A 72,089-nucleotide genomic window follows, 5' to 3' on the forward strand; every position below is an offset into this window, starting at 1 on the left:
TCCAAATAAGATAGAAATCATTAAAATTGTGCCAAGCGCCGATTTTAAGTCTCCCCGATGGAGACGATGGTTTTGTCGCGTATTGTGACGCATCGCATAGAGGGTTAGGATGCGTGTTAATGCTGAATAATAAGGTTATAGACTATGCTTCCCGACAGTTAAAAATACACGAGAAAATTACACTACTCATGACTTAGAACTGGGAGCGGTTATCTACGCACTTAAAATGTGGAGACATTGTCTCTACGATACGAAGTGCACCATCTTCACCGATCATAAAAGTTTGCAGCACATATTTGATCAGAAGGAACTGAATATGAGGCAACGAAGATGGGTCGAGTTGTTAAGCGATTATGACTGTGACATCCGTTATCACCCTGGCAAGGCTAACGTCGTAGCCGATGCCTTGAGTAAGAAAGATCGGGTTAAGCCATTGCGAGTGCGAGTGCTGGGGATGATAGTCCAGTCGAACCTCCGAACCTGATTCGAGTCGCTCAACGTGAGGCGTTGAAAGAGGAACAATTGGAAAAGAAGGAATCTTACGGCAATGAGGAGAATTTCGAACAGCGCGTGGACTAAATTCTCTACTTCAAAAATCGGGTTGGATCCCGACCCTCCATGACCTTCGTGAATTAATCATTGACGAAGCGCATAGATCGAAATAATCCATACATCCGGGATCGGATTTGACTATTGATGATACGGATACCTGAAAGGATTTTTATTAATGGTCGAGTTTGGAGAAAGATATGGTTACGTGTGTTGGTGAATATTGAGTTATGCAAGAGATAAGGCTGCATACCGAAAACCCTAGGGAACGCCACAACGACAGAAAATTCGCCAATGATAGTGGGAATAAATTACAATGAATTCTTGCCTAAATTCCTGATGATGAAATGGTAACTCGTCGTGAAGTACCATTTTCAATGATCACAGATCGAAATAGTCATCCTACTTCCATTATTGGAAGGAGGGGAAGGAAGCATCGAGAGCTGGAAGCTTTCTATGGGTGAAGTAGTTATCACCAATTTGCTAAATTGAAAATGGGCGTCGGTCAAGCCATAAGATTTGAATTGATTCGAGAAACAACCAATCGGATTTATAATGTTTAAGAGAAGTTGAAAGTAGCGCGAGGTTGGCAAAGGATTTATGCCAACGTTCAAAGGAAACCATTGTCACTGAATAGAAGTGACAAGGCATTTTAAGGCATCACCTTAGAGAGAGGTGGTATGAGGTTTGGCAAAACCGAAAATAGCTTCTTAATATATTGGATCCCATGAGAACTATCTCCATGGTTGGTCATTTAGTTTATCGATTAAAGTACTCCAGGGGCTAAGTACTATACATGATATTTTGCCATGTATACGGATTGAAAAGTGCCTAAGCGATGAGGCAACGAAAGTACTAGTAATAGAGGTACTCATAGAAGACATGCTTGATATCATAACTAATTCCGTAGAGATAGTAGACGGGAAAACTAAACAGTTTGAACATACCAAGCTTTATTAATTAAGATTAAGTGGAATTCACAGCGAGGACCAGATTATACTTGGTAACGCGAGGGTGAATGCTGAAGGAAAAACCCCCCACCTTTCTCTCGAAAGGAGATAGTGGGCGTGTAAAATTTTGAGGACGAAATTTCTTAACGGGGGGAGAATGTAACGATTCCGACGAAACCAGTTATACCCTAACCGGTAGACGTTAGTTACGTCATATGTAATGTCGGGTACATGAGTTACCATAGTAACTATACGAGAATACAGGGTTCACTGTATTGATTGTGCGTGAATAAATAATTCATCGTATTGAATATGCGATTAATCGATTGATAGTTATTGAAACCCGAACGAATCGAGGGTTCAATTATAGACGAAATATATGATATTTAGTGATTTTACGAAGCATTAATGCTTCGGGATAAGTAAAGTACGGCACAGAAAAAGAATTTCGATTTAATGGTACGACGGTACATTAAACGAAACCTTTAATACCAAACCGAGCAAGAGACAATCGATCAAGCCGAAAAAGATGCGCGATAATTAATAATATGATGTTTTGAGTTAATAAATGTCATGGTTTAAGTTTTTAAAGTTTTTAAATCGGTTTTATATAAATTTCATTTTTTAGCCGAAAAACAACCGTTTTGGCCTCGTTTTAAGCCGAATTAAACGTTTAACCGAGAAACGAACTGAACCAGATTATCCAAAACATTATCCGGATTACGGATATCCAAATGAGTGGCCAAAAATGAACTTGTGGGTCCCACCCCACCTTCCTTTAGTACCGATCGGAACCAAGGGTTCCTTTACTCTTATCATTTTCTTTTTTCTCAACAAACATTCATCAATCTTCATCTCCTCTCCACAATATCAACTAAAAACAGAGATTTTAGCAAGAAAACCGAGGTAAAAAGTCGAGTTATTTACGTTTCCATCTTCGTTTCTTGAGTTTATTTGCAAGAAAATGAGGTTTCAAAGATGAAAACCGATTCTTGCATGATCAAGTGATGTATACGGGTTATACAAGGGATCTTGGTCCAAGAAAGGAGTTAAACGAACCAAAAACGAATTTTTACGGTTTAAATCTTTGTTTTTGAATCATAACCGAAACCATGAAAGAAATGGCTTTATCGTGAGTGTAACTTGCTTGGTATTGTGGTATGTTGTTTGTAGGCTCTGTGTTTAGTGGTAGATAAGGCGAAAAGACGAGTTTGTAGCTTGTAGTGGCGGAAAACGAAAGGTACATTCGGTTTATGTCGGTGTATGTGTTTTTGGACAGATAATTGGTCGTTTAGAGTTAGGTCATGAAATTTTACAGGGATGTTCTACACATGAAAATAAGAGTTCTGTGAACTTTTGGTAATTTTTGGATAAAGGATGAATATTTGGTGAATTTAATGCTCGGTTTTGGCCAAAAATGGTGAAAAATAGTTAAATATCATGAAAAATTCTGGAAAATTGCAGATAAGCTTTTTATATCATGTATAAGTCACACACAAAATTTGAGGTCAGTTGGAGAAGTCTAAGTAGGCTTTTCGGTTAAACGAGTTCCAGGGATTCTAGCTCGGTTTTAGTTAAAATGGCATGTAAAAGAAGATTTTGGTTCTGGAAATATTACAGGGGACTATGTGGATGGCAGGGGACATCCAGGAAAAATTTGGGATTTTTCTAAGGTCGTTTGGTATTTACGACATATTTAGTGTTTAAATGGTGTTTAAAAATAGATAAATAAATTTTAAATATAGAAATTAATTCTGGAAATATTTTTATAAAATTCCCCACTGTCAAGAAGTGATTTGTGCAAAATTTCAAGATCCGAGATTAAACGAATAATTATTTGTGCTAATTATCAAACTTTTAAAGTTAAAACGCGTAAACCGGTGAAGTTCGCTTAAGCGAGCTGACTGGTGTATAAAAACCCTAAAAATGAACTATTTTCATATAATTGAGTTAAACAAGTAAAAATGAATCATCCGAAAATAATTCGGATGATTTGAATAATTTTAACCTATTTTAACAGTTTCCGGTACGCCAAAGACGGAAACGGGTCCCGCGGCCAATCGGGACGTCTAAACCGAGCTATAATTTCACATTTTAAATTAAATTATCAAACAACCACTATTTTCGGGTCGTGTGTGACCAAACTCATTTTTGAAACATAAAAACGGATAATCGTGCTAGGCACGCAAAACGAGAAAAACGACTAATAGCAATTGTGACCATGGAACTCTAAACGATATCACAATCTGAGTCCGGAAAAGTGTTTCTGGGGTAATATTGCCCCCGGAATGAGTACAGGACTGGGTTAACAGTGTCCCCAGATGTACCGGTTGATACGATTAAAGTTATATTAATAATGAGTGTATAATAACGATCGTAGGGATCATATTACAGATTGGACGTGTTAATTGATAATGACTGTTGTTACCTGCTTGCATGTGCTAAGGTGAGTTTCACGAGCCCCTTTTTCTGAATTGTTTCAAATGTTTTCCCGGGGCAGAAGCATGTTACTACTGAAATATTTAAGTACATACTAAACGCATGGATTTGCGTGGATTTTACTGAACGCATGGATTTGCGTGGATTTATATATATTGTTTATTGTACGGGAATCGTACGGAAACGTACTAAGATGGTAATTGTCTGAGTTGTTAATATTGTAAGGTCCCGCAACAGTGTTCTGGGTTAACAGTGTCCCCATAGGTTATTGGAAGTGTTCTGGGTTAACAGTGTCCCCAGAGGTCTCTAGAAGTGTTCTGGGTTAACAGTGTCCCCAGAGGTTATTGGAAGTGTTCTGGGTTAACAGAGGTTTCACTTGTGGGCTCAGCATAATTACATCGATAATATTATATTTTGATATTGATATATCATGGTTTACTAAAATTGTGAAACTCACCAACTATTCGTAGTTGACCCGTTTTCTCACATGCTTTTCAGGTACGATTTAGATGAAGTGATTGCTTACGTGCTAAGTGCTTGATGTGTGTAAGATTTGTGTGCGGGATGTCAGGATACATTATAACAGATAGAATTATAAATCGTATTGTATGATGTGTGTATCACCTAGACGGTAATGAAAGAGGAGATAATGTAATTTTGAAGTATATTAATGTATTCAGTTTTCTTTATAAACAATGTGGTTGATATCAGACGAGTCTGTCGCACCCCGTTTACGTTTCCGCTGCGGTTGCGGGGTGTTACATTTTAGAACTAACAACGTACGTTAAGCGAGTGTTTGATTTTTTCGGTCCAATTTTGTTATAAGATCAAGTTGGATTCAACATTCCAAGTACTTTAATAAAATATTTAAAATCAGTTTGTAAAGTATTTTTAAATAAATATACAAGTCTTGATAGCTAAAAACACACTTGTGTGTCTTAAGCGAGTGAAAATCGGTTTAGTTCCGTTTGGTTCGGTTTCCATCTCACAATAAGTTCATAGATGGTTTCCACATGCCCAAATATCAAAGGACTTGTATAATAACTTATAAATGATGAAACTTAAGTTTTACAACCAAAAAGTTAACAATAAAGTCTTTAAACGAAAGTTTGGTTTTCGGTTTGGATCTAGTTTCGGGTTAAGACCGAGGTTAGAATCTACAAACCCATAACCATATAACTTAAAATAATTATTTTAGAAACTTAAATCCAACATAAAGCATGTTTAAACAATTATTTAACAAAGCTAGTAAACAAAGTTCGGTATACGGTTTGGAGCTATTTACGGTTAAACCGAGGCTAGTCTCTTCAAACCCATAACCATGGAACTTGATAGATAAGGAAGATAAGTATACGTTAGCATGGTTAGTAAGAAATAATAAAGTTAGATGGTTAGATAGTTATATGCGGAATGTATATAACAAAGACCACGAAAGTCCTCCATGTAGCCTTGCCTTACGAGGCCTAAAACTTAACCAACCGGGGCCGGATAAGTAACTACCAAAGGTAACAAGGGGTGTATTATATATATGTTGTGCCATATGATTCAAGTATAGATTTAGACTAAGTTAAGCAAACAAAAATAAAAAACTTCAACGATTTGACTTTGAAAGTCAAACCCGACATAAACATGAAAATAACCTTGTAAAGTCTTTGAATTTGAGTAAGGGAAGAGTTTATGAGCAGAGATTTATGTGGAGAGTGCCTTGTATTTATAGGATGAGCTTAGAGGGGTTAAACAAGTGATTTGGTGGTCAAAATTCGAATTTAATGGACAATAAACCAAACAAGGAGATAAAGGAGACATTCTGGTATGTAGCCCGTCGCACTACGCGAACATGGTGTCCTCCCCCCATAGCGTGGCGCGATGGGGTGGCTGGTGATATTATACAACTTTCAAAAAAATGACAGTTTTGGCCCCCGAAGTTCGTTTTAAGTGATTTTAACGCGCTTTAAGGCCCGAAAAGGATGTTTTCAAGACCCAACAAGTGTAAACAATATTGTAACATAAAAACCATCATTTTGATTATATCATAAGTTTTGGTTTACAAAACAAGTCGGTTTACAAGATAAATGGTTACAAAAACGAACACAAACGCGACCCGAAATTGACGAATGTCACAGACATCAATGTCTAATAATAACAGGAAGCGTGCACATAATATAACCGAATTCGTGGCATCGCAGTAAATGTGTACCAAATTTTTTTATTCTATTTCATTTCTGTTAATAGTAATTAGGTTTCATAGCATTCATTTGTGACTTATTTTTTTTGTTTATTTCATGGTTGGTTTAGTGAATCGTTGAATCGGAAGTGTGATGTTTACGCCAGGTAATTACTTGAAGTTTTTAGGATTTTAATTGCATGTCATGTGGTTATTTTTAGTCGAGTGGATTTATTGTGCTCGTTATTTGTTGTTGTTTGGGTTAGGTAACCAAGTTATGTTTTTAGGGTTTTAGTTTTATTTTAGTTGCTTAGTGTTTATCTTAAAAGAGGCCTTTTATTATTTGTGATATTTTGTTTAATTTTAATTCTTGTGATGTTTTATGTTTAGGTTTCAATTTCAGCTTCTTTTGTTTGGTTTGTTATATAGCATGTGTTGGTTTGCTTTTGCTTTGAGTGTAGGTTAGTTTGGTGTATTATGATTAAGGTGTTTGTCGTTTGAGTATTGTAGGTTGCCTATGATTTATGTTTTCGCACATTGGTGTGTAAGATATATTTGGCATTTGGTTGTATGCTTGTATTCGTGTAGGTTGTTTTTTAGGTTTTTCTTCCTTATTATAATTCTTTCATGTTATGTTTTATGCTTAGAAATTTTTTGTGGCTTGGTTTTTGTATATTTATGTGATAATTTATGTTGCTCCACCGTTGTAAGTGTCAATTTATACACACAACTAACATCCTAATATTATTATAACAAAAACACTTTCTTTTTGTTTCCTAACTACAGGTTTTGGAATCATTTGTCAGTGTGCTATTGCTAAACTGAAGTTGTTGATGTTTTCTTCGAATGTGAGGTAACCAACACTCTAAATGGTTGTGATCCGAATCAGGGTAAAAAGGAACTAAAGGTTATACGAGTCAATGGGGCCTAAAGTCGGCCAAAGTCTTAATTGAAAGTGCTAATTATACGGGAGTTTGCTGTCAACTAATACTCATGTCATCACTACAACACCAAAGCCCTACATCTGCCTACACCAACACCAAACCCAAAATCCATGGCATCTAAGATATCACACCCAAAATACAAGGCACTTTTTGTTATTTATGTTTGTTTACTATAATGTATGGTAGGTAAGGCTATATTTCGTGTTAACTACTCAATTTAGGTCGCTTAAAACGAGTCAATTCTTTATTAATTTAATTTAATTTTTTTTTTGTAAAAGTGTCAATTTGGGTTTTGACTACGGTTAAATGGTCATTTTTTAAGAAAATTCTTTTTTGAATTTGGGTCGGATTATAACTTTCTAAAAAGTATCAGTTTTGGTCAGCTCAAAAGGGGTCATTATTTATTAAACGAATATTTTTTCAAAAACTACCAATTTGGGTTTTCGTTAACATGAGTTGTTTTCATTGTAAAAAAATTAAAATCATTAGCTAGTTTTTTTGTAACATCCCAAAATTTCGAATAATAACATTTAAAATATTATTTATTTTGATGGGAAAGTTTACTTGAGTTGATAAGTGAATAATAAAATAGTAAATAAGGAAATATAGTAGGCTAAGTAGGTGGGATTAATGATGGACTAAAAAGGAAAGATGGACCTTAGGTCCATGGGCTTAAGGGACTATATATACCCTCTTAAACCCTAAATTTTTCCATTTCCATCCATCTTATTTGCCTACACACCTTAAACACACACACGCCCTCTTGCTTGCGGCCGCGAGAGAGAAAACAAGATCCGAGATTTATCATGTAAAGATTCTTGATAAATCTTCAAGGCTCGAGTAAGATACAAGATTCATATTGCAACGCAAGCTAAACCATAACCTAAGAGCATGTAAAGGTATGTGCTTGATCTTAAAGCTTAAGTTTTAATGAATGAATGATCATGAAATTTAATCATAGAATGGATCGGGTCTAGTTAATTGATAAGGTAGCAAACTTGATGCTTAAAATGGACGTAATTGACTCATGGTAAGATACGGTTCATTAGGGAAACCCTAGATCTAGCTTAAGGAACGATTACGGGTAAAGGTTCAAGCTTTATGCTAGAAACGGACTAGGTCTTGATAATGAAACGTTAACGGATGTATAACGGTTAAAGAAACGGGGAATTAGGAAGTTAAAAGTGTGATTTTTGGACTGATTGACTGGTGTTTGAGCCGAGACCGGATCAAAGGCTAGAAAATCTGAGCTGAAAACATCAGACAAAGGTTCTCGGTGACCCGAGCCTCCATATGGGTTCTCGGTCAACGCGAGAACTCGGTTAACCCAAGATTTCGGCCAAAACAGGTTCTCGGTCAACGAGAGTTCTCGGTCAACGAGATTTCTCGGTGACCTGGGTTCTCGGTGACTGGGGTCCTTGGTCTCCAGGAGGTTTTCGGTCAATCACCAAGGTTCTCGGTCAAAACAGGGTTTCACATAGTTACCTGTTAACCTCGGGCCTGACCAGTTGGGCCCAGAAGATACGATGGACAGTAGACCTAATCTAACTAATTGGCCCATAAGTACAATTAGACAATCAAGCCCAACTTAGGGAAGATGTTGGTTAATTAGAATACCAACTTAAATAGTTATACAGTTAATTAACAGATACATATTTAACAGTTAGCCGGGCTCAGTTAAAGAAAGGGATTACGATTAACGGCGAACGCCACGGGATCCAGGTGAGTTTCTAGCCCCGTTTCCTTGTTATGTTTTCGGGGCTGTGTACATACTCGATGTAAATTGTTAATACAGTTATCCTAAGTGATAAGTGTATGCCATATGTGATATATGTGAAAGGTAAGAATGGTTGCTTGTCGGTACGCGAATGATCTTTGGATATTGCGCGTACTATCAGGTTGTAAATAAAGATATGAATGATATATATGGATGATGTATAATCGTTATGAATGAATACTTGTCGGGGTGTGAATGATCTTCGGATATTGCACGTACTGACAAGGAGTATGATTGTTAAATGAATGATGTGATGAACGCCTAGAGTGTTCTTATGTTAAGATGTATTTATTGTATATGCGAAGTAAGTGTATGCAGGTACAGGAATGGTATGTGAGTTCTACGTTCGACGTAGTAAGTTAGGATGGCAAATCCCTCTATCTTTCGTTGGACATAGACTTGGCATGTGATGGCGTAGTTAAGGACTGTGGGCCTTATACGTGTTATAGATGATAGATGAGAACCTAGTTAAGGACTGTGAACCTTATACGTACTTCAGATAGGAGCCAGCATAGGAAAGGACTGCGGACCTTATACGTGTTGTAATTGCATTGTGGTAGCATATGGGAGGACTGTGGACCTCGTACGTGCTATGAATTAGGTTGCAACATAGGGAAGGACTGTGGACCTTGTACGTGTTGTTAATGTAGGATGGTATATGGAAGGACTGCGGACCTTGCACGTACTATAAATGGTGAACATAGGTAAGGACTGCGGACCTTTTACGTGTTCACGACCTTGAGTATAGGTATAGACGGCGGACTATGAACATACTCTCGGTGGATTGAGGTATGTAGTAGTAAGTATGTAAGTAGGGCAGAAGGGTAACTGGTTAAGGATGATTATGCATTTTCGGATACGTAAGTATGTATGATATGTTTATGTATTGTACGTTGCCTGATTAACTAGAACTCACTCAGTGTAGCTGACTTTTAGTATGCATGCAGGTAAATACAAATATAAAGAGCTAGCATGAGGATGGCACATGGCATGGATTGAACGGCTGGCATCTGTAGATGGAAGAAATGATATGGTGATTTATGTTATTGTTTTAAAAGAAAAGATTGGATGTTTGTAACGAATAGTTAAAGTTAACGTTTCCGCGAAAATTTTTATGTAAACTCTGATTTGTAAGAACTGTGTTTATGAGTAAATCCAACGTTAAAGTGAGGCACTGGGAACGGGGCTTTACATTTTTATGACATTTGTCATTTTCGGTTTAACTTGTATTTGTTTTTGTATTGGAAACCCGACCCATTTCGGTCTTTCGGATCCTTCGTTTAATAAAATGTTGGGTTTTATGTTCGTTTATGTTACACGAATGTCGAATAAAGAAAACATACTTTTCGGTACGTTAAAATACCTCTTTATGGCTAAAACGACTTAAAACAAACTTAAAGGACTAATTGTGTCAAATACCTCTTATTGCTTTGTGCATTGTTTTACCATTTTTAACCAATGAAATGCAAGTATACCCCATATGAGTAAAGTATACTTTTTCCACTATAAAACCAAGTCCCATGCACCCATTTTGGTTTGCTCTTTCTTCTCCAAACTCTCTCAATCTAAGATCCACATATTCCATTCTTCAAGTTCTTGATAGTTTGACTCTTCAAGGTCAAACTAATACTAATCTTTATTTCTAACTAATTCTTGTTAATTAAAGCTTGTTATTATAACTTGTCTAAAACATATTCCCTTTGTTTCCTTGACTTTCCTTTCTCCGGCCATGTCGGTTTAGGTGTATTGCTAGGCAAGGCTTCATGGAGGACTATTATAGTCCTTGTTAAACACTTTAATTTATGCTTTAATTTATTCATTAATTTATGCAAGCTTACTAATGTTGTTTAGTTTCTAATTACTTTAGTTTCCAAATCATTTTAATGAGTTCTATAGTATTGGGTATGTGACCACCATTCTCGGTTTCATCCCGAGTCAAGAGTCGAACCAAAACCGAACTTTTGTTTAAATACTTTATTGTTAACATATTGTATGTAAGACTTGAGTATTATCATTTCTAAGTTTGTTCTAATGAGTTCTATGGTATTGGGTATGTGGTAACCATCGTCGGTCTTTGACTGAGTCAAGGACCGAACCAAGACAGAACTCTCGTTTAGATGCTTTATATTTAACATGGTTTAATAATATGTTGCATGTAAGATTTGTATATTATAAATTTTAAGTTCATTTTAATAAGTTCTATGGTATTGGGTATGTGGTAACCATCCTCGGTCTTATTCCGAGTCAAGGACCGAACCAAGACCGAACTAAACCAAATTCACTCGCTTAAGACACATGATGGTCGGGTATTTTGTATATATATTAATGCATTAATTATCTAGTTTTATTGAGTGTACTGTTAGAACTTTGGTACTTCATACGTGCTTTTGTATTTCAGGTCATTGATCGATTTAGATGTTAAATGGGAGACATGTACGAGCATGGAATGATATCTCGGGAAGACCGGAGCATGATTTGAAGTCTTAGGAAGTGTTAGAAGGGTTCGGGAAGAGTATGGATGAGAAATCATAGGCCGATGCTAAAACTGAACAAGATGGGTTGACAAAGCGCGACCAAGAAGTAAAACGAGCATATCCTAGGCTAGTATATGAGTTACGGGACCCATATATGAATTTTAGGTTTCTCAATGAGAGGAATCCAAATATGAGGTTTTCTTAGGTCGCGATATGCGATGAGATGGGCATATAGCCATCGCGTATAGCGATGGACATAAAAAAACGGGAAAAATCTGGTTTAGACCTATATCTTCTATTTTACGAACCCTAATCAGTGATTATGACTTCCAGCAGCTTTTAGGCGATTTTGGGTGAATTTCAGTGCTACCAATCATCTATTGATCAATCCTAAAGGCCTTCCTCATCATAATTTAAGATCTATCGATGACGATGCTCAGCTAGTCTTCTCGAATTATATCCGGGATGTAAAGTTTGTATTACTTTTAGTTTTCTCATGTATTAAGAACACATACTTTGTAACTGTTGATGATTAATCTATGAGTATTGATGTTTAGTATTGCTGTGCATTTAGTCGATTTAGGTTTACGTTGATCAGAACGATTAGTTTGTCAGTTGCTATAATAATTGCCCATAGGATTGTTTTGATTAGTTGACTACAAAGAAGTATGCAATTGCCCTTAGTTGAGTCACAATGGCAGGGACTGTTTGATAACCAGTGTCATGTGTTAGCGACTGTTGATGCCTAAGGTTTAGCTCGTTAATCAGTTTGTGTTAATCAGTAATAGTTAATCTGTTAGGTTGCATGAGATTACTGTTTGTTTGCATTCTTGAACCTCGGGTGTGATTTGCTTTTGTTAATTTCTTGAATTTGTTAAATTGCTTAATCATCTAAAAACCAAACTATTTGCTTGTGTGATCAGCACTACACTTTATTACTTCATAATATTATAAATTGGTTGCACGTTACACTGACCACATACTCCTCTTGGTTTAACAACCTACTAACCCTAGCTTGCTTAGGTGATTAGGAACTTATTTTAATTGTTTTTTTACTATATAGCGACAATCTAGCATCAACACACCAGTTGTGTTTTGGGCTAGCGAATCTCGTATTTTTCTCTAAAACTATATTATAAACTATTTTTAATTATTTTCTCAAAATACTTGGCATGTCGGATCCAACTTGATCTCATAACAAGTTTGGACCGACAAAACCAATCACTCTCTTAACGGACGTCGAGGTTCTCCTTAATAGAACTACACACTTGGTTAAATTTCTTTTGATTCATTGAGTTATCTCATAACATTTGTTACTTTGGAATCTTGGCTTCGAGCTTGACCAATTATCAAGACTCAAACCGAAAAATCCGAACACTCGTAAAATCTCGTTTTGGTATCTATTTAACAAAGGATCTTACAATATTGAAACCTTACCCAAATATTTACTTAACAAAATTTAAGTAAAACTAATGAATAGAATACCAAACCCTATTTCGAGTAAACTTACTTTTCTAAAACCATTACTTTAATTCTTATGTATTTACACTTTAACTCTCAAACTTTAATTATTTATTTTACTTGTCAAGTTATTTTACTTTAAAGCTTTAAAACCATTTACTAACTCGAGACCCTTTTTATTCTAGGTCTTGCCTGTTGAACTTACCCTTCCCCGTTTTATCGCAAACTATTCTTCAACACTCTATCCTCAAACCACAAGCTCTATGGTGTATGATACTTAGAATACTTTCTCTATTGTGTGTTATATGTTTCATATGCTTTACGTGCACGAGTGTTTATTTTTATATTGTTGTGGAGCCTCAATAATTATGATCATACGCACCCTTAACTACTTTAGCCTTGTGCTAGTAAAATAAGGCATCATTATCCGAGTATGTCGGTTGTTACCGATTAGAAAGAGTCCTCATTTACTTATGATTTATATACCGCAATTGTTGCTTTTATTTATAGTCTCATACGTTTGTGGATTTCGCCTCATATTATATATACTCAAAACTATGAAATTACTCACCAACATTCATGTTGACAAATAATATTTTATGCATTGTTACAGGTTTAATTATTGGTTGATTGGAGTTTCAAGATGTTATCTTATTTGAGACCGTTTAGGTTATTAGAATAATGAACAATTAAATTCATATATTTGGTGTTATTTGTATGAACAAGATGTGTACTTTAGGTGATTGAATGAAATTAATGAGTTGTTTAAATATTGTCACTTTACTAGTGTCTTGTGTTCATGGGCAATCTGTTGCACCCTGGCATGTTCCGCCGCCTTTGGTCAGGGTGTGACAGATTGGTATCAGAGCCAAGACTATAGGATAGGCGGTTAGATGTAACGGCCTAGTATGGTTTTGCTTTAGGGTCCTTATACGTGTTGCTTATACATCTTACCCTATTTGATTGTTCATTACACTTATATATTTATTTACTTATTTAATTCATTTAATCCCAAAAATATACACATAGTAGATTTTTATGATGTTTTTTTATGGATCACAAACTTAATTTGGATCCCATTATTTATAATCTCCTTAAAGCTTGACTCTATAACGGGTTTGTAGCCACATTAGGGGGCGAAACACTATGAAACGATCATTTGACAAAAAGATTCCAAGAATCGAAGGTGATTTACTTACCTAGGATGGTTGAATTGTAGTGTTCGTCTTCTAGGCCAACAAACCGTGTTATATGTCACACCCCGACTAAAGGCGACGGAACATGCCAAGGTGTGACGATTGCCCATAAGCACATGACACTATTTAAAGCGACAATATTTAATAAACTCGTTTCATTTCACAACATCAAAAATGTCACATAACAACATTCATAACAAGTCATAACAAAATATAGCAAATCAAATATTGTTCATTTTTGCTAATATCCTAGAGGTATTTGTGACGTTTTCTCTACAAGCTCCATAATCAACCAAGATGTAAACCTGTAACATTTCATAAAATAAAGTTTATCAACACAAAGGTTGGTGAGCAATTCATAGTTTTGAACAATATGTATGTAATAAGAAAAGCCACAATCTTGTATACAAAACAACAAATAAATAGCAATAATTTGGATAATATGAGGTCGCTAATAAGAATACATTAGCGACACCGTCTATAAGAGAATACCAAATAGATTCGGATTTCATGAGGTCGTTAATAAGAATACATTAACCGCACCGTGCTATAAGAGAATACCATATAGTTCACGGATTTATGATTCAACCCTCCAAAAGCGGTAAACACATAAGCATATAATCATGTAAGCATAGAACACCAAATCGAGCATTTATTTAAGTAAAGTATACAATATCGTTTGTGGTTTAAGACTCGAATATAAAGTATTTAATTTGAATAAGTACGAAATGTCACCCCCAAAATAAAAGATAGAAAACGAGGGATGAATGTACTCACATTCAAGTAATAAACTTGAAAAGTTGATAATTTGGAGATTTGCCGGAACGATGGGTTTAACGTATGAAGCCTAAATAAAAGAAAGTCTTGGATTTAGAAAGGTTGTCTTGAAGATCTTTAAATAAAATAATTGTTGCAAATCGTAAACATTTAAAGTTCAAGGTTTAAAAGTAACTATTTAAGAACTTATAATAATAACCCTTAAAAATGTAAGTTTGCTCGAAACCGGGTTAAAGTATCTAACCTTTTTATTTACTTAACCTATGTTAAGTAAGAAGGTGGGTAAAATGCAAGAATGCAAATTACTTTGGGACAAAGATACTAAAACGGGTCTTTAACGAGTGTTCGGGTTGTTGGTTCGGGTCTTGACAATTGGTCAAACCCAAAGTCAACTTTTCAAAATATTAATTGTTATGATATAACTCATTAAAATGTAATAATACTTAACCAAGTATGTAGATCTATTGTTTTAGAACTAACAAGGTACGTTAAGCGAGTGTTCGGTTTTGTCAGTCCAAACTTTTTTATAAGATCAAGTCGGATCCAACATTTTTAAGTACTTAAGAAAATAATTAAATCAGTTTGTAAACTATTTTTAAAGAAATATACAAGTCTTGATAGCTAAAAACACACGTGTGTGTCTTAAGCGAGTAAAAATCGGGTCGGTTTGGTTTCCATATCACAACAAGTTCATAAATAGATTCCACAAACCCATATATCATAGATCTTGTATAATAATGTACAAATGAAAATTTTAAGTTCTACAACTAAAAAGTCAACAAATAGTCTTTTAAACAAAAGTTCGGTTTGGCTCGGTTTCCATCTCACAATGAGTTCATAGATGGTCTCCACATACCCAAGACATGTACATGTGACTAACAAACTAAAATGAGCAGAAGTTAAGCATATAAATAATATGTGCAAACAAGTTATGTGAGTGTATATATATCAAGAACATGAAGTCCTCTATGAAGTCTTGCCTTACGAGGTCCGAAACTTAACCAACCGGAGTCGGAGAAGTAACTACCAAAGGTAAAAAGGGGTGTGTATTATATATATGTTTTACCACCATAAACAAGTATTAATAAGACTACATAAGCTAATTAAAATGAAAGAAATAATTCAGTTTGACTTTGGAAGTCAAACCTTCAAGAAAACTAATAAAACAACCTTTAGATCTTTGAATTTGAGAGAGTTTTTGGTGTTGTAGTAGAGATTAATGGGTGGAAAGGGTGGTGTATATATAGGGTAAGTTGAAAGGGTCAAGCATAAAGGGTTTTGCATGAAAATGGGGTGTTTTGGTCACATGTTTGCATAAAATTAACCAAAAAACATGCAGCTGTAGACCAGGAGATCGCGATACGCGACCAGTATGGGTATCCCCCATCGCGTAGCGCGATGGGGTTGATTACCAGACTTTCCAACTTTTGAAAGTTGACAGTTTTGACCCCCGGAGTTCGTTTTAAGTGATTTTAACGCGTTTTAAAGACCGAAATGAATGTTTTCAAGACCCAACAAGTGTAAAACAATATTGTAACATAAAATCCATAATTTTGATTATATCCAAGGTTTTGGTATACAAAACGGTTCTGTTTACATGTTAAACGAATACAAACAAGACCCGAAATTGACGAATGTCACATTATACATGTCAACAACTTCAAGTTGTCGAATGCAAGCGTTCCGGTTGCCTCCTTATATTTTTCGTTGGAAGCATAAGAGCCACAGTGGTACGTGGACTAATGTTTTTAGCATCCCGATTACTTCATTGTTTACTTGTTATTGATGTTATTACGATATTTGGGACAAAACGTGTAAAACACATTGATTTCGTGCACATGTTCGACTCCCCACTTTACCACGATTTTTAAGATTTAATGTTGGGACAACTAGTCATGATGGTTCATGAAAGTTTTCACGCTTTTAAATCCTAACACATTATTTCAAACTTCAAAGATTTAAACTATTTAACATTTTATTTATTTACTTGATTTACTAACAAAAGAAAACAAAATTTAACATCCTTATCCTCATAACTCTAGGACTCACGATCATTAAAATCCCATATTTACTCATTTCCCTCATACTTATATCAATTACCCCAAACTTATGCCATTTCTCTTTTATTATTTTAGAATGCCTCTTCTTCGTACACTCGCAAGACTAACTCCGGTCGTCGGATGGCCGCTATGGTTGCTAAAGAAATCGCCGATGTGATTCCTGGGCTAATAACTCAAATTCAAGCCACCCAACCCACCATTAATCAAACCACACCTAACCCTGCACCTTTCGCCTTGAAAAATTTCATTGTTGCCAACCCATCTCAGTTTCATGGAAAGAACTGTGCCACTACCTTGTTGCAATGGTTCGAAAAGATGGAAAGCGTTTTTAATCTTTGTGAATGCCCCGGACCCAAGAAAATCATGTACGCCTCAAGCATGTTCGAGGGAACCGCTCGCAGTTAGTGGAATAGCGAAATGTTCGCCAATGGAGCAGAAGTAGCTACGGCCTACTCATGGACCAAGCTCAAGGAAGTCATGATGAAGAAATTTTACCCAAAACGAACTCCAAAAACTCGAATCCGAATTTTGTGAACTTAAGCAAGAGAGTGGTGACAACTCCGCCTACTCCAACCGCTTTCATGAGCTTAGTCTCTTGATTACTCACTTGGTTCTAACTTTTTGAAATTTGAAATAATGGTCAACAATTGAGACAAATACACAGTTTTCAACATTTTCATCAAACACTAATGAACTTGAAAAAAGAGCCAACAATGTTGATGCAATCCTATAATTGGTAGAAACCCAAGTCAAACAAGGTCATGAAAGTGATATGTCATGACTTCATTTTTCAAAATGATAATGTGATAGCAAACACAGATGACCAGACTGGTATTCATAAGCAATTAAATGGTGGTTGATTACTTTGGTATGAATTACTAATAAGATTATAATAATATCTATGGTTCTCTGCTTACGAGTGTATGGATAACACCAATGTTCTTTTTTATTTTGTAGTTTAAAGTCTATCAAACTAAGAGATTTACTATTGTAGCGTTATTGTAGGAATGAAGAAAACCAGACATATAATAAGATATTCTTTGTTTAGATTTGTTAATTTTCACTTATTCTGTTTATTTCATTGCATTTATTCTTTATCGATATTTTTTGTATAAAACAACAAGTGCACCCCCCCCCCCCCTTCACCCTGATTTATTTGAACTTTTTGTATGTAAATTTAATAAAAGAGTTAATAAACGCTGCTAATTTAAACTTAATTAGTAATTTGGTACTTTGACATGTGAACGATATGTGATACTAATAATTATATTTTATATCTTAATATGGTAACTTTTATTATTTCGTTTTACTTAAACTTAACTGATCAATTATTGAGTTAATTATTGCATTAAAATAGAGAATTACCAATTACCCTTAATTTATAGAATTGTATGTACTTGATATGAGTTTTAATAAGCAATAATTACTTTCCAACTTTCAAGTATGTTATAAAGCCAAAAACACGTGAAGTCATTCACATTTTGAGTGCATTGGCTTTAGTTACATTTTTTCTTTTCATTAGACAAGTAAAACAATCACGGGCTCTTCCCATGTGATATATATTTTCAAAGTAAAAGGTTTACACATTCAAATATGGAATTCATCTTTTCTTAATTTATAAAACCAGCTTTTACAAATGCTTAATTGAATATCGTAGTACCAAGAGTTGCTTTTACAAGTCATTCACATTTTGAGTGCATTAGCTTTAGTTACATTTTTCCTTTTCATTAGACAAGTAAAACAATCACGGGCTCTTCCCATGTGATATATATTTTCAAAGTAAAAGGTTTACACATTCAAATATGGAATCAATCTTTTCTTAATTTATAAAACCAGCTTTTACAAATGCTTAATTGAATATCGTAGTACCAAGAGTTGTAGGCCAAAACGACCTTACAGTTGTTATCCTAGATAATGATGTCAGTGTTTCAAATGCAACGTCAAATGTTGCATACAAATAAGTATTCAGAAGTTTGTAATAAACTTTTAAATATTTTTTTCATTTTGCATGTCATATTTAAGTTACATGTATATATATATTTATTTGTTTGTTTTTTTTTAAATTCCACATAATATATTTGTTAATATGTTTAAAAAATAAATTTTTCAATCTTTATGGTACACGTGATATAAACTAGTTTATTATATATAGGTATATTAAAAAAAAAGGATGTAGCATAGAGTTTGTAAGTATTATAAAATGAAAATTGTGTTTTGGATTATAAAAAAGAGGAATCTTCAATTTGCCTCCCTGGGTTATATCGTCGCTGGATGGATTAACCATTGAAAACGAAATTGCAAAGGTTCTGCCACTGTGAAATTTGGGCGGGGCAGTCTGTTCCCTTCCGTTAAATATTTTCGTTAATGACCGTTAAGATGGAGGGTGTTTTAGACTTTTTACAAATAGAAATTTGGCGGGTCACAGTCTGTGCCATTCTGGTTGTTATTTTTTTTAAAAGCTTGGAAAAACCAGCTTGTCGGGAAAAATGATAGTCCGACCACCGGGTATTATCTTCTTCCTCCTTTCTCCATACTCTTTCCCCCTTCTCCACCCCTCATTTCTCCCTCTGTTTGGACTTCCCGTATCAACAATCAATAACAATAAACACAGATCTCAGATCTGTATATAAGATTAATACGAGTAAGGATCTAGCTCATAATTAACATAGATTCAGTGTTGTATATATATTATCATTAAGTTATCAATAGTGTTTGTATAATATTAGGTGAAGCTTGAGAGAGATCTGAACTCTGAAAATCTTATATTGAAAAGCTTACATTAAAGTGAACAGTAGTTCACTATATATAGAAGGCGATCTGGTTCGCTAACATCCCCTAGCGAACCAGCTTCCCCTTCGTTACATAACTTAACTTAACGAACCACCCCCTGATTCGTTAATATCCCCTAACGAATCAGGAGGGAATACATTATAATGTCTTAGTTCGCTAACATCCCTAGCGAACTAGACTTAACTTTAACGAACTAGTCTTAGTTCGCTAACGTCCCTAGTGAACTAGACATAACTTTAACGAATTAGATAAATATAAACATTAAATATTACATTAATTGATAAATAAACATTAACGATAAATACAAAGACTCTAGACGCAAAACCATGCACTAACACCCTCCTTCGTTCTTTCCTTACTCATCTTAATTTCCTCCACACTTTCTCCACATTTTCTATATATATACATACCTCCACCTCCTTAAACACAAACACCGATCACCAACACTAACGCCGTCCGACACCGACGTCGATGCCGCCATCACCGATCGACGCCGCCATCCGACGCCGACGCCATCACCTTCGCTGTCCGACAACATCACGGACGCCACCACCGCCGTACCTTCACCTTCATCTCACAATGGTTTTGGTGTTGGTTATTAGGTTCAATTGGTTATTCAGAGTCCCGCTTGGATTGAGTCTCCGAATTCGGATTCGGATTCAGAGAATTTCCATTCGTTTGGTTGTTACTTTCGCCGGTGAAGCCCGGTTGGCCTTCTGTAAAAGGTGGAATCTTGACCCACTTCTCTTTCCGTAGTGTTCGGGGTCGACACGTTACATGTTAAATCCCGAAGTTTATAATTCGGGTGTTTTGATATATGTGTTTATGTATTGTGTTTTGATATATGTGTTTATGTATTGTGTTTGTGTTTATGTGTTTATGTATTGTGTTTGTGTAATATATATAAAAGAATGTTTGTGTTCATTGCGTGTTCGGGCTCGGGTTTTACTAAAAAACGGCCCGATTCATCGTTTTCGGGCGTAAAGTTTACTAGAAAACGACCCGTTTCGTTGTTTTTGAGCGAAAATTACAATAAAAAAACGAGCCGTTTCGTTGTTTTCGGGCGGAAAGTTTACTAAAAAACGACCCGTTTCGTTGTTTTCAGCGAAAATTACAATAAAAAACGAGCCGTTTCGTTGTTTTCGGGCGAAAAGTTTACTAAAAAACGACCCGTTTCATTGTTTTTGAGCAAAAAATAAAAACGAGTCGTTTCGTTGTTTTCGGGCCAAAAGATTACTAAAAAACGGTCCGTTTCGTCATTTTCGGGCAAAAATTTCAATAAAAAACGGCTCTTTTCGTTGTTTTCGGACGGAAAGTTTACTAAAAAACGATTCGTGTTGTTGTTTTCGGGCGAAAAGTTTACTAAAATAGAGTTCGTTAAAGTTTTTTACAAAAAAATGGTTTTAAAAAAAAGGTTTAAAAAAATGGTGAAAATTTACTAAAAAACTTTCGGTTCAATTTTTGGTTCAGTTCAATTAGTGAATATATATTACATATTGTATAAATATATCACTATGTTAGTTTAGTTTAAATGGTTGGTATTGTATGTTGTTAAACCAGGGGTCGGGGTTCGAACCCCACCCTCTACACGATACCTGATATTTATTTTTAGAATTAATTATAGGCCCAGGGGTAAAATGGTCATTTCAACGTTTTTTGTTCAGTCAACTCACGGTCAACTGGCGGCAAAGGCACAGACTGCCCAGCCCAAATTTCATAGTGGCAGAACCTTTGCAATTTCGTTTCAGTGTTTAATCCATCCAGCGATAATATAACCCAGGAAGGCAAATTGCAGATTTCTCAAAAAAAAAAAGAAAAAAAAAAGAAGCTATATAATTAAGAACCCAAATAACCAACCAAGTGTGTGAATAAATCCAAAACAATTCTTTTAACAATAAATAAAATAAAAGAAAGTAAAAACAGAAAAGTTTGACCCTACGTGAGGAGAGGAGAGGAGAGGAGAGGAGAGGAGAGGAGAGGAGAGCAGTAGCAACCACCAGAAGCAGCACCTAAGGGGTGGGACCACGTGGCAACCAGGTGGCACAATCACAGGATTGTAAGCCGTCCGTCCCTCTCGTCCACCAATTTAGATTAGATTCTCTCTCCGCCCTTCTTTTGATCTCATTTGCCACGTGTCACACAATCAACGCCATCCTTATTTTCCCCACTCATATTATTATTATTTTATTATTGTTTTCTCTCTAGAACCTACGAGAGAGATTTGCGTTTGCTAGGGTTTCTGGTTATCAATCAATCAATCAATCAGTTTACGCTTCCGGCCTATTCACCTACGCGTTTCCGGTAGATCTAATTTCAACTGTCCTTTGTTCAATTTCATTATTATTCATTCAAATCTGTTTACGAGCTCTGATTTCATTTCTCGTTGTTATATAATCTGATGTGTTGTTAACCTCTTATAGAAGAATTAGATGAATAATAAGCTAACTGTTTTGTAGCTTTTGTTAGGGTTTTGATGTTTGACTTTTCTAATTGTGGATTTGGATTGTGTTTCTAAGTGAATGACTTTTTAATTGTCAGCTGGATTGTTGAAGGCTGTTTGTTCTATCCGCTTTACTATAATTGTTACTGCTGCTTTCGACAAGTATGACCGCAGATCTGTTCGAGGGACGCCATATCAGTGCTGGATAATTTGAAGGAATGTCAGACTTGTCGATTTATGAGGTACGAGCTTCGTCTGCACTCGTCTCTTTGATTGTGTAGTTGAATACTTTTAGTTTCTCTAATTAGTTAGTTGTAATGTGTTTAGCCTTTAAGCCTTACTACTCGTAGGGAAGTTTAAGGCACACAGGAACAGTTTTTAAAACATTTTATTTGCACATGTAAAGTAATTCTAGCAGCTATGAAACTAACATGTTCTGTGAGTTGAGTAAGTATTATTATCATATGTGGAACTAGCATTTTGTCATATTGTGCTTCTTTTCTGACCTACTACTTGCTTATAGTTTATATTAAAGACTAAAACTCAGTAACTGATGTAACAGCTTGATGATATTGTCTGGGATGATTTTGAGCATAGTGGTGATCATATAGTGCCGCATCCCACAGACAATAAAGGAAGTGAAGATAAATGTGACAGTGACATATGTAAGAAGCCTCGGCTTGATGAAACACCTATTCAAAGCAATGAAGAAAGAGGTTCCAAGACGTTAAATAAAGAAACAAACATTATGGAAAAAGATACATGGTCTAATATGCTTGATATTGTCTTTGCTGCTTCTGGTGATGCTGACTCAGCGAGACATGCCTACTGCACAATCTGGTGATACTAAGTTGTCAAATCGTTGTTTTGAAAGTAGCAACATCAACTCTGGTAGTGGGTTATGCACAGATGAGGGGATTCTTAAAGATTCTTCTGGTGCAGTTGATAGAAACTCCTACAATGATCTTAACTTGTTTTCCAATGATTATGACTGGCCGGATGTTGGATATTTTGAGGACGTGGACAGGATGTTAAGGTAATTCCACTCAGAAAACTAAAGAATGCTCAATTTTTCACTTTAAGGTACTGTTATTCTTCTTTTTAATCACAAAAAACACCTATTTATATGTGCAGCAATTGTGATTCGTCATTTGGACTGAACGTTACGGGCAATGACGATGAATTGGTATGGTTTACTTCAGAAGATCCAACTAGAGGCTTTGAAGAGACAATGAAGATGGATCTTAAGCTTCCATGTTCAGAGCCAAGTACTTTTTAACAAACGTATCACAGGGTAACGAACCTCGTGAATCAGATAATAAGACATCTAGTTTTGTGTCTGAAAGCAAGGTTGAGATCAAAGACAAAGATCAGGTTGGTTTTTTTATTTGTCTTTTGTGAGAGAAAGTTTTGATGAAAGTTCACTTTCATCAATTGAACCATATTGACACAATGTACATCATGATTATATATGTTTCTTTAGTTCTAAATCTGAGTTTATTGGCATGTTGATTTGCAGAAAGAGCAGTCAAGACAACAGAACCAGACAGAGTCTATTGATCTCATGCAAAGCAGCGGTTATCTGCATCAAGGTCATGATCATGCAACCATGCAATCTATAGGTGGCTCAATGATGAAAGGGATTAAATTTGAAATCAAAGGTTCAAGCCAGGTTCATTCAATGGAGAGTTCTAGTCTGCCTTTATATACTGGAAATCAAAATCAATCAGGTATGATTTTCCAGGCTTCAGGAAATAACCTGGAACATATGATTGAAAACAAGATCAAATTTCAAGGTGATATGGAAGGCGCTAAAAAAGGATCCTCAGCAGAGTTAAATTCATCAGATGTGCCAGCTGGTTCTTCACTCAGTACTGAGTTGGATGAAATCTCACTAGAAGCAACCACTTTTCGCCAGCTGCAACAGGTTTTGCTTCAGGTAATATGACTCTGCATCGTCACTTTTATGATATAAACCACTCATGATATTCATTATTAATATGCAAAACAGTTTGTTATAATATTCTCTGATTGTATTGCTAACTTTTTAAGGTGTATGTACCTTTAACATGTGTACTTTTCAGTTGGATTTGAGGACTAAGTTATGCATAAGGGATAGTTTGTATCGTTTGGCTAGAAGTGCAGAACAACGACATGACTTTGTTGGCATAAATGAAAGCACTGCAAATTGTGGAGGTACTGGTGGGCCCGTGATGACCGATGGGACTAGCAAGTATGTTTTTTATCCTTCTAATCTTAATATAATTACAAAGAAGTTAAGGTTGTAGTTGAGTTAAAGATTATATACAAGTCACGCCCTGGTTAATTTGCCGAATTGTCACAATTATTTTCTTTTTTCTCACTTAATTTTATTTATATATACCCTCGTATTTGTTGCAAGTCTGTTAAGACTGTGTTAAGTTTTGCTGAAAATTTTATCTGAATATTTTTAATGCTGTGTTTTAGGTACACTGGGCTTATGGATATGGAAACTGATACAAACCCCATAGATCGAACAGTAGCACATTTGTTGTTTCATAGGCCTTCAGAGTCATCTAACATGCCTACTTCATTACCTTTTAAATAAAATGTAAAGGTAAGATTCAATAAAACCTCTATTTATTTCTAGAGGTAACATTTTCAATTCATTCGCTTATTATATAGTTAATCTGGGATGTTTTATCTTTAACTGGTAAAACGTGTAAAGTCAAAGAAATTGGCTAGAAAGCAAATAGGTCGAAACTGGCACGGTTCTTATTCTTGATGCATAGAATTTTGTAAGTCTTGTTATTTACAAAACTATATTGTTTTTTTAAGGGTTGTTTTTTTTTTGCATACAGTGTAACTAATTTTGGTCTAATTACATTTTTTTTCGGTAACTCTTAAACTCAGTAAATTTAGCGAAAATATAATTTTCTGTGGTCATCTAAACAAGAAATATTTTTTTGTCGTTCTCTTGGAGAATAAAAGTTACTTGAACCAAAATTGTTACCCTTTATGCGATGAACTTTTTTGTAATAATAAATTATCCTTTGTAATACTAATACATTGGTTTTCAATTAAGAAATGTTAATTAAATTGAGAAAAGTGTTTGTGGTCTTGTGGGTGAACCAACCATACTAAATGGTTGTGTATGACCTGAATTTGTTACCCGATGTGTTTGACCCACTCTTTTTACAAACTGTAGTTTGGTTCTGGTTCGGTTATTGAATTCTATGAAGTGTAACCTAAAAGTCAACTTGTGTGTGATCTAGCAGGTTCATGGATCTAAGACGGGTCCAGCTGTGGTGACCAAGAAGCCATCAGGTCAACAAGTTGAAAATGAATCAGACGACAAGATTTCAAGCAGCAGAAAAAACTAACGTCTCGTTACATAGGCATGTTAGCTTTCAAATCGTCATGTGCAAACTGCAAATATAATCTATAACGTATCTAAGCGAGGAGTCTAATACTGACTCGTAAGCTTGATGGGGGTTTCAGTGTTGTTCATTGGTGTCCATCCTTGTGTATCTTTCTTACAACCGTCTACTGTATCTAGTCTAGTGGTGGCCCAATTTTGACCTAGAGTTGATATACATATGGTGTTGTTTTGGATACACTCCACTTTCTATATGTTCCAGTTTTCTGGTTAATGTAAATGGTGTTTCATCATATTCATGTCATCCTGCATACATGATTTCATATCATATATTGGAAAAGGTTTTATGGCCTGCATGGTATGTGGAAAAACCAATGTTTTCAGAACCGGCCCAGACATTGACCCGGGCGCCTTACCGGGTCAAAGGTCGGACCGACCCGGGAGGGCAGACCGGTGTTTGACCTGGATGACGTCATAAATAAAATATATAATATAAATATATATTTATATAATTCATATATATATATATATATATAAAATAATTATAACAAAAAAGATTAAGGATAGCCTAATTTTATGTCCATTTATGTTTGGAGCACTGCCTTTTAAGGATATAGGGTTTATTTTTGTATTAAAGAGATATCGATAGGGATTGGTTGGTTGGCAGCTTTACCCTTTAGAAAGTGCGCAGGATCGAATCCCGGCTCTAACTTTGTATGGCACGTGTAAAATTATAAGTAACACACACTCACCTTATACTATCCCGTATATCTGATGGCTTTTAAACCGTTTTATCTGTTTTTTGTAACCTTTTCTCTTTTTGTAAATTAATGTTTGTGAAATATTGATCTAGACACATTCATTTAACATAAACATTTTGTAAAATTTTAAAATCAAGAAACGTGACACCTAATGGAATAAGAATCAAGACTGACATGGGGACAAAAAAAAAAGCTTTTTGGGGATGTGATCCTCATACACCAACTCCACATGTCTATATGGCTCGTATAGGCCTATACGGCCACTGACAAGGGGACAAAAAACAGCTTTTTGCAGTCTATCCTATACGAGCCGTATAGGCATTAAATGTCTCGTATTACTCTCTGACAAGCCATAAAAACCTATACGGTCGTATAGAGCTATACGACCGTATAGGAAACATTTGCAGAAACATTCAGACTGGCTTAATCGTTGTCGGAAAACAACTATACAGGCCTATACGAGCCGTATAGTGCTATACAACCCGTATAGACAGATTTTCAGTTCTCTAAGCTTAAAACATGAAAGATTTTTATGATGGTTGATAAGATTAGGCTGAAAGTAATTTGACTAAATGGAATATTAGGATTAAAGCTTAAAATGTGAAAGATTTGTTTGATGTATTATAAGATTCTACCGGAAGTTGTTTAAGTTCATGTATTATTAGGATTTATGAATCTAACAAAAATAATATAAGTATATGTGCTTCGTTAGTTAATTTTTATCATTCGTGTTCTCTCTTCTTCTTGGTTCTCTTATTACATAGATTAATATAGTAGTATTATAAGTTTAAACGAATGGAATATTTTACGTCGATCTTTGATGATTATTATCCCCAAAGTAACTTTGGTGAAAATTGTGGGGTTAATGATGGTGAAAAGTGTGAAGTTACCGGTGAGGAAAATTCTGAAGTTAGCGTTGGTGAAATTACAAGCAACATATCCGTTTTTTCAACCGATAAGGTAAAATCATAAAAAAATAATTTTCTTTTCCCATGTATCTATAAAATATATTTTCTTTTCTTGTTGATAAACTACAACTTTTTAAAAGTGATTAGTTGTTTTAATATTATCTACACTACCATTCCTAAGGATTTTTCTTTCAGATATTTGTATCTCTCGATGAATTGAAGAAGTGGGCTGGAAAAACCGGTCGTGGGAATGGTTGTCATAGTCACCGAACGGACGAAGAAAAACGCCAACGAGGAGGTGAACAAAATTTTTCTTATGTGTGATCGAGGTGGAGTATACAAGTCAACCGTGAAAGTTAAGTGTTCAGGTATAATAAAAACTAATTGTCCATTCCAATTAATGGGTAAATACCACGATGAGTACGGTGGTTGGATGTTACGAGTGAGTCGTGATGCCCACAACCATGAACTCGCTCAACTATGGAGGGTCATTCATATGCTATGAGGTTGACTGATGAGTAGAAGATTACGGTGAGAGACATGTATCAAAATAAATCGGCACCGCGCAATATTTTAGCTTATATACAAGAGAAGGACGAGACAAATGTCTTCTGGCTCAGAACTGTGTATAACGAAATACGTAATGTACGTGCGGAGATCTTTCAAGGAGAAAGTCACATGGAAGTTCTTTTCCGACATTTGGATGATAAAGGTTACACACACGATTTTCGCAAAAATCCATCCACCAATGCAATGGAAGATTTATTCTTTATGCATCCCACGTCCTACATTATGTTTCGTTCTTTACCGCACATGTTGATTATAGACACGACGTATAATAAAAACGTATACAAGTTGCCGTATGTACAAATCGTTGGTGTAACTTCAACCGGCAAGATGATTACTATTGCTTTGTCTTTTATTGCAAAGGAGAAAGAAGATAACTTTAGATGGGTGTTAACGAGGCTTAAGAAAATGTTACACGAGTGTATGATGCCACGGGTGATATTAACAGATAGAGATCTTGCGTTGATAAATGCTTGTAATGTTGTATTCCCGGATGCTGCGAAGTTGCTATGTAGATGACACATATCCCAAAACATTAAAAAGCATTGCAAGCAAAGTTTCGTCGAGGGTAATAATTGGGAATATTTTAAAAAACTATGGAGCTCGGTTGTTTTTTCACCCACGCCCTTCGCATATGAGTACAATTACAAGCGACTTCGTGATGGTTTAACTGGCAAGCATAAAAGTAACGTTTATTTCTGTAAAATATATTGTTATTTATATTAGATGGAATATTTTTGCATTTATTCATGTTTATTTTTTTTTAACATATTTAGGACTATTTGAATATGTGAACACAAACTGGCTTGTTAAGTACAAAGAGATGTTAGTGTCCGCATGGTCCGATCAAGTTCTTCACTTTGGGAATAGTGCAACCAACAAGGTTGAGAGCGCACATGCACTTCTCAAGAATTATTGGCTTACTACCAAGTCTGCGCTTGAAAAATTTGTGGGCGTTATTGATCAGATCGTGAAGTCACAACATAAAGCCATAAAAGGAACATTTGAAGAAAGTCATAACAAAATGATGAATGACCACATCATCCCACTATTCAAGGAGTTACGAGTTAAAGTCTTAAAACAACCCCTAGTATTATTAGTTAAAGAGCTTGAACGCATGAACAAACTTGAGTGTGGGTATGGGTGCGGATGTCATCTCCGCACAAGTTGTTCATTGCCATGCGCTTATATGCTTTCAAACTATTTGACTGCATATGAAACCATTCCATTGGATTCAATTGATATCTTCTGGAAGAAGCTAGATTTTAATCCGTTATACGTTGAACATGAGAAAGATATTAGTTGCGTGAGCGCTGTAGAGGCATTCACACAAGAGTTTGAGAAACAGTCAGAAGGTGGTAAAAGAAGTATATTGTCAAAGTTTTGGGCATTTATCAAGCCAACCTCATCAAATATTCAAGTACCCGAGGTTCAAAAAAACACCCGTGGCCGTCCAAAAACAAAGGACAATGTGAAAGAGAAGAAGAAACATGAGCCCTCCCTTAACCGTAGTAATTCTACGACGTTAACGTTAAGCGACGACTTTGATGAGTTTCTACCCTTACAATATTCGTTTGTGGGTAGCCAGGAAGGTATTAGTCAAAAATCAAACCGTATTTGGGTCTTAAACTGGTTCAGTGTTGAAAACCCCCGCTGTTCTTAAACTGGGTCGTACATGTCAACAATCAAACCCTATTTGTGTTTGTTTATTGTTGAATATACATGTTGTAGGTTATTAATAAGCATGCTTGTTTATTGCAGTGTGGTTATTGTGGGGTGTTCAACGGGTCAACCTGATTGGGTTTCGTTTAATCGGTTCAGGTTATTCGGGTTTGTTTAAAAAAAAACTAACCCGCAACCCGACCCTATTAAGGTTCGGGTTAGTCGGGTTGGGTGAGTCGAGGATATCAAGTGTTTAAAGTTTGGATATTGAGATGGCGTTAAAAAGCCTCTATATTGAAACAAGATGTATTAAAAGAATCATTATATGTATTGAATCATTCAACAACATGTATTAAAAGAAACAGTATGGGTCACCTAATTATATTATTATTGAAACTACATGTATTGAAACAAGATTATAGTTCTTTATGCACACGTAGGACTTGCTGCTCATATGTGCATAAGTCTATATTTTCTAATTATTTTCAATTATTTGCAGATTATGTCACCCTGAAGACAACGTTCGCCAACTCTAGACCCGGAGGAGTTGGATGACCAACTCAATACACATATCTTTCTCCAGTTTGCTCGCCAGACAGAAGCTCGTGACCGACTTGCTAAGTTTCTTGACATGCCTTATATTGAACTGCGTACTATTGATTGATCTTTCTTGGATAAAATGGGTCAGAAAGATCGTGCCGAGGATATCATCGGGGTAGACACTCCTTGGAGGCACATGGTTGATGCCGGTAACAAAGTGGGGTATCGAGAGATTACACTTGAGTTGTTATCCACTTTTAATTTCAATCAAGTGTCGATCGAGTCTATTCAGACCGTTCCTGCTGTGTCCTTTCGGTTGTGTGGTAGGGAGTTCAACCTTACTCTACCACGGTTTGCAATTGCACTTGGATTATACACCCACGAGGAGATGTTGACTGATCTTTTCTTGGACACTCACACAAACATGGTCCTACATGAGTTGTCAGTGTGGTGGTCGCATATTGGTATTGGTAGTTATGGAACAAAGGCGAGGGCTACTACTTTGAGAGATCTGGTGCACCGACACCTACACAAGATTATCGGATATACGATTGCGGGGATGGGGGTGGCCAAGGGTGGGTCACACAGACCGACCTTTTCTTTATGTATTCCCTACTTGCACCTATTTGGTGCAACTTGGCACATTATATGGCTGCTTACTTTGCTAGCAGATACTGGTTGAAGGAGGGGTCATCTATTTCTTGTGGTGCCTACGTTACCACTCTTGCTTTGGGGCTTGATTGTTTTCAGGATCGCATTCGGCGGTCCATGACAGTGAAATACAAGCCGAATCTGATCGGCCAAGAGACATGTTTGCTCATGAAGATCGTTAAGAAGGTTGGGAAGCAATGTCATTTCGTTGCGGTGCGCGAGCCAGAGCCACAACAGGAGCCAGAGCCACATCAGGATCACCCAACAGTGCACCGCCATGTCATTAGACCAGGCCAGATCCGACACATGTGGACAACATGTTACGTGAGCTTGTTGATACCATTCGCCGGACAGAGGCTAGGACTCGGCGTACAGAGGCTAAGGTCACGTGGATGTTGGATTGAATGATTCGCAAGGCGAAAGAGGAATGCATTCCAGTTCCCAATGTGTCGGATATACCTGGTTCACCACCGGCATCGGAGCCACAGCATAGGGGCCACCACCACGTTAGTTCTTATTTTATTTTCATTATGTGTTGATGTGCACTATTTTAAACTTTATGTATGTGGACCATGTGTTTGGAACATGATTTATTTTGGGGTGCACTTTTATTTTAGTGTATGTGGACCAGATGTTAAAAAAACCTCAACTTTTTATTATATGTAAGTTACAAATATGCGTAGAATATTAAAAAACCTCAAATTGTTTTTAGAAAATTGAATAATAAACAAGCTGGGTCAACCAGCCACAAACAGTCTTGAGCTTTTGACGAGCTAAGCTTGAGCTCAACATTTAAGCCCGTTAAGATAAACGAGCAAGATACGACCCATATAAATCACATATTTTAGATATATTATCATCATTTAAAAAAAAAGTTTCTATACACCCGTATAGGTCTATACGACCCGTATATGGCTATACGAGGCACTATAAACGATGGTCGACAACAACTGACACGATTCAGGTGCTATACGATCGTATAGTCCTATACGAGCTGTATAGGAAAAAAAATGGTTTGTGAGGATCATGGGTGGTGTGGGAAGATCCCTTGCCTTCTTTAATATAATGTTATTGAATTTGTAGATTCAGTCTTGAAAAACATGTGTGTCAAAGTGAAGTTGAGATATAACAGTAAATAATGTATTCTTAAATGTTATGGCTTAAGATAAAAAAAATTAGGCTATGATGCGGATGATTTTAGTTGTAAGAGGACATTTTGGGTATTTAGTCACTTATGTATTCGCCAAAATTATTGTTGGTATTGGGCTATTGGCAATAAAACAGTGGACATGTGTTTATTTATGATAAAAAAACAATATTTACATCGAAACAAAAGGCAAACGAGCAACAAGGTGTGTCGCTATCTCCTTTTGAATTACTTTCTAAAAATTTTAATCCATTTTTTTTGCATCACACAATTCAAGAGTTTATCTGCATTTTAAATCATTTCAGTATACATGTTCAGGAATGAGTTTGTCTTTGCATGAGTAGTGTGATGTCAATAGACATCACAAATTCTACATCAAACCTTTCCTGTATGGTATGTCTTGGAGTTCCCTCTTTTGAACCTCTCATTTGGTCTTGGTGGATCAATTCTAATAGTGTTTTGATGGGTTAAAGACCTATCATAGTTAATTGAAATTGGTTGAAACATATCAATCTTTTCATCACATTTAGTGTTAGTTCCTTTGACAAACTTGATCTTTTTCAGTCTTTGACTCTGTCCACTTCCAATTATAGGACTTGACTTTCTTCTTGTGATATACTTCACATCTCCAATATCAAATAATTTATTGTTTGAGAATACCAAATAGATGGGATAGAAGGTGTTGATTTCTTAGGGGCTTGTCCATTTTTCATGCCTCTTGACACAGTTGGTGTCTCCTTCAATCCTTCTTGAGCTTGTTTACTTGAGTTGGTCAGTATTTTCTACCATTCCGAGGATACATTTTCATGCTTGAATTTTATTTTCTTTATTGGACTTGAGAACCTCCACACATGTCAAACACTATATGATTCTTTCTCATAAACTCATAATGTTTCTTCAATTTTGGAGTAATTGTTGGTGGCTCTCTACTCATTTTTGATTGATTCTTCTTCTTTGGTGATATTTCCATGGTTTTCTCTTAACTCTTGTAGCTATCACAACTTTCATATTTATTACTTTGAGTGCTTGAAATGCTTTTGACAATTCAGTCAAATCATTTTCACTTGACTCAACTGATTTACAGTCATTGGTATTAGTTTCAGTTCTCACAAACTCTCCCCAGATTTTAATATTTTAAAAATAGTTTTTTCAGCTAGAGTGTTACACAAGCATACAGCCTAATATCTATTTTAAATATAAAACACGAGTGCAGAACCTCTTAATTTTTAAAATGTACCAAACTTGTTGTTTTTAGTACAAATTATAATGCAAAAGGTTAAGACATTTTAAGGGTAATTTTTTCTTTTTACAATTTTGTCTTTTAGCAAAAGAAAAATATGTTACGGTTTATTTTGAATTTATTCAAAAATAATTACAAGTTTAGTCCTTTAATTTTAATCACGTTTTGTTAATTTATATAATAGTTACACATATACCCTTATTTTAAACCAACTACTCCGACGACGTTTGAACATTATAACTTTTTCACATGCTAATATGTTTTAGAAAATATTATACCATAAAAACGAGTATTTTATTCTTTTTAATTTGAGTATGATATTGCTATACCTTTTTCATTTTAAAAACTTTACATGATACGTGATTATAATTAAAGACTGGCAAACGAATCGGGTGGGTTCGGTCGTTCGGGTCATGAGTCTAAAAGGTTAAGGTTGAATGAGTCGATACAAAAAAAAATTAATTTGGTTTGGGTCGGGACGAGTATGGGTTGAAAGGGGTCCAGTCATAATGATTTTTAGGTTAGAACAGTGCCAAGTGTAACGGGTTGCGGGTCAAGATGAGTTGAATGTAGCGTTATGTGCGCACCGACACCTGATTGTGTGCGTACAGTCATTGTGTGGCGTGCTTACTAACACCGTTTAATATTACAATGCCTCAATACGAGCATACTATCTTCGGGTTACGCGCGCACTATTGTGAAGTCACACACATACAAAAACGGAAACACCGGTTACGCATCCGATGCCAAGTTTGCGTGCATACCCCGCCGCATCGCGTGGGCATCCAGCTAGTTTATTAAATAAACAGGTGAATATATAGACACAATTGGTAGTTGTACTTTTATTAAGTATGAAATGGCGATGTTAGGTGACAAATTACTATTAGTGATTGTAGGCACTATCCATTTATATCATAATCATACCTCTCCCCCCCACCCACCCCACCCCACCCCACCCCAATGAATACTTGCAACTGTGACATTCGTCAAAATCCGTTTTTAAAAACCTGATCGTTTAAAAGATTATATTTATTGACTTTTATCATCTCATGCCTGAACCTCTTTTACACTCGTTAATATTATTATCTTAAGCTTAAAACTTAAATTGAAAAATACAGTTTTATATTTATGAAAAAATGAAAATCTTTGAAACTTGATTGTAGTGGTTGACCCGTTTTCTCACCAAAGCTCGGAACTCCAACAAGCCATACATCATTTAGTTTGTCGTCTTTTCGGGTAATTAGTTTGTTATTTGTTCGTTTTCATCTCAAGAACAAAATCTGTTTGTCAATTTGCATTGGCATATGACAATTTGGTTCAATTTTTGGGGTTTAAGCGTTTAGGGCTCATAAGGTATTGCCTAGAAACATAGACGAAACAAAGTACATTGTAATGAAATAATGAGACCTTTATAAAATATCCATCTTAAAACTTGTAAGACAAAAAAAAACACTTAAAAGTGTTGTGAAAACAAGTCTAATAGCCAAGCATGTGAAAAAGATAGATATTTCATTAATCATGTGTGTAATATAATGAGATATAATGTGTCACACCCCAACCTACGGCGGAAATGTCGGGGCGTGAACTGATTGCTCACAGCTCTCAAGGTACTATCATGCAATATTGGGAATTTCAATATCTATTTAATAAAATTCAATTAAAACAAATTATTCAATACAATATCCAAAAGGACAAATAGTTCACCAAACAAACATAATAAAAGTCTTGTTTAATTTCTCTATTATTATTCTTAAATGTTCTTACAAAACTTGAACTAACTTCACATCACACGATGACCTGCATATGCATTAAAAATAAAGTAGATTTGTCAACACAAGGCTGAGTGAACAACACTGCAGTTTTAATGTACATATAATAGAAAAATAAATATTGCAACAAGTCAAATGAGATAACCAATTTAACCAATGAGCAAAAATAAATGAGATGTCGAAAAGCAAGAAGCTATTACGACTGTCGTATAATCATACTATTATGAGATTATGTTGGACCTCTCCGAATGCGATTCACATAAAGCATGTAAGCACGTAACAAGTATGGTACAAAATTGTTAACACAAATGACAATAGTTGCAGTTTGAGTATATATCATAGAGAAATAATGTATCGACATATATATCCCAAAAACGTTGAAAACAAGTAAAATAGGGGAAAGCGGTACTCACCTCAATAGACGAACAAATGTGAAAGAAAATATTAAGAATGATGATTCGTGGAAATCACACGTTGATGATAAAGCCCATAAAGGAAGATAGAATACTGATACGCTAAGTTAATGAACTAGATCGTATATGAGAGCTCGATAATTATAATTTTATTAAATTAATATTATATATAAAGATATTATATGAAAAATTATTAGTTTGTTAAATTATATATAAAGAATATTATAATATATTATATAAAAGTAAAATACATCTATTAAAATATTATTAGTTTGTTAAATCATATAAATATATTTATATATAAAGTTTACTTGTTGTGTGTGTGTGTGTGTGTATATATAAATCATAAATATCAGTTTTCGTGATATTATATATAAGTATGTATACATATATGTTTACATATACGTACATACATGAACGAAAGATTCGAGAAAAACACAAGTTTAATAGTCGGTTCTCGATAAAATAATTGATTTAATAATTTTTATTACCGTTATATTTACTAAAAATGTATTTAAAAATAAAATACCATTTTACTAAAAACTCGGAGTGGCAGGGGTCGAACCGGCGACCTGCCCCCCATAACCAAGTGACTTAACCAGCTGGGGCTAACCAGCGACGTGAAACTAAGACTAGAACCCATTATTTATAAACATAAACAGTTCATCATAGCTGATTATGAACCCTAACATATTCAATTGACTCAATATGTTATTTTAATCAATTAAACCATACGGCTTTTGATTATTACGTTATTGTGATCATAATACAATAATCAATTACCTCAGTTGATGACCGGAGCTGGGTTAATTGGACGCTACAGTCAACGGCTAAGAGGTATTACGGATGAACAATTTAACGTTGATTATAACACAATTATATATAGGGCTTAAGTTGGTTAGGTTTAGGAGATTGTATCTTGGTAATTAATTGAAATATTAACAACGATTTCGTTTCCTACAAGATCATTAAAGTGTCAGTTTGTTTAATAAGGAATAACAGATCATAAACGATATAATTAACATGTTTAACTCGTCGGTTAGGCCGAAAATACTATAACTAAGATTTTCACAAGATCAACTACAATAATAAAACGAACAGTATGGTCTAAGAAATCAATTTAATTAACTGGGTACCAGAAATCGATTATGGATTCGGGTTTGGGTAATGGATATCCATATTATAAAATGTATTATAGCAAAATTTCACTTTTAGTCCCTGATTTTTAAGGATGGTTCAAAGAAGGATAAATGTTTATATTCTGGGTTAAAATGGCCAAAACAAGAAAGGTATAATAAATATATTTTATATAAATAATTTAAACAATAATATGTTAATAATTAATCTCCTTGATAAACGCAATATTTTTATTTAATTAAATAACCTGAACATCGAACGGAGTCGGGTATTTACTAAAAATATAAATTCGAAAACCCTAGTTGTTACAGTCTCCCCTGCTTTAGGGAATTTCGTCCCGAAATTAAGGAATACTAAAAAAACATCATTAAATAAAAATACATATGATTTAAAATTAATCATAATACAGAACTTTGGATAGTTGAAGTAACGTTCCAAATGAAAATCCGATAAGGGCACTTATATATAGGATGTACCAGCGGCGTATCCACCATGTCCTTATCATCTTTAAATTTGTACCGTTATCTCAACTACTTTCGGTTCTTCATTATGACACACAATTATTCGGATTATGATTTCCATGCGAGGACATTGGTAATTACATATGCATCCATAATTACTTAGACCGTCGGATGGTCCACATAATTCGTCCCTTTGTGTGGGTTACAAAACATTTGAGTAAAACATGATTTTGAGTAAACAAAAATTTTAAGGAGTTCCAGTGTATTTTACTAAAGCAATGAAATTTCCAAAACATCGCAAAAATATAAGTATTTAAAGTTGAAGAAGAAATCACTTATTAATAGTTAAGGTTAATGAAGGTAAGGAAATAAGATAGAAGTAGGCTTTAATAAACAATCTATTTAAACAAAAGGGACTTTATTCATGAGATAGAAGATAAATAGTTCAAAAGGGGAAATAATTCAAAGCCATAAAGAGGCGTTACAATACGTAATTAAGAAAAAGACAAAATAAATTAAGATAAAGGGAATTGCAAAAGTTTTCACGGTCGTTGAGTAGCTTAATTGACGTGACTTGGAGCACCATGAGGGGTTGCATTCATAGGAGTTGGAGCAGTCGAGGTAGATTGACTTGGGATAGCTTGAATGGGTTGAACTTGCATAACAGGGGCTTGAGTAGAGTAGGCTCGATACACTTGAGATTGCGGATGCGGGGCTTGATAGAGTTGGGTTAAGTAAGGTTGACCTTGATTGATGGGAGGGGATTGAAGGATATGGGGTTGATGGATTTGAACTTGGTGAGTATGGGTCAAGTAGTCGGGTGTAGTCATAGTTTGGGCTTGATGGGCATGGATAAGTTGAGGCACATATTACGAAGATGATTTGGGTCTCCACAATGATAGCAAGCCCGAGTATTAGGGACACCAGTTTGAGCATGTGAGGTGGCTTGTGAATTAGGCGGGACACGGCAAGTGTTAGCAAAGTGGACCGTAACGGTTGCACTGAGTGAACAGTCGGCAACGGGATTGAGTAGGATGGTGTCTGTTACAACTGGCACAAAGAGGATAAGGACCAAGGTAAGTCTTCTTGCTTGGGGCATTAGGGTCATTGGGAGCTTGGTTGTTTGGTTGGTTGACGGAGTAGTTTTGGTGGCAGGTCTTACGTTTGTGGTTGTTGTAAGAAGGCTTGGTTTCGGCTTTGGCATCGGTGGAGGAGTCGGTCTTAGTCTTGTCGGGAGTAGGCTTGGAGTCCTTGCGAGCCAAGGTTCCATCCTGAACATGACTATCAGTGAGAGAGACAACTAGATCTATCGCCTCACCGATAATTAGTGGGTCACGAGTCACCACGACATCACGAAAGTTGATAGGTAGACCACGAATGTACTTCTAGATGCCATGAGTCTCGGGGGTTACCAAGTGAGGTACAATACGGCAAAGCTCACGGAAACGGTTAGAGCAGGTGGAGTTATCCCTACCAACCTGTTTGAGTTCCCAAAACTCAGTCTCAAGTCTCTACGTACAGTTCGTGTTCCGGGCAAAACTCTTTCTTCATTGCCTACTTAAGTTCCTCCCAAGGCATGGATACGACCAAGTCAGACTCTTGGTCATTCCTCAGGACATTCCACCAGGTGACAGCTCGACTCTCGAATCGGCTCGAGGCAAACTTGGTTCGTTTGGCATCCGGACATTCACAGTGGATGAAGACATTTTCCATTTCCTCGAACCATTGAAGCAAGGTGGTGACATTTTCCTCACCATGGAAGGATGGAGGTTTGGTGCTCAAAAAGTTGCGGAAATCTTAGTTGTTTGGTGGGGCCGAAGAGGCGGATTCATTGGAGTTGAGGCTCTGGATCTGAGTGACTATCATGGGCATTGCAGCAGCGAATTCTTTTGTGATCCTAGCAGCCAAACAGCGATCATGTGAACCAGATGTACGTTGGTGACGATGGTGGTTTCTTAGAGACGACATTCTATAGGGACCAAATATGAAGATTTATAAGATGAATGGTAAGTTGAGGAAATCATTTAAATAATAGAAGGTTAATTTTTATGATAACTTTTCTCTTATGAATAGGGAATATTATGAGGAATAAAAGTGAAATATAAGGGGTACATTGCGTAGATATTTATGAGTTGATGTAGTGAAGTGATTAATGCGTGATAACTAGATGAGGTCAATTTAAAAGTTAAAACTTGTGTTGATTAAGTTACTTTACAATAAACTAACAAAATGTAAATTGTGTGTTGGCCTCCCATGAGCTCTCCATGGCAATTTGAATGGCCCAACAAAAATTAACGAATAAAACAACTGAGTTTGACAACCGATGAGCATTACATGACATTTTAACTGTCCCAACTAATTAACGAATTAACAATGCAATGAAGTCTGATGAGCGTTACATGACGTTTTAACCGACCAAACTAAATAGCGAACAAACGAGAGAAATATGAGTAGTTGGAGCATCTCGTGAACCACCACGTAAGTGTTTAAATAACAAAACACAATAATCGAAAAAACCGAATTTAGCCATGAACCACCGTGAATTCGGTTTAAAATAACCTAAGGTGTCAGTTGTATGACAGTTGTGTTCCCGCTTTGGCCTATAAGCTCGAGTATTATGGCCAGGTTATCCTCCAGGTAAAGAATAGCGTCTTACCTTAGGTTCTCAGAACCGTTTTGCCAAGGCCCAACTCATAGCACTCTCCCCCTTCCAGTTACGACCGGAACTTGTCACACTACCTAGCCTTAAGGTGTAGAGTAAAAACAAAAGTAGGGAATTCTTAAGGAATTTTCCAAAAAATAAAAAGGCAATCTAATTATAAAAAGTTGTCTTTGAATGTTAAGGCATAGCCTAGGAGTTATGTGTGTGTGTGCATAACAATACAATAATAAATAATAAAAATTAATTATCTAAGAAACCTGTAAACAATATAATTCGAACACATAAGGCAAACAGATAAGCACGTATGGGGCTTCTAAGCATGTTACTAAGGCACCACTAACGACCTATCTTAAACCTTCGGCTCTGATACCAATCTGTTACACCCCAACCTACGGCGAAAATGTCGGGGCGTGAACTGATTGCTCACAGCTCTCAAGGTACTATCATGCAATATTGGGAATTTCAATATCTATTTAATAAAATTCAATTAAAACAAATTATTCAATACAATATCCAAAAGGACAAATAGTTCACCAAACAAACATAATAAAAGTCTTGTTTAATTTCTCTATTATTATTCTTAAATGTTCTTACAAAACTTGAACTAACTTCACATCACACGATGACCTGCATATGCGTTAAAAATAAAGTAGATTTGTCAACACAAGGCTGAGTGAACAACACTGCAGTTTTAATGTACATATAATAGAAAAATAAATATTGCAACAAGTCAAATGAGATAACCAATTTAACCAATGAGCACAAATAAATGAGATGTCGAAAAGCAAGAAGCTATTACGACTGTCGTATGATCATACTATTATGAGATTATGTTGGACCTCTCCGAATGCGATTCACATAAAGCATGTAAGAACGTAACAAGTATGGTACAAAATTGTTAACACAAATGACAATAGTTGCAGTTTGAGCATATATCATAGAGAAATAATGTATCGACACATGTCCCAAAAACGTTGAAAACAAGTAAAATAGGGGAAAGCGGTACTCACCTCAATAGACGAACAAAGGTGAAAGATAATATTAAGAATGATGATTCATGGAAATCACGCGTTGACGATAAAGCCTATAAAGGAAGATAGAATACTGATACGCTAAGTTAATGAACTAGATCGTATATGAGAGTTCGATAATTATAATTTTATTAAATTAATATTATATATAAAGATATTATATGAAAAATTATAAGTTTGTTAAATTATATATAAAGTATATCATAATATATTATATAAAAGTAAAATACATCAATTAAAAATATTATTACTTTGTTAAATTATATATATTTATATATAAGTTTACTTGTTATGTGTGTGTGTGTGTCTATATATATGTGTGTGTGTGTGTGTGTGTGTTAGTGCACAATTTTGTCGTCTCGAGTCTTTGTAATTTATCAGTTGTAATTTATTATTATTTTATTGTAAGGGGTATTTATGGAAAACCAACTAGTTCGTTATATATAGGCTGATTCGTTAAGGATGTTTAACGAATGAGCCAGTTCGTTATTTGTACAGTCCATTCATTAAGGATGTTTAACGAATGGACAGTAGTTCGTTATTTATGTTTCCCATTCGTCATGGAATGTTGACGAATCGGGGCATAGCGAATCAGTAATTCGCTATGCTTTCTTTTTAATTAATGTAATGTTAACGAATGGAGCCCATTCGTTACGAGATGTGTAACGAATGGGGATCCATCGTCTATATAAGGCTGTTATGCCTTGAGTAATTTAAGTATTGATTTTAAGCTATTACTGAACCTCTGGCAATTTACTCTCTTGATCAATTACTTCATTAACCTTATTATTATTATTATTATTATTATTATTATTATTACCATCATAACTATCAGTTATATAATTAAGAACATATTATATAACTAGATCCATAGTCTAATCAATTGAATACGTATATGGATTGATTAGATCTGAGTGGTGTTATACAAGTGGTATCAGGGCTTTCTGGTGTTAGATTGCTCTTAGTTAAGTTAATTTGAATTAACGTCGGAATATGTTAATTGTGGATTAATTTGGGTTGAATTATGTTCGGTGTAATTTGTGGAAGGTTTATGAGGATTGGATTGTGTTATTGTGGTTGTTTGTGATGTTTTTGGATAGGATCTGAGTTTGTACGGAACAGGGTGTTGATTAATTGAAAATTGGTAATCAATTGGTTGGTTTAAGGTATACGGGATAGGTTGTTTGTGTTTGCGAAATCGCGAGTAAATTACGAGTATAATGAGCTTTGTTTTGGTCGATTTGGTGCTAAATTGATCAAGTATTACATACTTCTAGTTTGTGTGATTGGTAATATCATATCTGGAAAATTTATAGATTTCTGGAAATCTGGGTTTGAAGATTTGAAGATTGCCTTGATTCGTTATACACGTGTCGTCATTCTTTATCAGTATTTAACTGATTCCTGACACGTGTAAAGTTTGTTACAACTGAATAACAAACTCATTCGTTATTCACTGTAGCTAATTCGTGCTCACTCATTCGCTACATATTCATCACAGATTCGTCAATGATTCGTTATTTTGATTTGTCATTGATTCATCACTCATTCGTTTAAGTCAATTCGTTATTGGTTTGTTAAGTTACTGTTCTTGATTCGTTATCCAGACATCACTTAACTCGTTAAGACTACGGTTCCTTATTCGTCATCCATACAACACTTAATTTGTTGAGATCACTGTTCCCAATTCGTGACTAAAGTTTCACTTTAAACCCTAAAGTTTGAATTTTGTTAAGTTTGAACTTTTATGGATGGTTTTTATGTATTGGCATCTCAGAACGTACTGACGCAACAAATGTTACATCTTGATGCGGAAATTGGATCTCATTCAATATGTCCTCGTTTGATGAAATTAAGTGATTTTGCCAAACGGGAACCACGTCTTCGAGCACATCTTGGTTCTGTACATCCTGATTGTTCTCATTGTCTTGATGAAGTTTATACAGTTCCAATGATTGGTAGTGAAACTACGGGTTTTACCCCAAAAGCTTTTTCTCAATACTCGCAAGAGGAAAAGAAAGCTTTAGAGATTGAGATTAAAGCATACTCAACTCTAACTATGGCATTACCCGATAACATATTTCATCAAGTTGGAAATATTAAGATATGTGCTTCATTGTTTCAACACATTAAGATGAGAAGTATGGGAAACACAAAAGAGAGCAAGAAAGTGATGTTGAAGTTTCAATTTCGAAACTTTAACTTATTAAAGGATGAGACTGTTGAAGAGATGCTTACTCGTTTAACCATTTGATAGCAGAAATGAACAAATTGAAGATGGAACCCACTAATTATGATAAGATTGATACAATCAAGAATGCTTTACCGGGTTCATATTCAACATTCTTGATGGTGTTGAAAGAAAATAATTATTTCAAGAATGAAAATTTAACGGCTTCAGAATTCATGCAAAAGGTGGAAGATCTTGAATATGATCTAAAATGTCAGAAACTCAAGATCCAACGCTTTATGGAGGTCGTATGCATTTGAGTAGCTCTGCAACTCCAATTACTGCATTTCTTACTCAAAGTTCACAAGAGGGGTCATCAACTTATAGTGATCCTAATATATGCTTCATGGAATCTGGGTTTACTGATAATTCTGGAGGATCTGCTACTACAAATAGCTTTTCTGCACCACCTAATGTTAACATGAAAGAAGCTTAACAGAATTTTGCTTTTCTTTGTGCTTTCATGACATCATATGAAAATTCGGTTGGTAGTAAGATTGATACAAGTGAGCTAATTGATGAAGACTATGACCAAATTAATCTAGATGAATTGGAACTTATGGATCTTAAATGGAACATGGCAATGATTGTGAGAAAGGTGAAGAAGTTTATGCAAAGAACTAGTAAAGACCTACCATCTTTGAACAAACGAGTTTGTTTTGATAAGTTAAAAGTCAAGTGCTACAACTGTCAAGAATTTGGTCACTTTGCCAAAGAATGTGATAAGCCGAAGAAAGAGTATAATGGAATGCGAAACCAAGACAGAAAGAGTAAACATGTTGCAGGTTATCATCTTGGATAATTGAAGATAAGCGAGTAGATGATACCTTTAGGATATCAACAAAACTATGTTATCATTTATTTAAATTTTGTTTATCATGGATAATGTTGGTTTGAATTCTTGATGTACTTTGATTATTTTAAATTTGAATAAATAGATATTGTCACATAAATGTTGAAAGTGACTTACGGTCACATAAATGTTGAAAGTGTCTTACGAGCTACTATGCAACCATTTGCTTCCCGACATTCCGTCATAGGGGTGTGACAGCTAAGAGAGAAAAAACAAGAGAGCCAACTAAGTATTTTATTTTATTAATTGTTTTTGTTATTAAAATATAAACCGGTCGACTAGCCAGCAATTGCCCCCAAAAAAGTCGGAGAAGGAGAATGAAGGTGGAAAACAATCGGAAAATGTGACCTGACGGAGATGATACAATTTGGAATAGAATATAATATAATAATGTGATTTATCTGATTTGAAGGAAGAAATAAAATAGAATTATGAATCGAGTGTTGAGTCTGGATGTGTATCCAAAAGTCAATCAGGATTTCTACAGCCGTACGCTCTCTGGTGGCATCGTCACCCTCGCTTCATCCATCGCAATGCTCCTCCTCATTATATCAGAGCTCCGTTAGTTTATTATTATTATTATTATTGTTATTATTATTATCTCATTTCGATATGTATTTGATTGTTGTTGATGCCTTGTCCCATTGCATTGCAGGGCTATATCTCCTATCAGTTACAGAAACCAAGCTTGTAGTCGACACTTCACGAGGAGAAACACTCAAAATTAATGTACTAGTAATTCAATATTCTTTCTTCTTCACTTTTATTTTATATTTATGCACTCACTCCATCTGTCGCATTTTATTAATAAATGCAGTTTGATATCACTTTCCCTGCTATTTCATGCACCCTTCTCACTCTTGATGCCATTGATATCAGTGGGGACCAACATCTTGATATTGTAAGTCTGATGATAACTATTGTTATTATTATTTCATGCACACACATACATTTTCACTACAATATATCTGTATCTATTACTTGCACCGTCATCAAGAACAGGATTGACGCCAAAGGCAATCTCATTCAAATGACAACCCATCATATTGGCACCACTAAAATTGCAAACCCATTCCACAAACATAATCAAACTTATTGTGGTTCATGCTACGGTGCTGACTTCGTACGTCTTCTTTAATGCACACTTCTCACCACTAGATGAACATTAACCTTCAAAGTTATCAAATCATTGATTATTGTTTCTGTTTAATATAACCGTCATCAGCTGAATGTTGTAATTCATGTAACGAGGTTCGTGAAGCATATCGACGGAGAGGCTGGGGATTGATGGATCCTGATTTGATTGACCAGGTCGGTTTCTAATTTTTTTATAATACTTATATTAAAGATTATAAACAAGTCAATGCTAAGCATTAGCAATTTTGAAATGTTAGTGCAAAAGAGAAGGTTTTGTGCAGAGGATTAAAGACGAAGAAGGTGAAGGATGTACCATGTATGGATCTCTAGAGGTCAAAAAAGTGGCGGGAAATTTTCGTTTTGTCAAAAGTTTTCATCTGGAAAATCTTCATCTACCTCATGATGTCAAGGATTTTAAAGAAGATAGCTACAATGTAGGTCAACATATTCTACATTTTTTTCGATAGTTATCATTTTTTGTTATGTTATAAGTTTTAGTGATTTTTGCAGATAACTCACAAGATTAATAAACTATCTTTTGGAGACGATTATCCTGGCATCATAAATCCACTTGACGGGTAAGAAGTTATATTTAGCATTTTTAGTTTGCCAAGATTTGATCACATTTGTTTGGGCTTTTTTGCTATTGTTGTTTTGTTTGGTTATTCAGGGTGCACTGCTTTCAAAAGATTCCTAATGGAATGTATCAGTATTTCATCAAGGTTAGTTTTCTACAGCGAGTCTCAAATCTCTCTATGACTCTATGTACATACATGCATATACATAACGAGAGATCTTTCTTATAACACTATTCTTTTAGCAAGAACATGCAGAACTATTCTAAATCATTTAATTATTTTGATCAGTGGTTTATATTTTATAGATTTTGTACTTCTTACATACACGTGTGTAGATTATTTACATTAAAAATAATTTATTCATACATATTTTAATTTTGTATGTTTATCTACAGTCATACACATGTGTAGCTTATATCCATTATCGAGCAGTCACATTAATATTTCTTTTTTTAATTTGAGGAGAGACGAGTAACATTTTATTTTATTTCTTAATCTTTAAGATTTAAAAACTGAGTAGTTTATATTCATTTGTGTGTTCTCGCATGGTATATAACACAAATCTCGTAAAAATTGCAGGTGGTGCCAACTGTGTACACTCCTCTTAGAGGGGCGGTTATTCGGTCATATCAGGTACTTGATGAACTTTGAAGAGGAAAGTTGTTGTCAAGTTTTATGCTATAACACGTATGAAATTTGTATCCTGCAGTTCTCTGTGACAGAATATTATAAGGATCCAGATAACAGTAAACGGGCGCCACCTGGAGTGTTCTTTTACTATGACCTTTCAGCAATAGAGGTTTTTTTAACTTCTGTTACTATATTTATTAGACATGATAATAAAACTATTGGTCTTATTGGTTTTATCCGTTAGCATTTTCATTTTGTGGGTCCTGTTATTATGTTGAGAAAAAAAAAGAAAAATTCGGCTACTCTGGTTTTACAATTTGTTCCTTTTTGTGGCTTATGCAGGTGAATTTTGCAGAAACACATACCTCCTTCTTACACTTCTTGACCAATATTTGTGCAATAGTTGGAGGTATATGCTCCATTATGTTCATAATCCCAGCACATACAGTTAGAGGTCGTAATTTGAACCCGTTTACTTGTGAACGGATTGATTTTGGTCATGTTTAATTTTATCGGGTCATATTGGTAAAACAAAAAAATGAATTAATTACACGGATAGTCTTGTGATTTGCTCATATTATGGGTTTGATCCCGAAGTTTTAGAAATTACATGTTTCTACATGTAATTCGAATCCATACAACTGAGAGTTATTTTCATTAATCTTTATGACATTTTCTTCTTGTGTTCAGGTATCTTCACAGTTGCAGGGATTTTAGATTCTTTCATTTACCATGGTCATATGGCTTTAAGGAGAAAAAGAGAAATTGGAAAATTAGGCTAAAGTCTGTCACATAATTCAGGTTCAATTTCATTGGATATGGTCATTGTAGTTATCCTTTTTTTCTCTCCATTAAGTGTATAGTTCAGGTGATATAGGGACAAATTAATACCATTTTTTAATTCTTTATACAAAATTTTGAATCTCAATACACCAGAGAAATATTGCATTATATGCTTTTAGGGATGAGCATGGGTTGGATTGTATTTGGTTCAGTTATGGGCCAAAACCTAGCCTATAACCTATGTTTTTAGATTTTGATTACAAACGGTTCGTTTGGTCATTGGGAAAGGTGGTTTGGTTAATTATGGTTGACCGACGGTTAACACAGGGTTTTTTTAGGTGCGGGCCTGTTCAACCTCTTTTCGGTTAATAAATCCGATCATGTTTAGTCTGAAGAAAAAGTTAACTATAGTTCATGTGGGGTAAAGCGATGTTTTGGTTTTGAACCATTCTTTTCATATGTGGGTTTAGTCTACGTGTTGGTAACATGTTTGGTTCTTAGACTGATCAACACTTTGTTCTTGGTGTCAAGCTTTTAGCCTTTTATAAATAACCATTTAATCTTTGGCTAATGTATAATTACCCGACCCTCGGATCACATGTCTAGTCTAACCTTGATTTCGTACGTAGTTGCCTGCCCGGAGCCTATCTAATGAGTATGATTGTTTAAAACAAATCTTGTTTGCAAGCACACTTAAATGATTTATAAAACCACACCATTTTTATAATAAAATGATTTACATAAGCACTACAAATATGTTCCAAAACTATTATGTAAGAATAAATGTATTTTATATATTTATTTATATGATCATCATTATCATTTATATAATAATAGATCAAAATAATTGATTATACCTTATTATATATTAGCTTAGTAATTGTTGATGGGCCATATTACTCTTAATAGCTAATAAAGGGTTTCTCCTTGGGTGTATATATAGAAAGAATAAATTAACATCATAACACAATCTCACACACATAAGAAATCATGTGTCTCCTCTCTCTTTTAAACCGGGTTCCTCTCAAGAACCCTAACCATCCTTAATTATACATCCTAAAGGGGAACTCGATCAAGATAACAAGCATGTTGACTACATCATACCCTGCTGCAGTTACTACTCTCCCTGCTGTAACAGGTTAATAGGTTTAATATTTATCATGTTTTTTATTACTTACATGAAGAACTGATCAACATGTGGCATCAGAGTGATGTTGATTAATCAGTTTTTCAAGTTTTCCCTAAATCTGGAATTGAATCAGAAGACATGGACTAAAACTTGATAAACCCTAATTTTTTCGGTTTCTTTTTCATGTTCTATTACGAAAACAATATATGAAACTGTTTAAAATCGCTAAAACTCATATTTAATAAACCCTAATATTTTCGAAATCTGTTAAAATCATGTTTAAAGATTTCGAGTCCAGTTTTTGTATATGTTTAATAATTAAAATTTTCAACGATGTTCTTCGTGTTCGTCATAATATTTTGAAAATTATAACATATTTTGGTTCAAATCTGGATTAAAATCTGTTAAAGTTAATTTAGGGATATAATTTTTCAAATATTTAATTAATTAAAAGTTTTGGTATTTTTTTAAAGATTTGAATCCCATTAAAATAGGAAATAGATATAATTGTTAATCCTTAAAAGATTTGAACCAAATCTTATTATTATCCTTTTAGTTTTCGAAATATGTTTAGGGATCAACTAGTTTACGTAATTATTTGTATGGGTTTTTTTTTTTTTTTTATTATTATTATTATTATTATTATTTATGTGTTTTCAGTTTAGTTAGGATAATATTAAATTTTGGATTTTAGAGTTCTCGGATTTTAAATTATATCGCCTTATACGGTTTTTTTTTGAATGGTTTTCCAATCTTCTTCCCACAAACACGCTAATTTTCCTAAAACTCATTACTTTACCCAAAAACCCATAATATTCGAAAACATATTAACCAAGAACCCATGTCATCCGAAAACTATAATTTACTCGAAAACGTTATTTCTCGAAATCCTTAATTTTACCCAAAAAGTTGTTACTATTAACTCATTAAAATGTTTTGTAGATACTTAAATATTATAAAATTTTACAAAACATAAAGGCTTAACTTGAATGAACTTTTGATGTATCACTTCTGTCCAAAGGTGATGAGTTACATTTACCATATCATTCAAGTCTAACTGAAAGCTTTTGTTAGTTTTTGCCTAACATAATATAAATGTCTCACTTCTGCCCAAAGGTGATGTGTTACATTTTTTATTCAGCAAAACTAGCATGTGCATAATTAGAATAATTGTCTCACTTCTGCCCAAAGGTGATGTGTTACGATTATTTTGCACACATACTTAAATAAATTTAATTCTGCCCAAAGGTGATTTAATTTTTGTTTAAGTATAACTTTTAAATATAGTCTATTAGTTTGATGTTAATAATAGACATATCACATCTTCAATAAAATATAATGATCCTCACATTAATTATCCTTCATTAATCTAATGATCATAAATTTTAATATATATTATCTTAATATCCCATAGCATTACTCACTATAATTTTCTTCTATAAATAGTTATCTCATCCAAATCATCCACTCTAATCTTAAAACACAATTGAATTTTGTCTTACAAAGAGTTTTTAATAACATTTAGCTCTTCTCAATTTTAATTATCCATTAAGACATGATATGACTATCCTACTGCTCTTTCTAATAACAATTATTCCATTGAAAACTAGAGCCTAACAAATGGAATGAGTCAATCATAATGACTATTACGATAATGATAATCAGGAACTTATATAAATAAATGCTACCACTAGATTTATTCTTGATTTAGTTTTTCCTAAGACTAATCAAAATAACTCTCAAGATTCATGCACTCCTTAAAAATTCTAACTATAAGATTAATGGTATTATTGAATACATTATAATGTACAATCATGACCCATAAATTAAGGGCTTACACATGATATTAAGTACAATATTCTAGTACATTGCATACTCAAATTTTCAATAGTACAATTTGGTGCCTTAGGAATCAACTATAACACTCAGAAGTACCAAAGGAAAATGAGTGTGTTGATTAGCAACATATGTACAAGAAAAGAAACGTCTGGTACTGGAAATAAGATGATTCAACTCACTACCACTAAAACCAAAAAGATGATAATTCTAAGGTTCATAGACAAAATACAAGTCTTACTTCCAACTCTAAGTTCTTTAAGGAGAAGTCTCATTGCAAAAAATATGTCATTAGATTAGGCATAAGCAACAAGACTATCCATAATTAAAAAGAATAACTTGCTAAAACTGATAATTGTATATTAATGATATTTAAGTCTGCTAATCCTAATATTCCCATTAACACATGATTGGTTGAGTCTAGTTCTATATGTTTACCCGAAATCAACAAATAACTAACATGAGTGTTAGTGACAAATTTAAATGTTAAGGTTATTAGAACCATAATTAACTGTCTTCTAATTACTCTTTATGATACCTTAAATATTTTGGAGATTAATCAGAATTTAGTATCAATACTTAAGCTACATGATGACAGTTATGAGGTTTGCATAGCCAACATAAAGTCACTCTTACCTTAAACTCTCATATTATTTGTTATCAATACTTGGATTGAAACATTCATAAAATAGAACTAGATGATACTAGATACTTTCACAACTTTTGTTATCATGCAAATAAAAATTTAACAAAAGACAAATGAGACATATAAAATTCATCTATTAAGACCAAATTTTATGAGAAATCATGACATGGTTAATGAGGGTGATTTTTCATATAATCTCATTCTCAGTGATTTTTAATTATGTGTTAGATGCCATAAACATTGTTTGGCTTAAGGAATAAGTATGGGTCCACCAAAATTATATTTCATTTACATTCGTGGAACTTATTCATATGGAATATTCAGACATAATTCTTTATCATTTAAAAGACTATTTACTTGTATCCAATCTGTCTTCTATATACGATTTCTTCTAAATATGTCCCTAAGTTTACTATGACATCTGGACGTTAATGAAATCAAATCAACTTCTTTTGTATTTTTCCTAGAGATATTAAAGATCAGTGGGAGCCTTAAGTGTCTCAATCATAACTTACAAGATTTTCAAGAGGTGGGGGAGTGAAAACTTTATATTATCTCAATTACACCTCTTGTACAAGACATTGCTCCATCACAACACTATTCTATCAAAACATATCTCTTTAGAATTTACAATCTCTTACAAAAGTTTCATTGTTGCTTAAACTGAGCAAATTCGGATTTCTTACTAAACTAATCCTCAACAAGAGAAACTCCAACAACTTATATTATTAACTTGTTTCTCTGTTAGAATTGATTGGTCTATAAATATTGACCCTAAGCATGCTAATTTCCTAACGGTTTCTAAGGTCAGTGGGAGCAGTAAAAGTCCTTATAATGACTTGGCAAAAGTACAAGAAACAAGGGGAAGAGAGTCATTAAATTTTACTCCAAATTTAACTCCAATTACACATCTTGTACACCATACTGTACCAACTCTTACACACTTAGAATCCTGAAAATGATAGCAACCTAACCAAGAGTTAATCCTTAAAATCGAGACTTTAAAATTACCCAATAATCAACTCAGGAGGCCATCTAAGTTTTAAAGCCTACAAAAATTAATGATTATGTAACCTCCCTAACTAAAGTTGAAATGGATGTTGGAAAGTTTAATGATACTACCCCTTATAATTAAACATTTAGCATCAATCATAATTGACTCTGTAAGTCAGGCTAACGTTTTAAGATTTGGTTGAATCACCTAAGAGTGTTCATAACTAAACTAAATTACAATACGAAACGTTAAGACAGTAAGAAGCACGATTGATTGTTAAAGGTTATATTCAAGGAGAAACAATTATCAAAAAATCTTCTTACCTATATTACAAAAGATTTCTTTAAGTATCATTATTGTTCTAGTAGCTTATAATAGTTAAGAGCTACATTAGATGAACATTAAAACAACTTTCCCTAACAATCGGCTTACATACTTATTTGTTCATAAAACAACCTAAAAGTTATAAACTGAAGGTCAAAGAACATTTAGTCTACAAGTCAATAAAATCCATATATAGGTTAATGCAAACATTAAAGTGTGATGAAATCTTTATACAATTATTTTCATCAAAAATTAAGTGGATTAATGTACCTACCTCAAGATGAGTGGGAACAACTAAAAACAAACTTGTCCTTATATAGATGACATTCTTCTGACAAGTATATGTTACATAAGTCAAAGTATTATTCACACACTTTGATATTATAGATCTCAAAGATATTCCTTACACATGTAACAAACAGTACTGCTCTACTTTAGAGGATAATAGTTTCACATAGATTATTTCCTTATGCTTCATTAAGTAGAAGCCTTATATTAGTTCAAGTCTATACTCGTTTAGATATTACTTAAAATTGCAACACACTAGATATGTCTAGATTAATGTGAAGCATCTAAAAGAGTACTAAGATATCTTTAAAAGAAACGAAAGAGTTAATTTAAAAGAAGAAGTGAGAATTCAAAACGTTAGATTACTCTAAACTTTGTCATATTCAAAGATAAGAAAATGTAATTTTCGAGATATGTTCTTATGTCAGTAGACAAATCTATCTTATGGAGGAGTCATAATGAACTAATAACAACAACCTAAGTCATAACGACATAATATGCTGATTAATTACAACGTTGTTGTAAATAAATGTTGTTGAACATTTATTAGTGAACTCATAAGTTTTTATTAAACTCCATATAAATTATATATTGAAGACTTATTGTGATAAAGTCATCTACCATGTTTTCTCAAACAGTAACAGTTTGAGAGGTGCTGCATTAAATTTTGATATGAAATTAATTATTCGCTTATGAACGAATTGAGGAATCTAAATTTTCGTATCGAATGCATTCATGATATACTTAAGGATCCGATAAATAAAAGTCTCACCCATAAATATTATTAAAGCGCTTATAATAATGACGGGTTATTGATGATTATGCGCAACTGCATAACATACTATGAATTATTAACTATTAAATTTCCTCACTAGTTTTGATTTTGTATGTCTTTTAACATGTTCTGCATGCATAATGACATATAGACAAATTATTATACAAATCAAACGTTCTGAAGGGCTTACTTGAAAATTTTGATCATAACTACTTAGGTTTTAAATAAGGACTGCAGTATGATTAATGGGGGTCTTGAGCTGATGTTCAATTCAATGACTGTATTTCTCTGCTCCGGTTTGAGTTTAAAACTAAAATGAGTGTTAACTCCTGATCAGGCTTATCTAATACTCATAATAAATGATTACTCGGCCATGTGGGAGAATGTAAGAATAAATATATTTTATATATTTATTTATATGACCATCATTATCATTTATATAATAATAGATCAAAATAATTAATTATACCTTATTATATATTAGCTTAGTAATTGTTGATGGGCCATATTACTCTTAATAGCTAATAAAGGGTTTCCCATTGGGTGTATATATAGAAAGAATAAATTAACATCATAACAAAATCTCACACACATAAGAAATCATGTGTCTCCTCTCTCTTCTAAACCGGGTTCCTCTCAAGAACCCTAACCATCCTTAACTATACATCCTAAAAGGGAACTCGATCAAGATGACAAGCATGTCGACTACATCATACCCTGCTGCGGTTACTACTCTCCCTGCTGTAACAGATTCATAAGTTTAATATTTATCATGTTTTCTATTACTTACATGAAGAACTGATCAACATATTACAGGATGAGACGTGCTTTTATGAACTTGGGGGCCGGTTAAACTAACTAGTATATTATTAACTAGTTAGTTAGGGTAAACTAATCATAAGAGATTAAGCGAAATCCTAGCCACCAACTCTCTCCCTCTTGTCTCACTCTCACCGCCGACCAACCACTCCACCGGAGAGCCGCCGTTGCTACAGTCCATCGCCATCACCGGGTGTCGTTTGGTCACCTAGTGAAGTTCGTTATCCTTTAGTGTCTCAACCGGATATTTATTAACCGAGGTAAAATTATATATTTGGTGGCTGATAATTATATTTAATTTGGTTGTTTCGGTTCGTACTCGTATTGTTTGTAACTGGATCCTGTATGGTTCCATAAAGTGATGATTACTTGTTTATTTATCCCGCTGCATTCATGATAATTTTAATATGATTAATAATTATGAAACTATAATTAAAACCAGGTTTAAATGTTAAACTGTTGACTGATCACCACTGGAACCCAACAGTGGTATAAAAGCTTTGGTTACAACATACGAGTTGAATCCGGTTATTTGAACGGTTCTACATCACAAACTTCAAGGTTGTTGCAGTTTTTGATCTAGGTAAAAATTTAGGGCAACACTGGTTTGGTTAAAATTTTGTTTATTTTATTTGACCAAAAGGATTGCCCGATTTTTATTTTTTGTTGTTGAAAATGTAAATCTGGCCCGACCTTATGTGTTTGGTTGATTATTTTGATTTTGGCCATGTGGATGGTTCAAAAGTATTATTTACTTTCGTTTTTTTATTTTATAGTTTTTGGCCATTTTATAGTTTAAAATTGCAATACGTAGGGTTTAGTTTTCATTATATATATGAGTTTATTATTGTAATGAGAAAGACCCGAAGGAAAAACCGAGGATGAAGACATGGAGTTCTTGAACGTCATGTAACATTTGTTAAATTTCAAACCCGAAACCCGAACCTTTTAAATTTTCGGATTTTCGTATTTAGTAAACTCTATTTTTAACTTATTTTAATATTATTCCATCCGTACAAATTTAATCATAAACTCCATTTTATGTATTTTATAAGTTAATTGCACTTTATTCAAGTCTAGGATTAATTATGTTACATGTTTTCATGCTTGATCTCCATTAACTCTTTTCAACACCATTTTAAATGATTTTAAAGCTATTTCAACTCATTTTTATGACAATAAACTTAGTTGAATATATTTCTTATGTTTCAACTCAACCTTTATGATTATTTTAAAGGTTTTGAACGTTATTTATGTCCATTAACAAGTCTTGACCAAGTTTAATTCTTTGTTATCATCTGTGCCCATGTTTACTTACAAATAGAGCTCATTTGCTTCCCATTTCACTTGCCACAACTCAGTTTACAAAGTATTGTTATTATTATCTCATTTTGGTGTATTTTTCCTACTTTGACTTTCAAAAGTCAAACCGATCAAGTTTCAAGTTCTTGTGTTCATTCCTCGGGTATGTTTGTGTTATTTTACCTCATGCTTTTAATAGTTTAAAACATGATGTTATGATTAATTCAACAATAGTATTAGTTCATAAAAAAAGAACTCTGTCGGGTCCCCTACTATGATCACTCACTAGGATATATGTCGTAACCCACACTATAAAGTGTCGACAAGAGGGTTAAAGACCTACTACTATATAAGGAAAGAACAATAGTATGTTAATGGCGGAATCAGTAACACACTATCTGTTGCACAATAAATGATAATGTTACACACACAATCATTAACTCAAAAGATTTCCATATATAGAAAGGTTCATACAAATGCAAATCGATAAGGGTTTATGAAAGGAATGTTTTTCCGTACAAGCTCAACCATCACACTCAACAAAAGGAATATTTCATGTTAGCGTTATTGTCGTTTGGAGGCATGCCCTAGATCATTCTATTTATAGGCCACCCTCTTGACAGCTGTCATTCCTTCTAGAAACCCTAATAATTGATACATAATCACAAAACATATTACAAAATATACTAAGTGTAAAACATGTCTTCGGGTAGACTTTGTGTCTTTTATCATCTACTAGCAGACCTGGTAACCTTGAAGTATGCTGGGGATCAGTTCTCCGGGTAGACTTTACTTAGAATATTTTCCTTAGAAAATATTCACCTAGTAGACTTCAATCTTCCTGACCATAGCAAACTTTGCTCGATATGATCCTACGAGCAAACTATTCTTCATGAATCCCTTCAACTCTTTGTTAATGAATAACTTATTAAGCAAACTAAAGTGTGCTGGTAACACTGTTTGACTTGTGCTGGAAGCACTGTAGCTTGCTAGGAGTTGAACCTTGCTAGATAAAGTCCTTAGAATATTTATTGAATAACTTTCCTCTAGCATGCTCGGACTACTGTTTATTAATCAAACATTGACAGATCTTCCAAAATACTTGGCTTTATTAGCTTGGTTTATTCAAGAGTTTGCTAGTAAGAAAACTATGCTCGACTTGAAAAACACCTTTGCTAGACAAAGTGAACCCTGCTCGGATTATCACTTAGGAAGACTTCAAGAAGATAACTTTTCCCGGAAGGCAAAATACCTTGCTAGGCTTAAGTAAAAGTTTGCTCGGATGTCCAAGTGTGCCCGATGTCCATACTTAGCCATTTTCAGGGAGGTTGAGAAGATTCCAATCTTCCTTTAATCCATTTTCTCATCCCAGCAATCTCCCCTAGATTGGAACACCCTCAGCTGTACCAAAACACTTCTATGGTTACATACACTTAGTTCAAAATACACATCAAATCAAAATCAAATTACATAACAAAGTCAAAATATTACAAAGTGAGAATTATGTCCAGTGGCGTGGACATTACAAAGCAAAACCTAAGTTAAAACATGGTCTTCATCTTCTTGAGCTGTAGGCTGCTTGTCTTCTTTCAATTCTCACTGCTTCTGCCCCTTCCTTGAATATAAACAGTTGATGTTGATGAGGATGACTGTCAGGAAGTGTCTAGTTCATTATATCTTTCAGATCCTCATCATGAAGGAAAGTCAGATCTTCATCAGTTTTAATAGTACCCAATGTCAATCCAGCTGAGTTCCTAAGAATGTAGAAAACACCATTCTCATTATAATCAATTCTTGTGATTCTTCCAATCTGATGAACTTCATGGTTGGGCCTAATCATCCTTCTTCTCATACATATACAAGTCATCATGTTGGACAAAGGATCTTTGTTCCTTACTCTTGTTAGATAGCCGAATTCAGCATGTTTTATGTCACTTAACCTCTTGGCCTTCTTGGTCTTTTCATATTCTGACAACCTCCACTTCTTCTTCTAATTTAACAAAGGGAATCCCATCCGTTCTTCACTTCTCAGATACTTGGACAGCTCATTTTGCTGCCTACTAGCAAGTCTGTTTCTATCGTAATAGTCATATAGTTCCATACTTGCCATCTTTTCTAGTTGTTCCCTTTTGTATTCTGCAAAGTCATCTTTGAAAATAATCTCTTTCAATTCTTTACTTTTCATCACAACTTTCAATGTATGAGACACAGAGTCATAAAAGAGATTTATGGGTAGGTCCACATCAGTTGGTGGCCTCTCTTATCTTTGTGGTTATGCTCTTTGTGGCACATCTCTGGTTGTAGAACTCTGTCCTCTTGAGGCTGAGGGCCTAGATGGAACATCTTTCTTGGGTTTAGTGGCCCTCAACATTCCAAATTTCTTCAGTACATGGAGATCACCATCTCCACCGGCATATTTAACAGATCCAGAAGATTCTAACCTCCTTCTCTGAATAACCTACCAATCATATTCAACACTTTGTCATCCCCAAGCTGACTGGCTGGTACATACCTTACTCCACCAGGTCCAGCTACAAAGTTTCTGGGGTTCCTTTGCTCTGCTACTAATTTCTCCCATTCGGCCTTTTCTTCGTAGAAGAACTGTTTCAATTGGGCTTTTCCCAGCAGATCAAACGTATTTTCATTCATACTCTTATTCTTCATTATTCCTTTCAAGGTCTTGATCATCTCCTCATCTTCCCATGGATCTCTGTGTTCAATAGATTCTGGTTTGACTTGTACATGGATAGGAGATTTTGAGGCTTCAGCTCTTTCCAGATCATCCTTCTCAATTTCAGATAAGTATAGAGCCAGTTTCTATGATCTGCTCATACTTTGAAGTTCACTCAGTCTCCCCCTTGCCTCCATCAATCTGTTCAATAATTCTAACTACTCATCTTCCCATTTCTTCTTCTTTTCAATCTTTCTTTTCTCAGCCAAGGTTACAAGTCTTGGTCTTTTAGCAGAAGTTTCTGCTTGATCTTTCATGGATAATCTTCTAAAATGAGATTCAACCTTTTCTTTTGTTAGACTGTCAACCAATTCCGGAGCCATTTTTCTATCAATTAGATACTTACACTTTCCACCGAATCTTTTCGTCAATTCATTAATCTTTTCAGTATGTTTCACTTCTTTAGCCAATCTTTCCTTCTCTTCTCTCTCTATTGTTTCTTTAGTCAAATTTCATGGACTCTCTATTCTTCTTTTCAATTCTCTTCTTGATTTCATAGTCCTCATTATCAATTAACTTTTGCAACTCCTCATCAGATAAAAGAGTCAAATTTTCAATTTTGAATCCATGTCTCATTAGACTCACAATCAGAGGATTATTTCTCCTTGCTTCATCAAGACTTTGTTGTATGTTCTCCCTCTATTCATCAGTCAGTTCAATTTGAGGGGAGACAACATCAACTTTTTCAACTTTATCACCTTGACCATCATCATTGTCATCATCATTGTTGTTATCATCAGTATCATCTTCAGCACTTTCATCAACTTCTGTATCATCATCTTGTTCGATTGAATCATCAAGTGCTTCTATTCTTGGTTCATTTAGATCAGGTTTAGGATTTGGCATGACAACCTGAATATAAACAGCCATCACAGGGCTTTTGTGTTCCTTAGGGCTTTCAACAAAATACTCAGGATCATCATCCTTCTTAGCCTTTTCTTATCAGCTTCATCATCACTTTGATCATATTCATCATATCTGAATCTCTTTCTTGTATACTTCTTTCCTAACTTTGAGTCATCTTTATCATAGCTCCATTTAGATGGATTTTTATCAATGTCTTCCACAACTTCTTTAACCCATCATTTGGAGGCTATTGTTGTAAGAGGTTCTCCAACCTCCTCAGGTACCAACCGCTTAGATGAGTCAACCTTTGTAGGTTCAGCATTGGTTGGAATTTTGTCATTTGATTGAGTTTCAATATGAGGTTGACTAAACTTGCTCAAAACAATTGCTAAAGTGTTATCCACCTCTCCAGTTTGTTTCATTTTTATCATAACTTCTATCACCTCTTGCTCAACATCCTCATTTTGATCAAGATTTTTGGCAATACTGGCTTGCTCAATTAATGTTTCTTGCTCAACCAACTCTTCAGCAGTCATGGTTTGGGCAATAAATTCCCTCTCCATTGTTTCATTTACAATATTGGCATACCTCTTGGCAGCCTGTACATCCTCACCATCTTCATCCTCATCCTCATCATTCACATCCTGTGTATCAACATGCTCCACTTTAGATTCAGATTCAATTACAGCTTTTCTCTTCTCCTTCCTCCTTTTCTCTTCTTCTTATTCAGTTGGGAAATTATCAATTTGATTCATTAAATCATCCATCTCTTCATCATTAATTTTATCATTGTTCACCTTTTCAACCACAATCTCCTTATCCTTTATCAATAGATCATCATCAAAATCTCCATACAAGGTTTTCAAAATTTCATCATCCACATCATAATTTTGTTCATCATCAGCAAATTTATCACCCTCATAATCATCATCAACAATCATCCTCTCTTCACTTTCATCATCACTCTCACAATAAACATTCATCAATGTTTTCAAACCATTATTATAACATTCACATCCACCTCTGCCATCTCTTCATCAACAACATCATCATTTGCCACTTGAATATTCTCCCCCTGTTTTGGTACAACTGAGGTCTTCTCAACCTCAGCCTCTAGGGCTTGAATTTTCTGTAAAGCTTGGGCCAATTGTGATTTTAACTCAGTGTTCTCATTCTTTAGCTTCTCATTTCTTTCCCTTAGATCAATATTTTCTACCAGCAGATTCATATTTCATCTGAGCAAATAATCACTTGTGGAAGTAGTTTGAGTTGGAGCGTAGATAAATGAACCATGTATATCGGTTTGGGTAGGTGTTTCTTGTGTTTGGGAATGAGTTGGGGATTGTAGTGGTGTGTTTGGAAGGTTTAGTAAGTGGGCTGGGACATGCTGTGGGATATAAGGTTCATGGATAACTTGATCTTGGTTTTGTGTAAGAGTTTGAGATTCTGTGATTGGTTGGTCAGTGACTTGATCTTGGTTTCCAGGTGGGCTTTGGGTATGGGAAGGTGTTGTTTGGATGAGTGGGGATTGGATAATTGGTTCGTGTTGTGGTGGTTGGGAAGGTGGTGTGGGTAGTGGTGTGGCTGGTGGTGTAAGTACATCTATATTCTCCCCCCTGAGCTTGTACATCATCATAAACATTTCCTCCAACTCCTCCATCATCTCCTTCTTCTCCATCATCTCCATCAGAATCATCAGAATCATCATCCATCACCTCATCCTCCTCAGAGGTTAACTCTGGAACATGCATAATAGCCACATCATGGTCGAGTAACCATGGTAAGATAACAAATTTAGCCTCTGGATTGAAACAACTTGTGCTTGACTATTTAGCGATCCTCTTGTACGTATTAGGATTCTGTAGCACATGAGTTGTTCCCATCATAGGCAAATCTTGTAACACACGGTTAAAGATAATTTGGAGAAATCTTGGGTAAGCTAAGAATTTTTCTCTGTTGGGCTTTCTCAAGATGCTCACCATTCCTTCAAATATCATCTTTGAAAAATTAAATGGTAGATCATATACAATAGCAACGGTTGCATTAGCCAAATCACGGGTCATAAGGGTCCATGATCCTTTACGAGGGGCATACCCTTGAATTATGTGATGAATCAAAAACCTATACAGGTTTGGGAACATGCCTTTCTGGAACTGTCCCTCATGGACATTCTCTTGATAACCCATTGTTTATTGAAAGATCTTCAACATATGATCAGTTGTAAAGTGTATTGGGTTATGGTCGTCATCATGTAACTGTAGACTTTGTCGAATTAGTCGTTCATAAATCTTTATTTCATGCGTAGCCACGTTAGCCTCCAATCTTATGCCATTATGATCATCATACAGTGTGGCTGACCTCCAGAAATCCAATTGGTGGTTTCTGTATATTGTAGGGTACTCTGTCAAGGAGAAACAAAGATTAGATCGTTGGAGCCATCTAATCATATATGCTACCTCCTCATTGTCTGAAGTCACTTGAAAAAGAGCGCATATATTGTGCTTTTGCTCAAACGGATATGTCGGTTCATCATCCGCCATATCTGTGCAAACAAAAACAAAAACGCATTCAATGCAAAGATTAGTTATAAAGTTCATAACTTTGAATAGATTTATGTTATAATTTGAAGAAGTAAGAGTAGAAATGTCTTTTGAACCTATGCTTCGACAAATTAATAACCTACACATAAAACAGAGAGTTAGTAAAATTGAAAATCAACTGCCCAAATTCACATAATCGGTGTCAAAAATCAATCAATTAGTTCTTACCGAGTCGGAATTGAAGGGCTGGTTAATTAGGGTTAGGATTTTAAGTTAATTGACTTAAGTCGGTTGGGTTTCTGAAACGAGAGCAAAAGTGGAAGGAGAGAGATGAAAATGTAAAAATTTCTCTAATTCCCTCTATTATACCTTTTGAAAGTGGATTTTAAATGTTTTTTGTCTTTTAGTGAATAAATAGCTGTCAAACAGTATTATTTTCCAAGTAAAATATCTTTTCAGTCAAAACCTTGTCCGATAATGTTTTCCCATTTAAAACCTTGCCCATTAAAGCGTATTGTTGTAAACCTTGCTCGAAAGGTTTATTTACTTAAGTTTGCTAGGTTAACATATTTTAACAACCTTGCTCGTTCCAGAATTTGTTCAGAAATTATAAAGTTAAAAATAAATCTAGAAGAAATAAATGAAGGAAGGTTACTCGAAATACAAGATTGCTTGAGAAATAAATCACAAGACAAATAATCAAGTATAAAGCATCAAATAGGCAACCTTGCTGGGAATCAATTAAGATACCCAAAATAACATCTTAGAAATATTTCTAATTATCAACCTTGCTCGAATAACTGAACATATCACAAACCTTACCCGAAGTGTAAAACAGTTAACAAATATTCATTCAAGTTCATTTACACTCACAAAGGTGTGCCCGGGACAATTTTAGAAGTGCAAAGTGTGCTAGAGAAGACTTGTCTATCATAGGATGTAAAAGTATGCTCTGAACACAAAGTGTACTCGTAATCATGAATAAGTCATTTAAGCACATACATAATCATCAAGCTTGCCTGGATATCTCAAACAGTTAAACAAAACAACAAAGTTAGCGAGAATTGCCTAAAATATCAAAGCCTGCTAGGAAAATTCATATTCAACATTTAGAAATGTAAAGCTTTCTAGAAAAATTCAAATATCCTATAAAACAGCCAAGTTTGCTAGAATAACTTGAACTTGTTAAAGCTTGCTAGAAATAACATAAACAAATATAAAGCTTGCTAGAGTGACATAAAAATCCTATAAAATAGTTAAGTTTGCTAGAAAATTCAGGAATCACCTAAGCTTACTCGAGATAACATATTCACACATATTCAAATTTCAAGCCTGCCCGAAAGAGTTAAACTTCAACTAAAAATAGTTAAGTCTACCCGAAAATATGTAAAACATCAAAGCATGCCCGAAATGGATAAACTTAGACAAAAACATCTAAGTTTGCCCGATAAGGTTGAAATTCATCAAACCTTACTCGAAATCACATATTCAGACCTTTTGAAGGTAAAATGCAACACTTTTTGTCTTAAACCAAATGTCAAACATTTTTATCATTAAAGATCGTTGTTTAAGAGCAAATGGTGCATTAAGAGATCAAATTTCAGTTATCTTTCCTTTCAAATCATTTTCTTTCCTTTCATGAAAAGAGCTCAACATGGGATCATATTGACTAAGTTGCTTCTCAATACTTCATTCTCAGCATTATTATGACAGTTTAGACAGGTTAACAGCAGGTCTAGACTTAGCATGAATTTAATTTCTTTGGTGATATGATTAAGGTTCAATTAAGATGCATAATACAAACTGGATAACCCATATTGCATTCTGATGCTCCATATCTATTCTCAAGGCTTATTTGGCTTTCTCCAGATCACCCCGATTTGACTCCGACCCTCAGATATATGGTCAAAAATTTTTAATGACAGAACAGTTTCAAAGATTTAGATCTTTCTTTTCAAATTTACAAACATATGTGAGGTTGAACGTTGGACTTACAGGCCACGCAAGTCGGACTTACAGGCCTTTCATTCAGAATGTTTCAAGGACTTATATGATTGCCTCCACCACTGTAGTTCTAGAATTAACCCTCATCTTTGCATTTTTCTTTTTAATAATTTGTGAACAGTTATCAACTTTTGGTTGAGTAAATATTTAAAATAGTGTAGTTCACATTTTCTCTTTGTCATTCTCAAATAAGATATTTCATTTTTGGTGACCAAATACCAACGGGCTCATGTATGACTGGATATTCACGTTTCTGCCCATCATTCGGAAAGATGTATATTGGAACATGCATAGATAACAATGCAACTACACATTAAGTTTGGCAGTTTCTTTATGTTTATATCACCTTAGATTTTACACATCATGGGAAAGCAACCATACATGTCAATGACTGCACTAAGTTTCTTTTTAGCCTATTAAATCCATATGATTGGCCAAATAGTCATTGTACTATCATTTCCCAAAAGGTTGGATCAATTTTCATTGAAAACCTTTCCTTTTAAGCTTCTACAAAGCTTGAACTGGATAATCTTATCATTTCTCAGCACCATTAAACAACTTGCTCTGTTTTTGTCAAAAATGTTTTAAGCAAAAATTCATTTGAGCATGCAATTTTGACACAAAATATATTTGACTCTAACAGAAAGTAACATATTCAAATCACAATCTTAAATGACATCATTAAACAAGCAGACATAACAAGATACAAAGTCTAGCATATCCTAATAACATCATCAGATCAGATTAACCATATTTAAAAACATCATCAAGATATCAGGTAAGCACAAATGCAGAATAATCACTTAGAACACTTATCATGACATCACACGTAGTCATTGATCATTAGCCTAAGCATCAAATATACCTAAGTTATACAGATAATCAATTAAGCACATATCAGTGATCATCAAATAATAACATATTCAGACATAAGCACTCTCCAATACCCTTTATCAAGATAGTCAATTATCACATAGAGCATATATCAAAAAAACATTCAACAAGTCTTTGTAAAGATAGTCAGTTTGCACAACAAGCACACATCATTAGTCAGACTTCATTAGAGCTGATCATTCCCAGAGCTTTCAGAAGAAAGTTGAACCAGGTTCTATCAAGTGGCTTTGTGAATAGGTCAGCCAAATTATCACTTGTGTCAAATGTTATAACTTCAATTAGACCTTTTTTCACTACAATACCTAATAAAATGATGTCTGATTTCAATGTGCTTAGTCTTGGAATGTTGTACAGGTTTCTTAACAATATGATGCAGCAGTGTTATAAATGAAAATAGGGGTGTTTAGAAAATTCAAACCGCAGTCCAGCATTTGGTTTTGAATCCAAAGGACTTGTGCACAACAGGCAGATGCAACAAAATACTCAGCTTCTGCAGTTGAGATTGACACTGTGGTTTGTTTCTTGCACCTCCAGGACACCAATCTGTCACCCAAAAATTGACAACCTCCAGAGGTAGACTTTCTGCTCATATTGCACCCATCATAGTCATTATCTGTATAGGTAACTAGATCAAATGACCGGTTCTTTGGATACCAAATTCCCAGATCAGGTCTTCCCTTCAAGTATCTAAAGATCCTCTTTACAACATTCATATGTGAAACCTTAGGACTTGATTGAAATCTAGCATAAACACACATATCAAACATGATATCTGGCCTTGAGGCAGTAAGATAAATTAGAGATCCAATTTTTGCTTTGTATTCATGTTCATCTACTGGCTCCCCCTTTTCATCTGGAATCATTTTTTCTTTTGTGTCCATTGGAGTTGATGCAGTTTTAAGATCATTGCACTTGAATTTGTCTAATATGTCCTGCATATACTTAGACTGGTATATGAAAATCCCGTCAGATTTATGTTGAACTTGCAATTCAAGAAACAAGTTCATTTCTCCCATAGAGCTCATACTGTACTTGGATTTCATCACCTCTTCAAACTCCATACACATTAGCTCATTGGTTGAACCAAAAATAATATCATCAACGTAGACTGTAACAAAATAAAATCTTTTCCTTTCTTCTTGTAAAAGAGGGTCTTGTCAATAGCTCCCCTTTGGAAACCATTTTCAAGTAGATGATTGGATAACTCATCATACCAAGCCTTTGGAGCTTGATGAAGTCCATACAAAGCTTGGTTTAACTTATACACTTTGTTAGGATAATCAGGGTCCTCAAATCCTGGTGGTTGAGTTACATACACCTCCTATTCTATTTTTCCATTCAAGAATGCAGATTTGACATCTAGTTGGAATACCCTTATATTCTTTGAGGCAGCATAAGCCAAGAATATTCTTATTGCTTCAAGTCTTGCAACTGGTGCAAAGACTTCCTCAAAGTCAATCCATTCTTCTTGTAGGCATCCCAATGCAACAAGTCTTGCTTAGTTCTTAATCACAATTCCTCTTTCATCTCCTTTATTTCTGAAAACCCATTTGGTTCCAATGGCATATCTGTTTCTTGGCTTGTCTACAAGTTCCCACACTTGAAGATCTCTGAATTGAGCCAACTCCTCTTGCATAGCTTCTACCCAGCTGTTGTCTTTCAATGCTTGAACAATGTTTTTAGATTCTATTTGGGATAGAAAGCAGGAGTACAAACAAACGTTTGCAGATTCAGAAGCACTTCTTGTTACTCTTTCATTGATGTTTCCAATGATATTCTCAGGAGGATGATTCTTTTCAACATAAGAGGATTGAATAATCACATCAGTAGATACAATAGTATCAAGATTTGTGTCATTGAGATCAGGTTCATCAATGATCAAATCAGTTGTTGCATCATGAAACTCTGGTGTTTCTTCATTGTTCTGTTGTGAGGTAGATGCACCATTGTTTCTAATATTCATATTTTCAAATAAGTCTGCAAATATTTCAATTCTTCTTGCTTCTTTAGTATCACCTTGATTGTTAGGATCTACTTCATTAAAAACATGATCATCTTGGTTTTCTTGATTGTCTTGATTTGCTTGTTCTTGATCTTGTTCTTGAACTTTATCTGGAGCTTGTTCATTTTCATCAGTTGAAGGATGCTTTATGAATTTGTATTCAGGCCTTTTACCAGCAACCTTGGACCATAACTTGTCAAAATCAATTTTCTTTGAGGATTCTTCCATATGCACACTGGTTTTGTAATAAGTTTCATCAAAATCCTCAGGATAAATCTTAAAGGACTTGACTAACTTCTCAAGATTAAACAGCCATGTTGCTCCATGAACATTAATAAATTGACATTCATTGAAAACAACATCAGATGACTCAATCACACTCAAATGGTCTTTCACATAGACTCTGTAAGCTTTTGAATGTGTTGAGTATCCAACAAAGAAGTAATCCAGTGATTTGGACTGAAACTTGTTAAGATAATCCTTTGTGTTAAAAATGAACATTTGCAACCAAATGGCTTGAGAAAGTTTATGTAGGGCTTTCTTATAAACAAAATCTCATAAGGAGTCTTGTCTTGACTTTTGTTGAGAAGTTCTCTGTTCTGAACATAGCAGGCTGTATTAATTGCCTCTGCCCAAAAAGTTACAGGCAAGAAAGCACCTGCTAACATGGTTCTTGCAGCTTCTATGAATTTTCTGTTCCTTCTCTCTGCAACTCTATTTTGTTCAGGAGTTCTAGGAGCAGAGAATTGTTGTAGAATTCCCTTTTCATTGCAGAATTCTTCAATTACTCTGTTTTTGAACTCAGTCCCATTGTCACTTCTCATGACCTTCACCCTTGTATCCAATTGATTTTCAATCCTTTTCGCACAACTTTTAATCTATTCAACAGCTTCATCTTTTGTACTTAGGAAATAAACCCAAGTATATCTTGAAAAATCATCAATTATCACAAGACAGTATCTCTTCTTGCCTATGCTTGGAACACTCACAGGACCAAAAAGATCCATGTGAAGCATCTCAAGCACTTGATCAATTGTGTTAATGAGTTTTGTCTTGTGTGAAGACTTGTGCTGCTTACCCTTCTGACAAGAAATGTATTTGTCATCAAGCTTGAACTCTCTTGTGGGTAACCAATGACATGCTCACCCTTCACAAGTCTGTTCATGTTCTTTAGGTTTACATGACAAAACTTTCTATGCCACAATCTAGATTCATTTTCAGTGGCTTTAGAAACAAGATAGGTACCTCCTCTAGAAATAGCTTCTTTCATATTCAGTTCATATAGATTGCCATTCCTTGGAGCCATCATCATAATCATGTCAGGAGGAATTACAAATTCAGGTTTGAGGATGAAACAGTGTGAATTATCAAATCCAACCTTATAACCCTTATCACACATTTGAGATATGCTTAAGAGGTTATATTGTAATCCTTCTACATAGAACACATTGTCAAATGACACTTTGCCATTGGTTAGAATGCCTTTTCCAACAATATTTCTACCATTCTCTTCACTCCCAAATGCAACTAGGCCTTCTGTTAGTGCACGGTTTTGCGTCTCGAGTCTTTGTAATTATCGTTAAATGTTTATTTGATTATTTTAATGTAATATTTAATGTTTATTTATCTAATTCGTTATGTTATGTCTAGTTCGCTAGGAATGTTAGCGAACTAAGACTAGTTCGTTAATGTTAGGTCTAGTTCGCTAGGTATGTTAGCGAACTAGGACTTTATAATGTATTCCCTCCTGATTCGTTAGGGGATGTTAACGAATCAGGGGGTGGTTTGTTAAGTTAATTTAAGTTAACGAAGGGGAAGCTGGTTCGCTAGGGGATGTTAGCGAACCAAATCGTCTTCTATAAATAGTGAACCACTGTTCACTTGTAAAGTGTTGAAGTGGTGAGAGAACTAATATTATTCTGAAATATTTAAAGTATTCTCTCTCTCTCAAGCTTCACATTAATCTTATTATTGATAATATATATTACATAACAATCAAACTAAGGTATAGAAAGAGTTAGATCCGTTTAAATTAATATTAACATATAGATCTGGATCAGATCTGAGTTATTGATTAGAACGAGTGTAAGTCAGGGGATCAAACAAGTGGTATCAGAGCTTTCGGGGCTCAATTCACTTGGTTTTGATTGTTATTATTATAGTTTTGTGTTATTGTTCTGTTTGGATTGAATTTGAATCAATTTGGGGTTGTTTTGGATTGATTATGGATGGATTAGAGTGAAACTGGTTTAGTTAAGGTATAATTGAGGTTCAATTGTGTGGAATTGGAGTGTGAATTGGATTTGGGATGTGTATTGTGCTTTCGGTTTAAGTCCGTGAACAGGGGTTTGATTTTGGTCGAAATTGGTTCGTGTATGGTGTTAATTGGTTACGAGATGTGTTGGGTTGAATTCGCTTTGCGATTACGAGCATTTTGGTATATTATGTGTTGAGTTTGGTTAAAAATTGTGTGTGTAATACAGATCTGGAATTGATGTATTTCTGGGTTTGAACTTCATATTTCTGGAAATTTGTTCTTGAATATTTGAAGATTTGAAGATGATGGCAATTCGCTATAAAGTTTCAAGCGATTCGCTAAGTCTTTAATTTGATTCACTATGAATTCTTGTCATTCGCTAATCAGTTCGCTAGCTGATTCGTGTGAGTTAATCAATTCGTGTTATCTAGTTCGTTAACTAGATAACTGATTCGTTTGACACGTGTTTGTCTTGGAATTTGTGCCATAACAACTTTTTGCCACGTGGCAAAAAGGAATCAAGTTTGTTACAAACAGTTGTAACAACCTGATTCGTTATATTATAATTCGCTATAGTGTTGATTCGTTATCAACTATAGCTGATTCGTTATCTTAATTCGCTTGATCAATTCGTTAAGTTGACTTGGTCAATTCGCTTGATCAATTCGTTAAGTTGACTTGGTCAATTCGCTTGATCAATTCGTTAAGTTGACTTGGTCAATTCGCTTGATCAATTCGTTAAGTTGACTTGGTCAATTCGTTTAGTCAATTCGTTAAGTTGACTTGTGATTCGTTAAGCCTTTATCACATTCTTTATCTGTTTCGCCATTTGGGTGATTCGTTAAACTTAGTTGTGATTCGTTAAAGTTGACTCGCTTGTTGACTTTTGATTGGTTAACCAATTCTCCTCATTCGTTATAACTTGATTCGTTAAGTCTCAATTCGTTACAACTGTTCACAGTTCGTTACAACTAATCACAGTTTGTTACAACTGTTCACCATTCGCTACTACTGTTCACTGATTCGTTAAGATATTTTATTACTTGTTTATTTTCAAAGATGGCTGGTATGTATGCATTGGCGTCTCAAAATATGTTGATGCAACAGATGTTGCAACTTGATACCGAGATTGGTTCACATTCTAAATGTCCAAGATTGATGAAATTCAGTGACTTCGCCAAATGGGAACCTCGGTTTCGTGCACATTTAGGATCGGTTCATCCTGACTGTTCATATTGTCAGGATGAGGTTTATGTTGCACCAATGATTGGTGATGATACTGTTGGGTATACTCCTAAAGCTATCTCTCAATACTCACAAGAAGAGAAGAAAGCTTTAGAAATTGAGATAAAAGCAAATTCTACATTGACTATGGTTTTACCAGAGAATATTTTTCATCAAGTTGGAAGTATCAAGAGATGTGCATCTTTGTTTCAACATCTGCGTATGAGAAGCATGGGAAACACAGCTGAGAGTAAGAAAGTGATGCTCAAGTTTCAATTTCAAAACTTTAATTTATTAAAAGGAGAAACAGTTGAAGAAATGACTACCAGATTTAGTCATTTGATTGCTGAAATGGATAAAATGAGAATGGAAATTTCTGAAAGAGATAAAATTGACACTATCAAGAGTGTGCTTCCTAGTTCCTATTCAACATTTCTCATGGTTTTGAAAGAGAATGATTATTTTCTGAATGAAGATTTGACAGCACTTGAATTCCTACAAAAGATTGAAGCAAGAGAATATGATCTTAAGTGTCAAAAGTCTTCAAAAGAAAATCAAGATCCGGCTTTCTATGGTAGAAGTATGCCTCTGAGTTCAACAATCTCACCTATCACTGCTTTTCTTACTCATGCCGCAAGTGAAAAAGAATCTGCTTTATTTAATGATCCAAAAGTTTGTTTCTATTCTGTTGGTAATTCAGGTGGTTCTGGAAGTTCTACTAGTACTAATCCATTTGCTACACCTCCTAATGTGAATATGAAGGAAGCTGAGCAAAACTTTGCTTTTCTGACGGCATTTATGTCTTCATATGAAAACCTGGTGAGTAGTAAAATTGCCACGAGTGAGTTAACAGATGAGGATTATGATCAAATAGATCCGGATGATTTAGAGATCATGGATTTAAAATGGAATATGGCGATGATCATTCGTAAGGTTAAAAGATTCATGCAGAGAACTGGAAAAGATCTTCCAGCGTTAAACAAGAAGTTGGGTTTTGACAAATTGAAGGTGAAGTGTTATAATTGTCAAGTATTCGGTCATTTCGCGAAGGAATGCGACAAACCAAGAAAAGAATACACTGGACCTCGTGGTCAAAGTCAAAACGCTTCTTCACCACGAGGAAGTGATGCTAAAAAGAAACCGTCTACTTCTACAACACAAGCGATGTTAGCAGATGGAACTGATTGGTCTCAAAGGCTATTGTGCAATGATGTTTAAGCAAATTTAGCTATGTTTGGGTTACATGAAGATTGTCAAGATGCTACTGCTAGTGTGATGTCTTCAGATAATGATTCTGGATCTGATTCTGATGATTCTTGCGACAAGTCTTCTGAATCAATGTTTGCTTGCATGGCTAAGATCAATGAGGTTAGTAATTCTATCTATTCTACTTCATTTGTTAAAGCATCATGTGTTGACTGTGAATCTAATAACTCTAAGTTAGAAGCTTTGAAAAATCAAAATGATAATCTTATAAGAGAAATTGCTTCTCTTAAGGACACTTATCGACAATCTCTTGAGTCTCAAATGAATTCTCGAGAAAAGATTGAAGCATTGTCGAAAAGTAATCATGATCTCAAAGCTGAGTTATCTGTGAAAATGACCATTAATGACCAAAAGTTTCAGGAAATCTTGAAACATTGTTCTAAAATAACTGAGCTTGAGAATGAGGTTCTTGAGTTGAAGAACAAGTTGGGTAAATTTCGAAATTCTTCGTTTTTATTGAATGAAATTATTGAAGTTTCTGGAAAACAAAAAGATTCTAAGAAAGGTATTGGTTTTGTTGAAATTCCACCACCTTTTCATAATGATTATAAAATTAATCCTTTTGCAAGAAAAGAAGAGGATTTGATTCAAAAGGAATCTGTAATTTCTGAAAAACCGAAAATGGTTAAACCTGAAATTGTCAAACCCCAAGTTGCTCCTCAAAAATCTCATGTCCAAAGCAAAAAGGTGTTTGTTGAACACAATGACGAGGTCATTATCGAGGATGTGTTTGAACCAGAGATTATACACAAGAATAAGAACATTCCCAGTTCTAATCATATTCTGTGCGAACCTCACGAATTTGAGGAAGCAGTGTATGGTTCACACAAACCTCAAGAGACAAAGGAAAATTCAAAGAAAGTGAATTCTATGAAGGCAAAGAAGTCAGTTAAACTGAAAATTTCTGATGAGGATCTAATGCGTTTCATTAATCCTTCTAATTCTAAGCCATCTGCTGCTAGAGTTTTTAAGTTAAAAGGAATGGACACAATGTTCACTGAAAAAGATATTTCAATTAGTATCATTAAGCCTGAGCTAATTGAGAGTGTGTTTTACAATGAAACTTCCAAGGTTCGTGAACTTGAACGTGTGTATGCTCAAGCGAAAGCATCAGTCTCATCTGATCCATTGACTAAGGCAAAACAATTTTTAAAACAAGCTAAGAAGATTAATTTTGTTAAGTCAATTGGAACAGATACACTACAAAGTTTTTCAAACAGTTCTAATTTAGATTTTTATTTAAAGAAGAAATCTGAATTATCTGATGAGTTTGCTAAGAGCATGACTAAGAATGTGAGTCATCATAAATCATCTATTCCAATTACTTCTAAACATCATCTTGTGGACATGCGAACGTGCTTCTTATGCGGTCAACAAGGTCATGTTGTGAGAAATTGTAATCAACAGAACTTTCAGAATCTTTATCCTTTTATCAAGGACAAATCTAAACTAATTCCAGTGGTTAAGGAGATTCTGAAACGACCAATGTCGTATGCTGATGATACTCATATCTTGTTCTCTGATGTGAATCCTCGGAAGGTATTTCAGATCAATGAGACACACGGTCAAGTGAAACCAAAATTCATTCCAACTGAACCTTTATGTCAAAACAGGAATTCAAACATTGTTCAGGCAGCTTATTTAAGACGAAAGTCTAAGAAGCCAGTAACTTA

General features: G+C 34.6%; 1 protein-coding gene and 1 pseudogene across 2 annotated transcripts; both read left to right on the forward strand.

Annotated features, from left to right (window-relative positions):
• Window positions 1-22,162: 22,162 nt before the first annotated feature.
• On the forward strand, window positions 22,163-25,744 carry LOC143635949 (protein LNK1-like; annotated as a pseudogene). Its single transcript, XR_013154158.1, has 7 exons — window positions 22,163-22,263; window positions 22,584-23,057; window positions 23,156-23,395; window positions 23,541-23,960; window positions 24,106-24,254; window positions 24,488-24,617; window positions 25,279-25,744. The product of XR_013154158.1 is annotated as a protein LNK1-like (transcript).
• Window positions 25,745-43,135: 17,391 nt separating this feature from the next.
• On the forward strand, window positions 43,136-46,621 carry LOC143635700 (uncharacterized). Its single transcript, XM_077103461.1, has 13 exons — window positions 43,136-43,164; window positions 43,860-43,972; window positions 44,067-44,140; window positions 44,229-44,316; window positions 44,395-44,538; window positions 44,637-44,722; window positions 44,806-44,982; window positions 45,059-45,126; window positions 45,219-45,270; window positions 45,706-45,759; window positions 45,836-45,925; window positions 46,099-46,165; window positions 46,447-46,621. The coding sequence occupies exons 1-13, from the start codon at window positions 43,136-43,138 to the stop codon at window positions 46,536-46,538; spliced, it is 1,134 nt and encodes a 377-aa protein (XP_076959576.1). The 3' UTR covers window positions 46,539-46,621.
• The last annotated feature ends 25,468 nt before the right edge of the window (window positions 46,622-72,089 follow it).

This window comes from Bidens hawaiensis, unplaced genomic scaffold (genome assembly GCF_021521415.1).
Source record: "Bidens hawaiensis isolate Kalapana, Puna unplaced genomic scaffold, B.hawaiensis_p1.1 tig00000536_1, whole genome shotgun sequence".
NCBI classification, from domain to species: Eukaryota; Viridiplantae; Streptophyta; class Magnoliopsida; order Asterales; family Asteraceae; genus Bidens; species Bidens hawaiensis.

Coding starts and splice junctions, on each gene's coding strand:
- LOC143635700 (XM_077103461.1), top strand. CDS start 43,136: ATGGCAATGATTGTGAGAAAGGTGAAGAA. Junction 43,165..43,859: donor ATTGTGAGAAAGGTGAAGAA/GTTTATGCAAAG, acceptor TCGAGTGTTGAG/TCTGGATGTGTATCCAAAAG. Junction 45,760..45,835: donor CGGTTATTCGGTCATATCAG/GTACTTGATGAA, acceptor TGTATCCTGCAG/TTCTCTGTGACAGAATATTA.